The sequence below is a fragment of the Megascapheus bottae genome, chromosome 10 (assembly GCF_031878675.1).
Source record: "Megascapheus bottae isolate mThoBot1 chromosome 10, mThoBot2.hap1, whole genome shotgun sequence".
Classification (NCBI taxonomy): domain Eukaryota; kingdom Metazoa; phylum Chordata; class Mammalia; order Rodentia; family Geomyidae; genus Megascapheus; species Megascapheus bottae.
In genome coordinates, this window is record NC_143518.1 from 33,176,982 (window position 1) to 33,249,070 (window position 72,089).

Consider the following 72,089-nt stretch of genomic DNA (forward strand, 5'->3'; position numbering starts at 1 on the left):
CTTTGTTACCTAGTCTTTAGATGACCATTTGGGAGAAAACCATCTTTCGAACTGATATCCATATTGCCTAGATGATGTACTTCTCTCAGTAAATTTTCCTTTTCAATTAAGAAGCTGTAAAATTATAAAGCAGTCCTAATAATATTTAATGGGTGAATGCATAACTAACTATTAATTCATCATATCAGCCCAGTTTTCCCTTCTATTCCTGCTCCCTTATTATCATACCCACACCATTCAGGAAAAAATGATGTCATTTTATCCAATTTATTCCCAGGAGGTACAAAGGGATATACAACGTAGTATTATTACATACCCCCTAGAATATCTATTGCCAAAGAGATAAGTGATACCAAGTGTTAGTTGAAGACACAGAAAACTAAGTCACATAATGCTAATGGGAGAATGAAATTATATAATTATGTATCTCCTTAGAAATTTATGGCAGTTCCTTAGAAAGCTAAATATAAACTTACTTCACTAATCATGTTCTTGGGCATTTATTTTAGAGAAATAAAAACATCTGGGTACACTAAAGTATGTACATACATGTTTATAGAAGCTTTGTTTGCGATGTCCAAAAACTCAAATGGCTTTCAGTAATCCATGGCTTAAGTGAACATTGGTACATACCAAGCATGAAAATGAAAGGACAAACAGTATCTGCAACAAGCTGAATGAGTAGATGCCAAGGATGTGTGCTGGGTGAAAAAAATCAACTTCCAAAGAATGTACACACTATATGATGCCATTTATTCTGGGTGTGGCAAAATTGTTGAGCTGGAGGTAGTGGTAGCTGAAGTATGGGAGTGGGTACCACTTTGGAGAGGCAGGCAGACTAATATCTGGGCTGGAATCACAAACATAGGAACCATCAACCATCACCCAGGTGTCAGTAAATACTAGGAAACTGTAGGAGATCACTTTAGAACAAATGACTACAGCAAGACAAGAAATCTCAGGACCACGCCTTACATCCTATGGATTAAATAATCTACAAGAAAAGTATAGATGAGAAAGAGAAATGAAGAGAATAAGGCCAGAAAGTGTTCAAAATTGAAAAAAAAATAGTACATGGAATGCTTGGATAGGCTTTCATAATCTTTGAAGAAACATCTTCCTCTGATTGCTCTGTAGTCCTTCATGTACTCCAACTCCAACAGGAACCAGTACTCTTCACAGAGAAGGAGTTGGAGAAGAAGTCAAAGACACTAGAGAAACCATTTCATGGGCATGGAAGAGGACTGAAACCATCTCATCTGTTGGCTGTGTTACACAAATGTAACTAGTGGAAAATAAATGTCAAATGTATCACTGATAACTTTCATTTCCATCCTCTAGATTCTAAGCTTCATAAGGTAGGGAATAGTACCTCTCTTTTGTTCATTGCACAGTGCCTTCCACTGAGTGAGAGTCTGTAATATTTAGAAAACGTAGGATTGGGGCCAGAAGGGTGGCCTAGTAGTAGTGCGCTTGCCTAGCATGCACAAAAAACTGGGTTTAGTTCCTCAGTACCACATACACAGAAAAAAAAAAGCCCAAACAGGTATGATTGCTAGAAATTGTCCAAATCTAAGTGTACAGTTATGAAAATCTCTCTTATTAATGACCAATACTTGGGAAGAACATGTCTGTCATTTTATATGTTGACATTTTTTACCTTTTTTGGGTGGAATTTTATAGCTCATAAATTCAAATGTTCAGAGACCTTTAAAAGTTGTTATTCTTATTCTCTCTTCTAGTTCTCTGGTATTGAATTACTGACTCACAGAGCTTAATTGAAACTGGCACTACTCTAACACTAATAATACTTTTAGGGCCTTTCTGCCAAGAACTTTAAAGAGTAGGGAGGTAAGCAGGAAAAGGCATTTCCTCTCCAAAGGCCAGATCTTGAAAGTTTACCCTTGCGCTAGCTACCATAATGATTTTTCTATCCCTTGGCACCTAACTTTAGCAGGTTCTCTTCAATAGGAGTTTCAGAAACCTGGGTTTTCTTTATAAACAAATTATTTAATTTTGAAGACTATAATCAAAATGTTGTGTCATCACCTAGACTTATCACCTCATAATTTTGTGGTGGGAACATTTGAGACAATAGTCACAAATATACTCAAACTATGAAAGCCACTGCCCTAGATATAGATATCCTTGACAAGTCTGACTTTAGGTCTCCTTCTTTATACTTTTGTTGATAATTATAGTGCCTACTTCCAGAAGTAGTCTCTCTGCCTAGTACATCACTTCTGAAAGATCCAAAAGCACAGCCTGGGCCCTGTGTATAGAAAAGTATTAGGCTGGAACTAGCAAGCTCAACAGGCTTCTTGGATTAGCTACAACTCATAAACTGATGTTCAGTTAAATGAATAAGTGGAATATGTCCACATGAATCTAGGTTCTGTTGCAGCATTGAGCCTACAAATGAAATTACGATGTGCTAAAGCAAGAGCCACTAAGATAAAGTGAAGGAAATATAAAAGAATAGCGTAAGAGTCACTACTTGCTAAGGCTTTACGGGATTAACTCACCTAATTGTTACCAGGAAAACCTTATGTGGCATTTACCAACCTCCTCATTTTACACAGGGTAAATGGAAAGAGTTATAGTTTTGAAAAAAAGATCCAATGTTTGGGGAGAATAAAAGTTGGAGTCATGTTTTAATCATCTGAAGTGAAGAGGCTCATTCATACCGTGGAGAACAAGAGAGGGATGACAGTCATACTAATTTACAGGATGCTCTAGTAATGAGTGAGATGGAATAAAGACTAATTAAATACTTCCAAAATAACAACTCATTCTTTCTTATATTCCACAGGAGGGGCACCTTTCCTTGACTCCGTACAGAACTGAGTAGAGACTTGAACACTTCCAGTTTTTCCTTTACTCACACACATTTGTTCTAACTCAGAGACCAGGCATTGATGATTTGAATTTAAGAGGTCTCTATCCTACTACTTTAGTAACTTTAGTAACTTTAGGGTAACTTTAGCTAAGGCTATGATTATTGAATGGCAATATGTGTCTATTTCTTCTCTTTCATGAGGCAGGATACCTCCTCCATCAGACAAACAATGCGATTTGTTGTCCCAGTTGGCAGTGTAGGCAATTCTCCAACTTCTCCTTCCACACTTACATTGCCCTTGACCCTGACTCTTTCCACTGAAGGATGCATTAAAATGATCATAAAAGGATGAGCCATTATCTCAAATCCAACTGTATCAAGTAATTGTATTTTGTTTTGTTGAACAACCATTAATGTAGAGAACTCTTTTTATTTCCTGCATTTCTTTGTTGGGATCTTAAGAAAAGGAAGCTATTATTATTTGAGATTTCAGGCACCCATGAAGACAGGAATAGAAAGTTTGTATTTACCAAGTTGTGATTTTTGGGGGGGAAAATGCTTATTTCTAAAACTGTGAGGAAATTATGCTTCCCTGACTGGCTGATGCCCATTACAAGGCAAATTATTACTCCATGTGTCTGACTCTTGTTATCTGAAGAGCAAGGATTAGGTATAGCTCAAGTTTTAAATAAGGATGATACTATCGCGCCTTAGACTGATCATAGGGCCCCTAGAGAGCCTGGGGAGTTTTTATATCTCTTCTTAAATGGAAAGCAAAGTTTCTCCTAGGTTGACAGGGGACACTGACAGAGTGTCAGAAGTCATTAAAGTAAAAGAGCAAACATAAACAACAGGCATCTTTGATCTTGGATCTGGTAACTAGTCCATTAAAAAAAAAGAGAGAGAATGGCTATGTCAAATTACATTCTCTAACCATATTAAAATCCAGGCTGATCTGACACTTTCCACATGTCAGAGGCCTGTTGGCCTCCCCCAGATCTAATAAAGAAGGTTGTTTTATCTCTGTGTTTATTAACACTGCGATTCTCTGTATTGGGAAGATAGAATATTCAAAAAGAAAATGAGATTCTGAAAGCTGATCATTGTACTGCTCTACCTACATATCCATGAGTACCCCGAGAGGACAAATTTATTTAATGTCTTTTCCATGGAAGAAACAAGAAACCCAGAAAGATTGATATTAAATTCAGTCACAGAACAAGTTAATAAGCAAGTAGGAAAAATTGAGACAGCATATTAACCTATTGAAAGAGCAAACATTCACCAGTGGTCATCTATCATGGGTCAACATTGTACTAGATACTGGAAGTTGAGATTACAAAGATAAATAACTATTAGTTACTGCCCACATGCCAAGAACAATCATGTGTGGGTGATCCGTGAGAAGTCAGTGTACAGAATGTGATGAGAAACCTCAGGAAAGAATGACACCCCCTTATAAGGGGAAGAAAACCACAAAAGCTTTATAAGAAAGTTGTATACAAAAGAACATAGAGCCAGGAGTTTGGCCTAGTAGCAAATGCTTGCCTAGCATGCACAAAGACCGGGGTTCGATTCCCTGGTACCACCTACATAGAAAAAGCCAGAAGTGGTGCTATGGCTCTAGTGGCAAAGCTCTACCCCTGAGGAAGCCCAAGGACAGCCCTCAGGCCCTGAGCCCTGGCAAGCCCAGGGACTGGCAATATACTCTACTAATATGAAACTAATTTTTAGTTGAAAGTAGAGCTATGGCTCAAGTGGTTTAGAGCATTAGCTCTGAGCAAAAAAAACTTAGGGATATCCTCCAAGCCCTGAGTTCAAACCCCAAGATTTGCACAGCATGCATACACACACACACACACACACACACACACACACACACACACACACACACACACACATGCACGCACCCACAGGCATGCACATGCAAACATTATCCAGATGCGTACTTAATATATTCACTCATTGTGCATTGCTCACCAAGATAAGTGGGATTTTCAATAGTGTGTCACAGTAAGAAGAGTTGTTTCAATTCAGACCAGAGTTGTCAATGCATACCTAGATATTCATTGTCACAAAGGGTTGTTTTGTTTTTAATTGGAGAGCCAAGTAAAGTGGATGATTTATCTGGAGAAGATAAGTCTTATAGCACAATACTACCAAATACAAAATTTGTTTTAATTTACCATTTATTGAACACACACAGTGGATCAAGTGCCACTTTAAGTGATTTGCATATACTGTCATAGTTGATCCCCATGTCATTGTAATTAGTGTTATACTCATTTTACCAATACATAATCAGACATTCTAAAAGTTAAGATAATATGCCTAAAATGTATTGCCTAAAATTTATATAGGTTGTAAACAGGAAAGCTAGGATTTATTTTTGCAACTCAATTCTGATTCAATTAAACATTATTCCAGGTATTTCAGAAAATGTAACAATAGTACAAATGTCTTGATTCCTGGTTTCAGGGATCTTGTAATGTTTCTGGGAATCATATAGTTATGAAAGGAAAGCGATGTTGATGTTAAGGTTTTAGAAGCCAAGTCTTGTAACAGTGTCTAAAAGAAAGTTCTAGAACTTAGTTATGCTTATTATAGCACTCTTCTCAGTAACCAAATTATGGAATTGGCCTAGGTACCTATCAGAAAATACATGTTTAAGGACAATGTATACAATAGAGATTTTTTTCAACCATATAAAGAATAAAATTGTCCTTTTCTGGAAGGTGGGTGGAACTAGATTTCATTATATTAAGTGAAATATGCCAGTCACACAAATAGGTATTACATACTTTTTTTCACCTGTGGAAGCTAAGGGGAAACATCTGAGATCATATCATCCAAATCGGGCCTAGGAAGGAAATGGAAGGGAAAGAGAAAGATGGAGAAAGGAGGAAGATAAGGAAGAATGACAGAAGGGGAGAATACTATATGAAGTACAGAATGGTCACAGTGAAGCCCCTTACTGTGTACAACTTAATGTATATCAACTGCAAATTAAGTAATAAATAAAAGACATCTAGAGAGGATTGTTGAAAGAAATGAAAGTTTTGTGACACATCAAATGAAAATTTATTTCTACAGGTTATTGGCAAAAGAGAGTTCTGAACTAGATTCTTATAGAAATACACACTTAAGTTCAACTGTCAATATCTAGCCAGGAAGATCGAGTTCATACTGCCTGGAGACAAGAAGTAAAAGGCCTGTAAAATAGAGAGGACTGGAGAGAGCAAAGACACAGACTTCCCTCTCTCCCTACACAAACTGGAGAACTTCAAAGCTTCGAAAATTCTGATTGTATTTCTGTATTTTTTAAGTGGATACAAATCTTTTCCTCTTTTTAAAGTTGTGTTTAGTTTGGAAGAGATTGGCTCAGTAGAGTACATGCAATAATATAACCCAAAGGTTTATTTCTCAGATATCCTCTCTGAATTTCACATCTCCCCCATTTTCCCAGACATGATAAGAAGCTGAGGAAACAATCCAGGAGGCTTTTGAGGCATAAGGCTGGAAGGAGGGTTCTGTAGGTGGAGCTCTAGATATCTGTTATGGCCATTCCAATAACCATAGAGCCTGGAATACAACTGTCTTCTATGTCCAAATTAGTGGCCTTGTTACAGATGATCTGGTATAGGAAAACCTTGCTGATTAATTAAGCTTCCTAGATGAATCTATAGGATTCATTTAAGAGCAGGTCTTCAGCCTTGTTCTCATGGAGTCCTGTTTTCAGTGAACATCTTTACTGTTTGGCAGATCATCCCCAATCAACCACCAGAGTTAAGGACTAATTACTCTCATTTTTCCTGAGTACTTGTGTTGGGCTTTTTTCCCTTTGATTCCAGTGCCATTTTTCCCCCATGCTAAGGCTATGTGTAATATCTGCCAAAAAAGAAAGAGAAAGGAAAAAACCCACTTGTAATCCTTGTAGCTTATATTTCATAAGCAAGTCCTAAAAGCTGTTGTAGGATAAACTTAAGCAGTTAGGAATAATGTGTTGGATCAACTTTTCTGTGTTAGATGCTTTGGAGACTGTTCCTGAGCAGACAGCAGCAGTGATGAATTAGCAAGGACCTGGAGAAACTGCAAGAGAAAAGGAAAATGTTTGCTTCTTGAAGTAATTTCTGAGAAAGAAACTTGGAACGGTGTTAGTGGGATTATATGTTCTGTGTCTGAATCATTTGTTCAAACTGCCAAGTAGGGAGCTCTTCCTGACTTTGTAGGTCTCATTCTGCTTCGGGGAGCTTTAACAGCTTGGGCAATGTCATCCATTGACAATAGTGAAGAGGGCAATGATTGTACATGTATAGTATCTGGAAACTACCCGTACTATCAGCCAATCCTATCTTGGATAAAATTATTACAATACATGGTTGACCAACTTGTAAATTAGTGAGTTTTATTAATTATTTTATTTTAGCTTGCTAGCTTATGCACAGTTCCATAGCTAGTGGATGAGGAGGCAGGCTGATTTCAAAGTCCATGTCCTGAGACCCTACAATATCCTAGCTCTCAGATTCACTGTCTATGCCGTGTGTGTGTGTGTGTGTGTGTGTGTGTGTGTGTGTGTGTGTGTGTGTAAATGCAAAGGACACTCACACAGATGTACTTCTTCTCATCTGAGAGCAGCAGAAGGGTTGCTATTCTTCAATGGAAGTTGCCTCATTGAGAATGAGTTGCAGCTGACTCTTCTCACAGCCCCTCTGACACATCTTTAAACAGCAATTTTTCTTTTCTTTTCTTTCACAAATTTGAGCATGTTGCTTCAACCCTTAGAAGACAGTAGTAGTTCCCAATGGCATATGTGATGAAATCTAGACGCCTCAGTCCTCCAACATTCCCCAGCGGAACCTCTAACTTACCATCTCATCATTCCTTCACTCCAAATTCTAAGATTTCCTCCTAGTAGGTTGTCACCATCCCTACCAATATTCATGCATTTTTCTGCCTGTGCACGTTTTATCATGCATGCTGTTGTTTTTGCCTGAAATTTCTTACCTGTCCTGAGTCTAAATATCTTAAGTCTAAATGAAAACATTTAAGACAAATTCTACCTTCTCATTTTCTAATTGTACACTCCATTTGAATACAGTGTATTACTTTGCCGTAGAGAGAGAGAGAGAGAGAGAGAGAGAGAGAGAGAGAGAGAGAGAGAGAGAGAGAGAGAGAGAGGGAGGGAGGGAGGGAGGGAGGGAGGGAGGGAGGGAGGGAGGGAGAGAGTGTGTTATCTCAGATCTCCCTTCTACATATGTTCCCTTCAAGTCCAGAGACTTCTGGATCCTTTTATATTCACAATGTCTTGTTTAATGCCCAATACAGGTTCAAAATGTTGATTAAATCAAATATTCGCTGTATCTGTATGTTTCTCTTTCTATAACTACTTAATTCCAATAATGCATAAAATAATATATACTTCTAACTTGAACAGAGTGTAAATATTTTACATATATATTTGAATAGTTTGCCATGTCACTCCATTAACTGTTTAATTTGATAGAATAAATAACTCAAATGTTTAGGTCAAAACTTTTATAGGACTCTACTGTAAGATAGACATTAAACAATAAAAGACAAGTTCTTATGTTTCACAGAAGTTCTCTATACATAAGGAGGAATCCCATTCAATTAAATTTCTTCCTTTTACTCAGAGATATGATATTAAAGAAATAGCCTTCTTGTGATGCTATATTACTCTATATACAACTTATTCAATCCATATAATAGTACAAGTTCTAAATTTTCTTAGATCTTCTTAAGAGTAAGAGGTGATTTCCAAGCAGTTCAAATTTTCAGCAGTTATAGTCACTGGCCAATCTTCTAGCTACAGTGAAAATACCAGATCTTATACTATGTAAATATTTTATTAGCTTATTATATATAGTGCACATAAAATTTGTATACATATTATATAAATATTATATCTGTGTTTACATACAAGCATTACATTAGCTTATTTTAATGCATGAACACCTATTTGTTTGTGTGTAAAAGTCTGGTCAGCTTGGTTATTTTAATTTAACAAGTGAATGTGATAAGCAACTTAATTAATGATCTGCTTTAAACTACATATCTGATTTGGAATTCAAATAGTATGAGGATGAATGGTCAGGACCACCATAAATCAGAGCTGCAAAGAAAACTAAGCAGATGCTGCCCTTATACTCATGGACTCCCAAAATCATGAGCCAAAACAAAGGTTTTTACATTGTAAATTACCCAAACTCTGGTATTGTAGCAGTAGAAAGCAAAGCCATGTTTATATCTACGGGTTTGTTGGGAGATAACTCCTTTGTACAATTACTTAAGGATAATAAAATGTAATTCTGTAGGAAAGAACACAGCTTCATGGATGGTTGCGCAATTCCTAAAAGTTCGAGGAGGCTATCACAAATCATCTCCCATTACAGATCACTGACTAACCACAAAAAATGGTTACATTTACTGAGGAGAAATCTCAAGAAATCTCACATACTTCATTTTAATCCAGTGATCCAAGTCAATGTTGTCATGATCACACATATGGAGTGGACGCCACCAATTGTATACATCCTAACGAAAGTTACTGAGAACACAATAGTATTTCTGCTCACAATTCAAAATATTTAAGCAACATTTGGGAGGACAGTGTATGACAGATCTAGACCTCTTCTAACAAGTTTGAACTGGTCTTTAGGAGTTTGGAGCAGATAGTACCAGAAATATATCAGGTACACATCATTTTCCTCAGAAAGTACAGGAAGCTTACGCTGAATGTGAACAGTTAGTGAAGAGATGTCAATGTCATGTGTCTCGTTCCCAGTGAAGAAGAAATTCAGAAAGATGCTTCATCATGAAATTGTATACAGTGTCCAATCTCTATTTATAGTTTTCCAGAAGACCAAAAGCAACAACAAATTATAGTGTAATATTGGAAATCAAATTAAGCAACCTCTTACTTCATTTTCCACTGCCCTTCCTTTTATAGGATAGAGCAACAAAGTAGAGACAGAGCAAATTAATAGCCTATGTGTACACAAAAGGAAGAAAAGGCTCTAGCTTCCAGTTCTCACAGCCCCTTTTCTCCATTTTATCTACATATCGGCCTCTGTGTTTTCACCTTTACTCATCATGAATGCTCCAGCTGGAAGCTTTTATAGCAACTTCTGTAGCTGTGAAAGTACTTCTATCCAGGTAGTAATAATAAGAACAGGTGGGAAGCCTGATGTTCGCAGGGGCCTTGAAGAAGACATTGCAGAGGAGAAAGCTCCCATTTCTTCTGTGATTTTGCTTCCTTCTTACAGATGTCCCTGGCCACAAAGCCCTAGGGAGCACAAATGATCTGAGGGCCTTGGGATGAGGGTGTAGATAAAAAGAAACAGTACCAAATAAGTTCAGTTTATTTTCCATCACACAAAACACATTCTTTCAGGCTTACCCCAACCTTGTGCATACCATCAGACTAAAAATAGGCCCAATATTTATTTCTCATACATTGTTTGGCTTTACTATTGTTAACTTCTCCAGGCAAAGTGATTTTCCCAGGAGGGGAGCACAAAAACCAAGGTTCTCCAGGAGTCATTCTTACAATCATACTTCCCGCCAGGTTGTTTTTTTGGTTTTAGTTTTTGTCATTCATGGGACTTGAACTCAGGATCTGGGTGCTGTCCCTAAGTTTTTTTCCTCAGGCTTATATTCAGCACAAACTGTACATTCTGTACCCCAGTAGCAGCCCCTCGATGTACCCTGTCTCTAGCAGTAGCTCACTGTCCTCCAATAGTAGAATTATTCACATTGCTTTTAGTTTGGTCTTCAGTAGTATTCATTTATATCTGTTCTAGAGAGAAAAGGAATTTGGCCAAGATTGGTTACCCAGGGCCACACATGTGTACCCAGTCTCAAGACCACATGCAGGTTACCTGAAATAGGGCATGCACATGTGACTGAAGATAACAGCTCTCTGCAGAACTGACTAATCCAACTAAGCTCACTGAATCTAACTAATCCCAGTCCCTGAGAGATATAGGCCCAGATCTCTCCAGAATCTAATGGTGCAATCCCAAACCCCTCACTGTCACCCACTGGGATTGGGGTTACTTTCTTCCAGTCTCTGCTAATGTTGACATTTTGACTTTTCCCTTCCCTTCCCTTCCCTTCCCTTCCCTTCCCTTCCCTTCCCTTCCCTTCCCTTCCCTTCCCTTCCCTTCCCTTTCCTTTTCTGGTACTGCAGTGTGAACTTAGAGTCTCACAGTCTCACTTAGCATTTTTGCTCAAGTCTGGTGCTCTATCACTTGAACCATGCCTCCAATTCCAGTATTTTGTTGGTTATCTGGATATAAGGGTCTCTCAGCTTTATCTGTCTCAGTTGGTTTAGAATAAAGACCCTCAGATCTCAGGTTACTGAATAGCTAGGGTTACAAATGGTAACCCAGCCTGCTAACTAATTTATGAAAAATAAGGAGAATAGTTTTCATATAATTATGCTTTTTCTTTTTCTTAAATGGTAACAGGGTTTGAACTCTAGTGCAACAAAAGGACTAGTGTCTCATGCTTGATATGCAGGTTCAGAAGATCAGGAGGAGAGTTTCACAAAAATCACAGACATTTATCGTTTGCTGTCTCCTATGTTTATGGTTGGAGGCACAATTATAATAGTGATAGCAAAGATCAATGACAGATGATTATAACAAGTTTCATATAATAATAATAAACATTTAAATATTATGAATAACCAAAATGAAACATAAAGTAATGAAATGAATATACCCTATTGGAAAAAGTACACTAGTAAACTTCCTCCATGCTGGCTGTTGTCATACATCATCAATTTATAAAAATCCGCAATGTCTTTGAAATGTAATAAAATGAGATATGCCCTACATTGATGCTGATTTCTTCAGTGTAGGGGCTCTATATTGGTAAAGTAGGAGTGTGTGGTTGTTTGGGGTGATTCCACACTGAAATGACACAACATTGTTTAAGGAAATGGCTCTGTCTCTGTGTGCCCTAAAAGTTTGAAAAATAACAACTAGGAGCTCTGAATTAAGAAGGCATGGGAAAACTTTGTCTATTGCATCACTTTTTCATGTTTTAAAACTATTTAAAATGAAAACATATTAAGATACTGATGTGAATGTGGTGACTCATGTCTACAATCCTAGCACTCTGGACACCAAGGCAAACTTCAGTCTTTGCCAAAGCCCATCTCAAAACAATATTAATATAAAATTACACTAAGAATTAAAAAGAATATTCAATGTTTTGAACAGTAAAATGAGGATTTTATATTTCAAAAGAACTATAGACTCATATTTGGTAAAAATAATCCTTTAAAACTATTTAGTATTAAAAACAGGCAGATGAAGTGGAAAATAAGAAAAGCCTGCTGCCTACTATGAATACTGAATATGTTATTTTAAATCTTTCTATAAAGAACATCCCAATCCTGAATTACTTAATAGGTAATTTTATTCTGACATTAAAGAAGAAATGGCACCAACATTGCTGAAAATAGCAAAAGAGGGAACATTTTACAACTCATTTTAAGAAGTCAGCATAACCTTGATCACAAAAGACATGAAAAAAGGAAAATTACAGACTAATTTCTCTTATGAATATAGATGCAGAGAACTTTTGACAAATTGGTAAACCAAATCCAAGAACATTTAAAAATAGATGTCCATCCTGATCAGTAAAGTTAATCTAGATTTTCCATGGTGATATAGCTTTGCAAAAGAAATATAGATAATGCACATCAAACACAGTCGGACAGAATAATTACAGATGCAGAAAAATATTTGGATTGGAAAATATCTTCTAAAACAGCAAGAAAATGATACCCAACTCAATTGAACAATATAAATTATCCCCTAATGGTTGGAATTATTCTTTTTAAATTGTTCAGTTATATAATATTTGATATGAAGGTGCTCAGTCACTCATTATCAAAGAAATACAAATTAAATCTCTGATCTCTCACTACTACACCAACAGAACAGGTAAATGATTAACCCAACACCTGGTTTTGTTTAAAATACACAACAGCTGCAACTCTTAAGAATATAAATTTATATTAAATATAAATGTAAAATACTATTAAGTGAAGTAAGCCAGACTCAAAGGAACTTAGGCTCAATGGTTTCCCTCATTCATCATAATCAGTAGAAACCTTGGGCTCTACTAGCAGAGATTTGCAATAGAGCAAAATCTTGATACATAAGGACATATAATGTGAAGCTAATTGAAAGGACCTCCAGGATAGTGAAACAAAAGCCATATAATGAATGATTGTTGTCCTTAATGTACTATGTTGTCTCTCATCTCCTTTGCTGTCCCTTGGTTATCTCATATTGGTATAGTATCTCACTTTGTTATCTGATATATTGAACTTATTTGTATTTGGATATTTGAAATTTGATAGGGAAGGGGGGAAAACCAAGACGGGTGGGGGGTGTGGGGGGGGAGGGAAACGGGTACCAAGACATGTGAAAGGGTATCAATGTATGTGAATTAATGCACCTTCTATCTGGCAAATACCATGTAACCCTTTTACTAATTACAATAAAAAAAAAGAAAAAAAAGAGAAAAAAAATAAATAAATATAAATGTAAAATACAAATTGGTACAGACATCTTGGACAGTAGTTTAGTATCTATACCAGTGGACAGTTACATTGTTCACTTACATGTCAAGTTGTTTTTAGTGTAAATGATTGTGAGATAGTTGTAACAAATATAGCAGAAACATGGAAATATGTGTGAATCCTACTGGCAAATGACAGAGCTCTCCCTGTATGGCTTGTTGTTTTTCCTACATTTATAATGAAAGGAAAAGCTAAATTTCAGTGAGAGTAATTAAAAATGGGATTTAATCATCATTTAGTAGCCATGGGGGATCGGTCCTAGAATCCCTTTGAATCCCCCATTCAAGGATCATTACATCTATTAAATAAAATGACATGGTTTGCCTATTTCCTGCACATATCTTCCCATACACTTTAAATCAACTCTAGATTGCTTATAATATATAATATAACATAGGGAAAACCCTATGGAAATACTCGTCACTTTATTCTGTTTGGGTACTAATGATAAGAAAAAAAAACTACATACATGTAGTACAGATACATGTAGGATTATTTTTTTTTTGCCAGTCCTAGGGCTTGAACTCAGGGCCTGGGTACTCTCCTTGGGCTTTCTCAAGGCTGGCAGTCTACCACTTGAGCCACAGTATCATTTCTGGCTTTTTCTGTGTATATGGTACTGAGGAATTGAACTCAAGGCTTCATGCATTCTAAGCAAGCACTCTACTACTAGGCCCCATTCCTGCCCCTCCCCCACCCCTTTTTAAAATTTTCTATCTTTGTTTGCTTGAATTCACAGAGAGGCAGAACTTGCAATTCAATGTGCTGATAGTCATTTTTCCTCCATCCAAATGCATAGATACTTCAGGTCTTATCAACAGAGTGTGCAGAGCTCAGATTAAGTTGTATGTCAGATTCAGCTTTTCTAACTTTGTGGAGGTCTAGATGATCAGGCTTTTGGGTCATCTGCACATGAGTGTATTAACAGATAAGCTACATTTATCCCAAACTTGTCTCTACCTTGAACTGAGTAATAAGATTCACATCTACCATTCATTAATTTGGTGCAATAAATAAAGACTAGGTCCTCCTTCTCAGTGCTGCCAGATTTGACAAGCAATCCCAGATGCATATTAAATCATGGCAAGATCGCAGCACAGGATGGTGTTGGTCACTAAAAGCAGTTCAGAAGAGGGTATTGTATTATTTGGTGCTAACCATCTAGGTGTTAAGGTTTATGAATCTCCAGTTACATAGCCACAGAAAGGGAAACTAGAAGAGAGACTATTCTACATACATCCCTGGAGGTATGGTGCTGCGGGTATAGGTATAGGATATTATCTGGAGATGATATGCTGCATAGGGTCACAGGACCAAGAGAGGAGAGGAGAGGCTTCATGTCAGTCACTACTCCATTAACCAAGCCCTAGATTAGAGTGTTTGTCCACCTGGTACCACCTTCCTTTTCAATTCTCATTAAAGCAGGATTACTGAGCAAAGCTATGTTATTGGAGGCATTGCATGTATGTAACTAAATCCCTTTATTTTCTGTATCAGAGACTTACTGATATGAGAGCTCTATCCCACACAGTTTGTCAAGTATGTATCTTATTATCCCTGGAAAAGTTTAGCATATGCCAAAGAATTAAGACAGATAAGACCTAGATACTATGAGCCCAGAACATTTGAAATGGGAGGAAACTTAAATAGTTCATCTAGTCAAATGTTTCATTTGGATGTGGGGACTCAGACTCAAAAAAAAAAAGAAAAAAGAAAAACAGAAAAAGCTGGAGATTAAAGCCTGAAAGATTAATTCTGCCTGTTTTGTGGAATGGCCATTGAACCCAAGACATTCTGGATGCAAAAGAGGAAGTCTGTTTTGAACATGTCCTCCAGTGCCATGTTGGATAACATGGTGTAGTGAGAACAAGGACTTACAGAATGTTCTTCCAACAGAAATTGTTTTGTCAGGGGAGGATGCTGCTCTCCAGGGACAGGGACAGTCTTTTCACAGTCACTGCTGACCTTGAGGGTGAATAACCACATCAGCATAATAATTAGACTAGAAAGGCCATTCTCACAGAACCATGCCAACACTATGTTCCCTTTGGACATGGGGCAGGACTCTTGGTTTCAGTCTTTCCTACAGGCAAGAAACCTGGAGCCTGCCACTACCATCCTACTTTGATTCAACATATGTAATGAGAAATTCCCAGAATCACCATGGAATACATCTTGTCTGTTAGCTGAATGGTATGTGGGGTACACTGGGGCATTCCCCAAAGCCACTGGTAACCACTTTTCTGCTTCCTGTTGCTAGAGCTGCTCTTTTACAAATATACATTGCATTTGATGTTTTTGCTGTTGAATTTTGCATTCTGGGCTCAGTTATCGAAAGATTAACAAAGACAACTGACCCATCCAAGTTATCCAGGCATAATTCTTTCATGAGCAAATTGGTAATAGTGATAAGAATGTTTCCAAAACTTTTCTACTTTTGGGTTCTCCTCATTTGACAAGTCTGGGGCTGTCAAAGATGTTCTGTCACATTTTGGTTCTGTTGCCATGATTTTCCTCTTGGAATCATCATTCCTTCATTTTCCTTCCCCTCCATCTCACAAAGGACTTGCTCATTTCCCAGCCTCAGCATACCTTATGTAGTCACCTAGAAACATCCTCCCATCTCATCTACTCGTTTAAAAATAATTATTAACCAATTCCTACTGAAACTGTCATAATAATTCACTTCTTCTAATGACCTTCAACTCCTAGGAAATATAGTCCCTTGAATTTCCATAACTTACATTTTCTAGAAATTTCTTACAATTGAAATTTTGTCCTTACAACTTCTATGACGTTGTTATCTTCAAATTATTCTCTCAGTCAAGAAACATGGGAAAAACCTGAAACAAAGTTTGCACCAATCAACTCTGCTCCTGGCTTATTTGGGATTCTTTGTGCTGTTCGCTTGGCTTCTTCACATGTATGATCTTCATTACTTACCCCAGGCTCCAGATTCCAATCAATATACCAATGTAATAAACCTGATCAAAAAACACATGTCATCCAGTAGACCCTAACAGAGCTAAGATAGAGACCCACACTATGAAACCCAGAACACAGTGTTTATAGCAGATAATTACAACACCACCACACAAAAAGCAATGAAACATCCTACACAGGAATTTAAAAACCATGAGGAAATTAATTGCCATAGGAAAAAGAAATGAAAAACAAGAGGGATCATTTCAATAGTGTATCTTTACCAGGAGCTTATTATGTGTCATGGTCTATTATAAATACTTTGTAAGCAGTATTTTTCTATAAACTTCACTTTATTGAAAACGTCAAGATGCTGAAGTTTGAAGTAATTTGCTCAATCTGATAGTTAAAAAGTAACAGAATTATAGTTTCAACTGAGGCACTGTTTTATTCAGTCCATCTGTTTTTGTTTTTAAAGACTTTTTAAATAGCATACATTAGTTGTACATGGTAGCTTTCAGTGTGACATTTTCCTACATGCAAGTACCCCACCAACCTCACATCCTCTGCCCTCCTCCCTAATTTCCTACATAAAACAATATCAACAGGTTTCACTGTTATGTTGCTCATATGTGTTTGTATTTTTCCAGCATTTACCCTTTTGATTGGTCCTGTCTGCCTCCCGCTTGTAGTCACCTTCAAACAAAGCCTGTTTTACTCTCCTGTGATTCATCATTTTAGTATGTCTTCTGAATCATTATTTTTAACTGGTATCTGGACTCCGGAAGGGCTATTGAAATACTTTAAAATAATGTTTTTAAAAGCTTCAAGGAAATAAAACAGGTCACCATATCCATAAAACTAGAACAAGAAATGGTGGCACATACCAACAATCAACAAGGATGATGAGTAAAGAAAATCATGCCTGTAATTCTAGCCACTCAGAGGATTACAGTTCAAAGTCAGCCTGAGCAAAAAAGACCATAAGACTCTTACCTCCAATTATCCAGGAAAAAACAAAAATGAAGCTGTGACTCAAGCTGACAGAAGACAGCCTTGAGCAAAAAGCCAAATGAGAACATGCAGCCCCATAGTACACACACACACACACACACACAATTTTAAAAAGTTCTGAGCCAGGCACGGTGGCTCAAGTCTGTAATCCTAGCTACTCAGTAGGCTAAGACCTGAGGATGGAGGTTCAAAGCCAGCCTGGGCACTAATGTCCATGAGACTCTTATCTCCAATTAACCACCAGAAAACGGGAAATGGGACTGTGGCTCAAGGGGTAAGGCAATAGCCTTGAGCTGAAGAGCTCAGGTTCTAGGCCCAAGGGTAGGGTGGGAGCCTTGAGCTGAAGAGCTCAGGGACAGTGCCCAGGCCCAGAGTTCAAATCCTATGACCAACAAAAAAGAGGCAGATATTCTAAACTTTTGACAATCTTCTGGTAGAAATATTATGACCTGAGAATGAGAATTTAGGGTTTAAAAAGTTTATTAAGGTGTTGCAGAAGCTGTCAGCCAGGGACACAGTGCAGAGATAACACTGTGACCTGAATAGGGGCACCAGTTGGGCTCAGAAGAGTGAACACCACAAGAGGTATGAGTTGCAGGGTTCTATTAACATAATAATATCAGCTCTTTTGAACTAAAGGTCTTTTTATTATGGTAATCACACCTTACTCAGCAAAACATCTGCTCTTTTGAACTGGGTAGGAGATCAGTTGAGATAAAGAAAAACTGCAGTTTTATAGCATTCCTTAGTTCTCAGTAAGGGGTCAAATTCCTGGCTCAGGTTCCTGACTTAGTCTAGGGGCTTTTTATTCTCTACATTGAGATTGTACAATGTTAAACATTTTAACAGAATGAAAGTGAAGAACCTGCCTCTGTTCACTGTCATCCTTAGGGTAAAAAGGCACCAATAAGGGAGATTGAGATTGCTTGTTTATGACTGGTTACATGATCCTCGACAGCCTCAGAGCAGAAGTTACACAGTGCATTTCAAAAACAAACATACTGTTAATCACAGTTCAAAGTAAAATATGGAGTTTAGTTATGAAAATGAATTGAAATGAATGAGAGCCAGGGATCCTTTCATCTCCACCGTTCCTCTCCATTCCTCCTACCCTACCCCCTCCAGGCAACTCCTGCCTTCTGCAGAACTGATTGGCACTTCAGTCTGCCCCCAACATCCAGCAGGCGGATGGACTCCTGATTGCAGCATCTCTTGCTTCTCTTATCCCATGTATCCCTCCCCTGCCCCTCTCTTCTTAAAACAATTTCAACACGTTTCACTGTTCTCTGTTCCCATGTGTATGTATCAGCCATACTCCTGTCATCAACCATGACATGACTGAAGTCATTAATGGGTGACAGTCCACTGTTACATTGCTATCGTAGCTTTTTACCCTTCCTGTAGATGTGCTGCCATTTGAGAGATTCTTCAAAGGAAGAAGAGATAAAAAGAATAAAATGTAAGACTTTAAATGTGTTTTGCATAAGTATCTTCATTTATTTTTTTCATTGTGAAGGAAAACATACTCTTATCAACATACCTAGTGTACAGCACTGTTTAACTCTAGGCACTGTGGTGATCTCTAGTAATTTTTCATCTTTAAGAAATGAGATTTCACGCCAAGAGATCAGGAACTCTTCCATCCCTTCTCCCGAAGTCATGGGAACCATGTCTCTGCTTCCTGCTGCTAGAATTGCCCTTTAACATGGCTTGACCGTGGTTATGAAGTTTGTTTCTTTAAACAAATATACATTGCATTTGATATTTTTACTGTTGAATTCTGGGCTCTAGTTTCAGTATGCATTTGATTCCTGGATGTACAAAATTTAGAGGGATTTTTTTTTTTTTTTAGCCTTGAGACATCACCCTCCATTGCTCTACATTAAATCCTATTTCCTGTATTATAATCAAAGGCTGTGGACTTCTGAACAATAACTTGGACTCCCCACCTCCCCCACCCCCTACCCCCAGGAATCTTCTCTGCTCATTTGTTTTCTTCACACTGTTAGACTCAATAGTCAATGGCAGCAGTTACATGTTTAAACAACCATGATTAATTGATATGCTGGTGTTTATTTTGCCAGTAAAGGTCAGAATCTGGGCCATTTGGTTTAAATCAAGTATGACAGGGTTCTAATTAAAACTATGTGCATATGTATCTATAATACATAATAAATATGTACATGATATATATTATGTACCACATAACAAGCCATCCAGAAACTCACTATATAGCCCAGGTTGGCCTTGAACTTGTGATCCTCCTGCCTATACCTTCTGAGTGCTGGGATTTCAAATCTTTTTATCGTGGTCCATAGAACATATTACCTAATAACCCTCTGCCCACATACATTCTGATAATTAAAGCAAAAATTTCAGAAAATAATAGTTAACTTTCTAAATGTAATGCAGTCGAGTACATTTGTCTATTTGATATGTCCATTCTTTTCAATTCAATGCTATTTGTCTATTCTAGTTATTTAATTTAAAATGTTAGGTCAGAATATGTTGAATTTACTTTATAAGGCAGTACTAAGTCCTGATCAACAATCTGAAGAAGACATTATACAAAGTATATGGTTTGGATTTGGTAATGTAGGACTTGAGGATTGGTTAACACTTGCTAGACAAGTACTCTAACACTTGGGCTATGCCTCTGACTTTCATGTATGTACAGTTGAGATAAGAACTGGCTGTCTACCCGGATTGGCCTTGAATCAGGCACCTTTTGCCTGTGCCTCCTGGGTTGCTAAGATTATAGGAGGAATGAATTACCACACCTACTCATCTAGGATATTTCATACAAATAATTTTCAAAAATAGGAAAAATTATGAGAAAGATCTTTGAATGCCATATTCAGAGCTTTTCTCAAAGATTATGCAATGCTGCTTATTTTCAAGTTGATCTTCAATTTACCCCTCAGGACTTAGATTGTGTCTCAACAGGATTAGATGCAGTTCAGGTTAATTTTGGTGGAAATACTCTTTGAGTAATAAGAATCTCGGACAGGCTAGAAGATAAGAATAAACAAGCCTGTCCAAACACAAACAAATGAATGACCCCAGGTGGGATCCAAAATTTAGCTTACCTATTTATTAAGACATTGGAATAACATTTGTGGAATTACCAGAATTTAGGGAATAATGTCTGATGGATAGATCCCCTTTGTCATTTTCGACTTTTATCCTTACTCAATCTCTGTTATGATTTAGATATGTGATCTTTCTGATCACTTTTAACACCCTTCCATACATATAATTCCATAGAGTATACAGTAATTATTTGTGTGTTTTACTTTTTGACATTTGAGAGATAAGTTCTCACGATGTACTGAAGGCTAGGTACAAATTCTCTATCCTCTGCCTCAGCCTCAGCTGGGATTGCAGGCAATAGATGCTTGCGTGTTTTGATTTATCTAAGTGATAATTTTATGTTCATCCTTCAGCATGGGGTGGGGAGTAGAGCATGGTGATGAGTGGCTTTTCATGCCTCTACTGCTCACTCATATTTGGACCTTGAGAGCAAGGAGAGTCTCTTTTCTGAATTTTTAGCATCTATCCATCTGGCATGTGTGTGGTACTCACATAACAGTACACTTCCCCCCACTGTGAATGAGTGTGGGATTATCTGGTCTCCAAGATCCCTTGTCAAAATCTCTGACCTGATCTGAAGAAGACCAAGTCATTTTGCTTCCCTAGAAGCCCCACTCTTGGCCTTGCCCTGCCTGACATTACTAACTTCCAACATGAATGTCCTGTTTACCCTGGCTGAAGCAGAAGTTGAATGTTGTGGTAACAGTGATTTGGAGCCAGCCCTGTAATGATGCTGTGACTGCAGTCAGGAAAGATTCCAGCCTCCACCTCAAGCAAATCCTGCACTGTCTCCAGCCTGCAATTTCCTGGGAAGCTCTTGATTGGCCCAAAGAGCCCAAGAGGGCTGGGAGGAAGCTTGTATTTATTCTGCAAGAGGGGACGGCAACCCTAGACAAGTGCTGAAGTTTTCAGAGACCGGTTCTGCTGTTAAGAAGTTTTGTGTGCAAAGCTGCACTTGCCAAAATGTGTAAAGGACTTGCGGCTTTGCCCCAGTCATGCCTGGAAAGGTGAGAACCAAATGATTTTAGTTTAAGAGATAGAGATATTGTGAGTTTTTACTTGAAGTCTACCACCCTAAGGTAATAGAGGCATTGTGATTTGTGAGTCTGTTGAGGTGTTTGATTATGGGTTCGAATTGTCTCCTATCTATAAACAATAAAGGTTTTGAAAGATCTAAACTGGGAGACTGACATAGTATGAGGTAGTCCCTGCATCATTTACAGTTCAGAAGAACATTCCAAGATGATAGCTATTTTAAAGGTGCTTAGAGTAAAAAATAATGTGTATATTTTTCTTTTCCTCTTTTTCCTTTTCTTTTTTTATTCTTCATTTTGAGACAAATCTCCCTCTACAGCCTAAGTCTGGCTAGAAGCTCACCTTGTAGCTCAAGCTAACCTAAAACTTTTGATCCTCCTGCCCTAAGTGTTGAGATTATAGATATATGCCATCATGCAGACTTCAGAGTAAAAATAAATCTGTGTTTAAGAATGTAGATTCTAACAGCAAATTAAATAAAAAACATGCATCCAATCATTACTGTATAGCTCTGATCAGTATATTTAACCTCTCAATTTTTTTATCTGTATGATGAGGGTATTTTAAAGTGTCTACCTTAAAGTATGAGTATCAAGGACCTGTATTAAGGCGATCTGTATTAAGATGATCTGTATTAAAGGGATTTCTCATTGTATCATCATTCTATTACACAGAAGTATTAAATATGCTAAGTGAAAGGAAAACCCTTGGAATGCAATGTTTATTGATTGCCTAGAGTTCCTAGGTAAATGGAGCAACTCTTCTGTTGCTGTCTGGTTGTGCTTTCACTAGAAAAAATTCTGGAGGGAATCTTAAGTAACTAAAAGTAAATAGAAGCACAAATATTCTTTAGAAAATTTAACCTACCAATCTTGCAGAGATAGGGATGTGTCTCCTTTTATTAAGAATGGAGTTGATCAAATTTAGTTTGATCCTTCATTACTGAAAAAATAGATTCTTATACAATCTAACGCTATCCCTACAGGCACTGGGAATGATTGTCTAAGGAAGTCATATTATTACCTAGTGGGCCATCTGAATTTCTGTCCTTTTGAAAAATTGAGTCTTCTTTCTGATGGTTCTCATCCTAGAAACTTCAAAATGTTTTCAACCAGATTACAATACAGTATTATAACTATTTTCTTTCCCCAGTAGTATTTTCTAGGGATTGTTAAACTCCAAGGAGTCCTATTTCCTGTTGTAAAAGCATAGATTATTTATACAGATGCACAAAAAGAAGCTGGCACTGGTTAAGTAACAATAGATAGTAAATAGGGTGCTTGCTGGCCACTGGACCATCCATGGAGAGGAAGATGGGTCTCACTGCTGGCTGCTATTTATTGCTGCTCCTTTCTCTTACCGGCTCTATATAGAAAGCCCAAGAAAGAAGCAGAACACAGATCTGAAAGGCACCTACATTTCCTTGAATTGAAGATGATACAAAATGCTTTCTTTCTCAATATTTGTAACTCTGGGAACTGTGACTTGACTTTTTCCACAAAGTTAGTGGATCATTTTACCCACTTGTTATTTGAAATGATTACACACTTATATACAGTAGGTAAGTCTCTCATCATTCACTGGTGAACAATCAACTGCAAACTGATTGTATGACCATCAGTCTGACAGTAATTTCAGCATCCTATGAAATACTGCTTGGTTTCTGGTGAGCAATCAATGTTTGTTACAAGTTTGGCATCATTGTGAATTTTGCCCTATGTATTTTTGTGAGCCTACGTGTTTACGGAGACACCCAAATGAAACATTGTCCAATTATTTCTAGTACTGTTTTGTGTTTGGTTCTCTGTCAACATTAATGCTGAATCACTTCGTGAATCTGTTTTTCATTCTTCAATGCCTAGGGCTATACATATATGAAGGAAATGTTTCTACTCTCAGCTATACCCTGAATGCCCAATGTTATGAGTCTTTTATTAACAGTAAATTCCTATGAACTGTGAATGAGTAAATATTCATGCAGGATGTCAAAAATAGACGAAGAATCAAACTCTTTTAAATTTATTTTATTTAAATGTATTTCTTTTACTACCTTTAAGGAGTTGTACAAAGGAGTTATACAAACATGTCAATTTATGAGTACTCTTCATCTTGACCAACATCATACTTTTTGTCATTCTCCCCCATCTCTCCTTTGCAGGATACTATACATTCTAGTTAGTTAAGTAACTCAATATAAAAAAAAAGTAAATAAAAGTGAGAGGTCAGAGAGATCAAACTACTATTGTTATTTTTAGTTGACTGAGTTTTCTAACTAAATGGAATGTGTAGAATCCTGCAATTATACTTTTTTCGTGGTTTGTAACTAGAATCATATTTCTAATGGCAATGCTGCCTGAAAGAAGTGTTATGAAGGAATGGCTCTGTGAAGTTGTGAAACTGCTGGCACACCCCATTGGAAAGGAGCAAGGTCTCTCTGTGCTAACGTCACTTGAGCAAGTATTTTCCAAGTGGAGCCTCCTATGGCTCTACAAGACACTACCAACTCACTCAATTCCTGGCTTCTATCTATATCTGAGCAACAAAAGGAAGTTGGATATACCTCAATGTCTTAAAATTTCATATAAAATAGGGGGTCAATGAGTATGCATTGTAAAACAAATCAGTGTTTGTTGTCATTGTTGGTTGCCCTGAGTTTCTTTTTGCTCAAGGCTAGCACTCTAACATTTAAGGCAGGGCAACAATTCCAGCTCTTTCTGTGATTAATTGGAGATAAGAATCTCACAGACTTTTCTGCCCAGGCTGGCTTTGAATTGAGATCCTTATATCTCAGCTATCTGAGGAATTAGGATTACAGGCATGTGCACTGGTCTCTGACATAAATCACTTTTTACTGGAAAGAAATTCTAAAGAATCAAATGGCAACCTGTATAATATTGCAATACAAAAAGTGTTCTGTTATTTTTAATCTAATGAAAAGACTACTGGTTAGTCTTGGTCATGTCCTAGAGTAAGTTACCTTACCTTCCCTAGACTCTATTTTCTAATTTAACAAGTGACAACATATCACTTCGTAGGTTCATGTGGTCAGACAAATATACTTGATTTCACTGATAGGTGAGAGATACAACTGAAAGCATTGCTTTTCTAATTTATTTTTCTGAAAGTTTGGGAGAAAAGTGGAATAAAGATCCAGTCCTGGATCTACCTGCTAGCTAATTCTAGTCAGGAAAAGGAAAGAGAAAGACAGCCTTTTAGACCAGACAGACAGAGCCAAAGGTGCAAATAAATGAAGGCTAGAGTGCACAGTTAGTTTGGCTGGTGCTATGACATCAGTCCCGGTCAACTTCAAGAGACAGCCACATTTGGGTACAGTCTCCTGAGCAGCACATCTGTGTTTCATTGTGCCATGATTTGGATGTAGTTTGTCTCCCAAAGATGTACGTAACAGCAGTTTGGTCTTCCACCAGTGTGGTCATATGCTTGTGGTGTGAAACCTGATGTAGAGATGGGGCTATGATCACTGTAAGAAAATTCTTCAGATAATCAGCTAACAGTTACGAATTTATTTGGACTCTTGGTTTGGGAAGTTCCTTCTCTGACTGATTGGCTCCATTACTTTTGGGCCTAGCACATCATGGTAAGAGTATATGGCAGAGCCAAATGTTAAACCTTATCAAGAAGGAACAAAGGGACAGGTGAAGGGAGGAGGGTCTCATAGTCAATTTTTAGGGTAAGTCTCCAGTTACATAAAGATCTCCTAACAGTGCTTCCCTGGACACCAAGACTATTACAGAAATCTTTCAAGATGAATTGTGATCTGGGGATGTGTGGCTCAGGGATGAAGGGCTTACCTGGTATTTGTGAAGTCTTTGGTGCTACATTGTATCACCACCACACTAGGCCACTTGAGTGTTTTCTATGCTTTCCCCGAGGATTGGGAAGAACAATAGAAACTAAGATTTTAGGGCACAATGGGAGAAAAGGCTCTGTAGGGTTAAATGAAGAGTGATTCTGGCTGCGAGAAAAGGAAAGAGGGAATTGGCAGGAAAAAAAATGTGAAAGAAAACCTCCAGTATTACTATAATTTCATTAGAAAAACCTTCAGAACAAAGCATGTCTTGTTTCTAATGATGCTTTGCCTTTGGCTAGTGGTGAATGTAAGGAAATGGCTCTTTCTCATGAAGCTACTATTACAACTGCTTTAATGAATTACATTTTACCTTATACCTTGCTGCTCCCTTCCAATCATTCTTTCATTTAGTCTGGGCTATGTTGAATTACCAGATGCCAGTTTGAACTATTTTCAGATCCCAGAAGCTTATATTATCAAGTGTCTCTGAAAGGTTATCTAATTTGTTTTTCCTTCCTCAGCAAGAATTATACATCGAGAAATAGATGGTATCTAGGGAAAGTTTATTTATGTTTCTGGGGCAGGGCTAATGGATTTTGTCTGTCCTGTTGGCCAGAAAGCCAAGGAGCTAAACCGAAATTAATTCACCCTGGACCAACCATTACAAAAAGGAACAAGGATATGAAGGAAAGCCAGGAGATAGCAGGTTCCTATCTCTTTCTTACTTTAAAGTTTCAATCAGTTCTCAGATAACACTGAGTCTGTATCATATTTTATTTTTTGTACCATATTTTAGAGACTGAGTCAGTCACCCAGTAGATCAAAACGATAAAAGCTGAATTATTACAGACTGAGAAAGTTACTCCTACTTCATTTTAGGAATACAAAAGTGAATTCAAGAGCCGGTGCTGTGGCTCACACCTGTAATCCCAGCTACTCAAAAGGCTGAGATCTGAGGATGGAGGTTCAAAGCCAGACTAGGCACTAAAGAATGTGAGACTCTTATCTCCCATTAATCACTAGAAAACAGGAAGTAGGGCTGTGGCTCATGGGTAGGGCGGTAGCCTTGAGCTGAAGACCTCAGGGACAGCACCCAGGCCCAGAGTTCAAGCCCCAAGACCCACAAAAAAAGTGAATTCAAAATCCATCCTTGCCTTCAGCAAAGAATAGTCATCATACCTCTTCCTCTGTTCTTTTCTACCAGTGTGAACTTAGAAAAGCCATAGAACCTCTCTGAACTTCATTTCCTCAGTGAGAATATTTATCCTGTTGGAAAGAAATGCTGTTAAAAAAGTAAACAAAACAATGCACACATGACTAGTTTTGCTAGTTTTGCTAGTTGAGCTTTCACCCTTCTTTTACTTCTTGTAGATAGTCAGAAAAATGGCATTGAAGTTAGTCCACCAGATATCAAGTCTTATTATTCTTTGTTGATAGTTAACTTTGCTCATAATTAACTTTGTTCTATTTCTTGGAGTTTAAATTTTCTGAGGACTGGGAGGCAAAGGTAAATCAAGGACAAGGACACATGACTTTGGAGGTACAACACCACTGTGCCTCCTGACTGTGGCACATTTTTCTGCAGTCTGTGGACTGTGGTCCACAAATGCCATCTGAGCGTTGCCCACAGAGACACTTGATCATTTTACAAGTGAAGAGATGCCATGTCAAAGGCCCAGATGAGAGAGGTCAGGCCGGTTTCCTAGGTCTTTACATAATTAACCAACTTTCATTTCCCACCTGGGTAGAACCTAGTCTTCCCGGAACCTAGCCTTGGTAACATACGCATACAACTACAACTTCAAACCGTAATGTGGACATCTGGTTTGCCTTTGGACCACGTATTAGAGATTGGCTTTTTCTTAGAAAATCTGTAGGTACTATCAACTTAATTACAATAGGCATGCATTTTCTACACAAGTGATATCCATGCATCTTTGGGCTCATTTACTTAGACCATCGGTTCTCCTGGAAAGGGCAAGTAGGGTATTTCTTAGCATAACATTCTACTTAGCCATCTTTTTAGCCCTTCAAAATGGAAATATCTAAATATCTCAGGCTTCCAGGCATTCATCCAAGCAGATTTTGACAGTAGGAACTTGATGAACATGTTGGCTTATGAACAACAAAGGAGGCCAGGCCTATCATTTCATCTCCCCCGTATCTTCCTTCCCAGCTGCTTCCCAAACACATCTCAGAACAGCATCAAGCCCAGCTGGACACAGTCTCACTTAGACCCTTGAAGTTCTCTACATCCTAGAAAGATATTAAAACTATCCCGTTCCACTCAGAAGAGGCACTGTAATATGAAGTAAAGTGCTTGTGAGAATGTGATGTGCTCAGCTCTGCAAGTGTTTATTATTAGTAGTAAAGCGTGGTGAGCTATTTGGGTCAAGCTATTACTTTTTTTTGATAGTTTTGCTGTGCAGAACATCTGTTTCTTGATGAGGCCCTTGTCTCTGGGATTCAAGAGGTTTAGGGAGAATCAAGATGTTCCATTAAAAAGTAGCTTCCTGTATTTTGGCAACTTATTTTTAATGATGGCTTACAAGAGAAGCGTAAGCACATGGAATGTGGGACCAAATGACTTAGTTGGGGAGTTTCTCAAAAGGCATAGTGGTCTGGTAGTTTCTAAATCACAAAGTTCTAGAAACTTAGAGCTAGCTTCTGAATGTCCTATCTCTAAAACTAGTATGTCATCTGAACAGGCTCGTATACCTTTTTAGGCATACACTCTGGATTGGTGTGTGTGTGTGTGTGTGTGTGTGTGTGTGTGTGTGTGTGAGACTTAGGTAAAATATGGATTGTCAACATCAGAGATATACAAACAACTAAAAGTGTACTCAAACTTAGCAGGAAAGAGTGACTTTTCTTTCATAGAGATGAGTATAAATTGTGAAGACCATTTTTCTTTCTCAGGCATAAATGTCTTTCTTTCTGTTATGCTTTATATTTTATGCTGAATAAGAAAAGAAACTTTTGGTCCATTTCCTCATATACAATTCTAATATTAAGTTTTTTACACCAAGAAATTCTCTAATTGTTATATGCATTCATGAGGCATCTATGTTACTTAGTTCATTTTCTGTATCTATAACAGAATACTTCAAACTGGGTGATTTATAAAAGAAAGAAATTGATCTCAACTCAGAGCTTTGGAGGTTGAGAAGTCTAAGGGCATGATTTTCACATCTCATGTGGCCTTAAAACTTGGAGGTTCAGAAAAAAGCAGGAAAGAAAGGAACAAAGAACGAGAGGAAGACAGAAAGAAAGAAACAAAAGAAAGAGAGAAAAGAAAGAGGAGGGATTGGGGACGTGGCTTAAAGATAAAAAAAGAAAGGAGAGAAAAAAAGAAAGTAAATGAAAGCAAGCAAACAAGAACCTGCATGGAAGAACTAAAACTAAGAGTGACCGCCTCAGTCTGGAACCAGCTGATTCATAGTAACTAATCTAGTCCCATGAGAGCTGTATGAACTAATCACCTAATTACTGTTTCTATACTTCTCAGCACTATTTTATATACAGTAGGAACCAAATTTCAGCACAAATTTTGCAGAGGTAAAACTACATTGAAACCAGAACAGTGCCTTATGAATAAACTCAATACGAACCCTACCCAGAGTTAACAGTCAAACTCCACAGGCTAAGGATTCAATCTGACAAAACTGGTCCCACTTCAGATGCTAATTATACATTTTGCCATAAACAGATTTCCCACAAGTCTTTCTTTGAGTGCAATAATTTTATATAATGGCTCATAAAATTAAGGGTAATATTTACATACTTATCATACAGGATATTACCAAAGTTAATCAATAGATAAAGAGATGCAAGTGCCAAGGTATTTGGGAAAAGATGTAAAACTTACATGACCTCTATGGCTGTATCATCCCATTGAGACCATGGTATGTCATCATGGATGTGCCTAGAAGGTCAATGAAACCTGTACTTCAGAGAGTTGTCTGAAAGCATCCTCATTTTGTTCACTTTCTATCATGGTAACAAATATCAAATACATATATGCTTATAAAGAGAGGAGAGGGCCGGGAGCATGGCCTAGTGGTAGAGTGCTTGCCTAGCATACATGAAACCCTGGGTTCGATTTCTCAGTACCACATACACAGAAAAAGCTGGAAATGGTGCTGTGGCTCAAGTCATAGAGTGATAGCCTGAGGAAAGCCCAAGGACAATGACCAAGCCCTGAATTCAAGCCCTAGGACTGTCCAAATATTAAAAAAAAAGAGAGTGGGAGAAAGAGACAGAGCGGGACAGAGACAGAGACAGAGAGACTGAGACTGAGGAGAGTTATTTCCCCTCACACTTATAGACATTTCCATTCATAATCCATTGGCCTTATTGCTTTGGGCCTATGGAAAGGCAGACCAGGAAAGCAAGGTTGAAACAGCAGAGCAAAAGTTTTGGAAAGTATTGATTCTCATACTGTGTATGATCAGGGGATGGAGGATGAGAGGGAGGAAGCAGAAGTTGCTTGATCCCTGTGTGGGGAACACCAGTGACATAAACCACCTACTCAGCCATGATTTCTAAAGGTTCCATTTTCTCCCAACAAGGTCATGGGTGAGAGACCAAAACCTTACATGGGCCTTTGGGAGGCACCTATACCAATCATATAAGCATGATTGATTATTATTAACTCAGTACCTTTGTCTCCTCTCGCCCTCCCCAAAAGATGGGTTTCTAAGCATTACTTTATCTTTCTGATGATCAGTCACTATCCAGGACCACAGCAACTGTCTTCTTATAAGGAAAAAAAAAAGATGTTCCAATCACTCAGGAAATTCCAAGGGCTGTTGGAAGCCTGTGTCAACAACCAGAATCCAAAACCAAATGTTAGAACATCTCCATTACTCCGGAAATTAAAGGGATGTAGGCCAGGAACATTCCTTATTACGCCACAGTCTAATTCCTGCTCCCTGGCCATGAACCCCTTACAGTAAAATAATTAGAAAATCAAGATCCTGGCACTCTATTAGGATCCCATTTCATTTTTAATGGCTGATTCAATTCATCATCATATAATATGGAAATGTCAGCCAGGTTTGCATGCCCCCTACTTTGATACTGTCAGATTCCAAAAGCGAGAGGGGTCTCAGAAACATATGGATTTATGCTCTCTGGAATCTGTCCTATTTGAGCTATGAGGTATCATTTGTTACTCTGAGACTCTTTTGAAGTGGTAACATGGTGTTAGGTATCCTTCATTTCAAGCTCCTTTTTAAACATTTCTTTGCCTCTGCTACTATTCTCCTTCATCACTTAACACCCCAAGTGTCTTTTTTTTAAGTTTATGTACTTTGGGAAAGAGATAGTATGTTTGCCTGCCATCTTGGTCTTGAATTTATAGCCCAGAAAGAGCCTGCTCATCAGTTCACTTCCATTCATACATAGACACAGGCCTAGTGGCTTCCTTTTACCACTGCAGACTATAGCTGCAATCCCTCTTAACCCCAGTTTCACCAAATTAAATTAGATGACTGCAGAGTCCCTTTCAGTCTTGTGGAATCACCAGTATTCCCAGTATGGCATTTGTCACTCTATCTGTTGACCATCCCATGAAGTAAGGGGCGGGAAATAATGTAAGATGATGTGGGGGAGAAACATAAAAAGCATAATAGCATAGGAAATTTTTCTCATTGTTTTTTTTTCCTGGACACATATACAATTCAGCCTTCTGGACCCATTTGTTAATCCTTCCTTGGTTGTACTGACAGTCTTCCAACAAGATGTCATTCATTCATCTTGGAACCATTACTTTCTCTCACTCATTTACTCTCATTTATGTTGAGTGTGAGGGCACACTTCTGGAGGTGTGTAAGCCCCCTTTTCATGAATTTATCTCCTTTCATTTTAGATAACCAATGCTTCAACTGCTTGGTCCCCTTCCCCCACTGAGCTATCATTCAGAGAAAGATATCTCGCTGCAAATTGTTGAGCATCTTTGGTTATAAAGTATATTCCTTGTTCTGAAGACATGACAGTCAACCATCTAAATCTGCACACATCTACTCCTATTCTTTTGTAGACCTCTAAACTTGACACCAAACGCCAGGAAAGCAAAGTCCAATCCAGATTCAGGGTCCTCTTTTCCCATTTACAATCCTCAAGGCTACCAGCTTTAGTCTGACAACTATGTTCAGAATCTTTCCACTAGGGAATCCATTGTTGTTTCTGTCTCTTTTGCTGACAAGCAGAAAAGCTCTTTATATCTTAAAACATATAAAAGAATGGGTACATATTTGGCCCTTTGCTAAACGTAATGCCCTTATGTCCACTCATTTGATGGATTCAGGCAGTGACCACAGATATGAACATAGGGATAACTTCATGCTGAATCCAATCACTACCCAAACCTAGAAAAGTGTTCAGATAGCAGTGACATGTCCTACTTTAATGCAAATCCTCACAGTAATTTCTAAAGAGCTCTCTACCCACTATTGCCATTCCTTTAATAAGGACTTTAGTAAGCCTGCCTTTCTGCAGACTATTGGCCACTACCTGTGAATCAGTAAAAAACAAAACATCACTGCTAGGAAGTCAGCACACAATTCAGCAAACTGGGGTCATTTGTATCTCATTCTTTGATTATATGGACAATTTTCTAACAGGACTTTGTTTGTCTTGGAATTGCCACCCACAAATCAAGCATCACTTTGTCAGTCAAGTGCATTTATAGGGCAGTATCCAAATCTAGAAGTTTCCACACACTCCCAGAATCAGTTCTGGAGAAAGAGAAATTCCCTGTTTCTGTCACCTCCTTGGCTTCCAAGGAGCATGATACTTTGAACTCTCCTTGGCATTGCCTTGCAACTTGAAACATTTCTCTGACATGACCCAAGCAGGATAATGTAGGGATTTCAAGTTTCAAGAACACTTCATGTCTTTGATCAGTTTTGACTACTGTCCCATAGCAAGATAAGAAGTGTCACTCACATGGAGTAGTAAAATCGTCATATATCCTGGACATTAAAATGTAAACATCTTTGGAGGACCAATATTCACCCATGATGGTGGGAGATGAGGAAATGAAACTTTTTACCTTGTAGCCTGTGCCCTGTTCTCTCTTTGAACCCGTTTCTATGCCCTTTTAGCTTTTCTTCTGCATCTGAAGTGAACATTTCTCAGGCACTGGCCATGTCTTTCCAGTGTTTACATCTTCTTCCCCCACCCTTTTGGGATTTTTTTCTAAGCACCCTCTCTAGCAATGCTTCCCAAAGTTCTCAGGTCCCAGGATCTGATGTGTTTTATATTTGATAGGCTATCAGTTGTGACCTGCTTTAAAATTACATAATGAGCCCCACCAAAAACTGTTCAAAGGAATAAAGTTAAGGGATGATGGTAGCATAATATAACTATCGTAATGAAACCCCTTTGTATTATTCATTGGTGCTAATAATTAAAAAAAAAACAGAAATTCAGCCTGCTATTTTATAGTGAGAAAAAAAGAATTGACACAAAAAAAATCTCAATATAAACTAATATCAAATATAGGTGTGAATCCACACCATGTTTTAGGAACAGAAACTTTGAGAACACTACGCTGCAGTTAAAACACTCTTGAAAGACAGAGAAGAGACAATTTGAACTTGATGCCATTATAACAGCTGTTTTATTCCTCATTATTATGCTATAATTTTTGCCAAACTAATGCTTTTTGCAATTTGGCAAACATAAATGTTGACCATGTATTCTCATTGGGTTATTCCATTTATACTTACCACAGAAACGATTTGTGAGAGACCACATTTCTAGGAGCTGTAGCTTTATTCACTGTAAGACTATCTGTTAATGATTACTAAAAAAAATCTCAATTTTACACTTGTGCCCCTTCCCTCCCATTCTCCAATACCTTTATTTATTTTTCTGCCACATCAAATGAATTAAAAGTAAGATCTGAGGTCCGGGAGTTTGGCCTAGTGTTAGAGTCATTGCCTAGCAAGCACAAAGACATGGATTTGATTCCTTGATATCACATGTATAGAAAAGCTAGAAGTGGCTCAAGTGGTAGAGCTCTAGCCTTGAGAAAGCCCAGGGACAGTTCTCAGGCCCTGAGTTCAAGCCCCAGGACTGGATTTAAAAAAAGTAAGATCTGTGCAGAATACCAGACTTTCAGTCTGGGAAGCCCATCAGTATAATTTAACTCACAAGAATACAGTGATGCTCAGGGCTGTGGACAACACCACTGCTCAGAAACTCCCGTGGGAATCTTTTCTGACCCTGCCACCTTTAGAACTTGAAATGGCTGTAAATATCCATCTTTCTCCACTGGAAGGAACCATTTTCCCACTACTTACTTGGCTTTCAATTCAGTTGCCAAAAGCCCAGCAATCCAGCCAATACTATTTTGAAGAAATTGGAGAACTGAAGGTCAAAGGGAAATGAACTGTTCCTGTCCTGATCTTCTTGTCCCTCCACTGTCTCCTTCATTACCCTCCATAACCTACTCTTGAGTAATGAGTATGACAGAGACAGGTCCCCAAAGCATGGGAAATATCCCAATTTCCATGGGAAGCCTTGAGTAGGGAGTGGAAAGTGTTTGAGGAAAGCAATAGTATTCTAAACTATAAAAGAAAAGAATTTCACAAGGGGGGTGATAGGGAGCAGTAGAAGCCTCGAAAAACTCACTTTGCCATTCCACATGGCTGTCCCCCACACAGGGGCCAGCAATGGGTCTTCCCCATATTTTCAAAATTGATGGCATGGTAGAGAATTCTTGAAAGGAGTACATCTTGAATGCTACGCCAGAAGATCTTTGTTGATCACTCTATGCTGATCATCTTGTATCTGTTGTATCCCACTCTAAAGATTCAATAAATTGCCATCAGCCAACTCATAGATACTGATGCTAAGACAGAGAAAGAGAGAGTAATAATACACAGCATTCACCAAATATTTATTACATAGTGAAGGTGATTCTAAATACTCTGATGTGTGGACTTCATAGCCTGTGATGTATTTATAAGGTAGGAACTCTGTTATGAATCTTTCATACAGAAAAAATATAGGCAGATACTGACAGCAAAATAAAGTGGTTTCAAAGAAAGAGAAGAAAGGAAGAGAGGGAAGGAGGGAAAGAGAATTGGAGAAAGGATAGGGAAGGGAAGGAAAGAAGGAAGAGAAGGAAGAAAGGAAGGGAGAGAGAAAGAGAATGAAGGAAGGAAGGAAGGAAAAGAAAAAGAAGGAAAGAAAGAAAGAACACTAAGCCAGACACAACTCTAACCCCAGCTACTCAGGAGGCTGAGATCTGTGGTTGATAAGAGAGAGCAATCCTGATGAGCTGGAAATTGTTTCTGAAAGGCTGCTCTATCAACTCTTCTAGTTACAGAACCTGAGACAGGCTTTTCATCAATAAAAGCTAGACTTTTTTTTCCTCTCAGGTCCAAGGGGGAGCTTTAACACAATTCACCATGTTATTTGTGATGGTAACGATAGACTACAGGTCTGGAAAGCATCTTATGAAATCATTTGGACAGATCCAGAGGGTCAGATGACTCTGTTCTCCAAAACAGCTGCTGTTGATCTGCTGTGGATGACTTTCTTCGGTCATGGAAACTTTGCCTCATGTATGGTTCACTATTTCCATGGTTCCTTCACAATTACGGATAGTGGCTTCTCCTGAACTCCTGCCTAAATTTCAACAAGCTCTTCTTTCTGTGGTCGTTTTTCTTTTCAGACTTATAGGAAACAGTATTGTTTTAAAAATCCATTTCAATGGGTGCACTACTTGTAAGTTTCTTATTTGAAGCTTCACAGACTCAAAGCATCGCTCTAGGTGGGTGGTTTGGGTGAGGGTGTGTTTGTAGCTGCTAAGGTAGAGCCTTATAGTATGCACTGTAGATCCATCCCTTTCCACAGTCTTCTGTGTCCCTGAAGTGCTACAGAGGTGTGTGATATGGTTGAGGAGGCATGATTAGTTGTTGACCTTTAACCACCATTTCAGGGACTCTTTTTTTCTCTCTAGTTTTCTTTTTTTTCATTTTCCACAAGGTTTATTATAAGCACAATAATATATAACTCATGATTTACAAACTTCATGGGTTTGTACTTCATTGTTTTCACTAGAAAGTAATAGGTTCCTAGTTCTTCTCTTTGGGAATAAGAAAGTCCATCTCCTCAGTGAGTTAGCACTGTGGACAACAGAGTCTAAAATGCATTCCATTCTCCACTCACCTTGCACTTTGCATCTCCCTTAGAGATGATAAAGCAGAAACACCCAGCTGCTGTCCTTAAGGGAAAAGAAAAAACATGAACGAAATCTTCTATAAGTTAATATATGTCTGGTATTGTTATGACATTTAGGAGTTGTTTCAGATCACCTGTTTTCTGTGTGCTGTGTGGAGGGGAAACTGCTTGCTCATGGTGAAGGAGACATTGCATCTGTGATGTATCTTCAGCTACTTGGATGTGTACCAGGGCCTCACTCTCTCATTTGATTACACAGCTTTACAATCACCATCTCCTGGCATACCAGCCTAACATTGTTGCTACCTTCTCCACTGCAGGATTACTGGAAATTGCTTCTGACATTTCCCTATTCTCCTCAAAGTACTCTCCTTGATATTTCACTCCATAGGATATGGAGTCCATCCTACCAACCAAGAAGAAAGTAAGCTTAGTGAGTTGAACCTTAGTATACCAAGAGTAAAAAAGAAACTGCTACAAAACACTAGGTGGAATGAATGTTAGTAAAGTCAGTAGATCAGAGGAAGAAGAAGAAGAAGAAGAAGAAGAAGAAGAAGAAGAAGAAGAAGAAGAAGAAGAAGAAGAGGAGCAGGAGGAGGAGTAGGAGGAGGAGGAGGGGGGGAAGGAGGGAGGAGAAGACAGTGACAATAAGAATACTGTCTAAGACACCACACGCCATTCATGGGCCAGGCACTATTTTATAATCATTATCTCTGCATTCCTCACAGAAACTTCTTCCATCAGACCCCAATGATATCCCCAGAGATAATATGCAACTTGTTTAACTTCACTGAGATAATAAGACGCTACTGAAAATCATTAGTCTAAGTCAATTTGTTCATCGTCAACTCTTGGTTAGATTTAGTAGATAGTTATAGCTATTAATAGTTAAGCGTGGAGAACATTTTTGCTCCATAATTACACTTCAACTTATGAAAGTAAGACTGATGTACAATAATGAAATCTAATTGTGTCCTACTTTTGGGACACGCAGCATGTTTATTAACAAGTTGATTAAAAATGTGTTTATGTAACTTATTCTATAATCTTGACAAAGTTCCAGATCTCTTTTCTCACTAACTCAAAATAATATTCTGAAATAGGATTCTGGTCACCTGACAGTGTGCATTAGATAACGAGGTATCTAAGAAACAATGGCTGCATATAGGATTAGGAAGATAGCAAGCCACAGATGTCAGCTCCAAGAGCAAAGAGCTAGATACATTCTAGATTTTTGCACAATGGGCATATAATGTCCAATCAATATCAATAGAATTATTGTGACTGTAGAGAGCACATTATCTAATGTCCTGCTAAATGCTTCTATATTGATCTGCAGAGAGTTGCTATAACTGTAGAAGCCATTGCTATAACAAATCCGTTCAAAAAAGATGGCTGACCACCTTTGACAAGTGAATTCTTGATTGGGGGCAAGAAGTCAATTTTAATTAACACATATATGTCACCTGTAGACACTTTATGAGAACCAGCTAAGCTTTTCATTGTTCATATGTGTTCTGTCTGTCTCAACAAACATACATTCTCTGAGACACCCTTGTCCTTTTGTTTCACAGAGAATTTCAAATCATGCAACAGTGCACTGCAGAAGAAAACATTTGTTTCTATTAATTTATTTTTGAATTATCTGTAAATAGTTATACATAGTCATTTCTATCTCCACCATGATCTAATAATATGAAGTCAATTTGTTTAAACAAGAATCTCAGTAAAGATTTTTAGTATTTTTTTTATCAAAAATAACCTGTTGGGCCAGGAGTTTGCCCAAGTGGTAGAGTGCTTGCCTAGAATGCACGAAGACCTGGGTTCAATTTCTCAGTACCACATACATAGAAAAAAGCCAGAAGTGGTGCTGAGGCTCGAGTGGTAGAGCTTTAGCCTTGAGAAAGTCCAAGGACAGTGCTCAGACCCTGAGCTCAAGCAAGCCCAGGACTGGCAAAAAAATACATACATATATATATATATATATATATATCCTTTGACAAGCTCTGAACAACTAGTGAATCAGGGCAGTTGAAATGAATCAGGGCAGTTGAAATAAGTACACACACACACACACACACACACACACACACACACACGGCAATGGTTGTTACTAAGATAACTTCCTGAGATAAAAAAGTTGGAAGATTGGAATAGATGAATGTGCTTTCTACAGGCACACTGAACAGTAGATATTGTCAACTTCATTTTCTTCCACCATCTTCTAGTCTGAAGTAGCTTATGATCAATCCAACCATTCACATGAGCAAAAAGCCTAGGGTGCTACCAGAGACAGATTCAATTGTTTTTGGAAAAAAGTACTGTCATTGCAAAAGTCATATCTCTACACCTTAACCTTCAGCATCTTCCCCTCCCCACTTTTCTATCTGGAGGAATGCCTCTCCCTAGATATAATGTCCATAAGTGTATTACATGAATCAGGTAACAAATTAAGTATTTGGAATATTATACTGCATTTGATGACTACTCTTTTATCCTCTGATAATCAATGAGTGGATTCTTCTTAGTTTCAGTGGAAGTACGGAGATTCAGGAAAACAAGAAAAGAACAAAACCAAAGGAGAGAGATATTAAAGTGACATTCTTTCTTCACCAAGATGACTGCCACTGTCTTCTCCTTGATTTCAACTCTTGATTTTGATTTTAAGAGAATCCCAAAGACTTTGGAACTTGACTTCCAGAATAGACTCGATTTTCCCCTGGTAGGGCTTTCTACTTCACTGGGGATTTTTGCAATTACTTAGTATGCTGCTCTCTCTTGAACCTTCTAGGAATAACAAACTCTACTGATATACGTTTCTAAATGAGCAGCCAGCAAGTAGTTTCCAATTCTTCTCAACCTTACAACCCTTCTAGGCTTCCATGTGGGTCCTGTGTGATTCAGATCTCAGCTCAGACCCCATGACAGCACATTCTTCTGATTTGGATCATTTCTAACAACGATGGTGGAATGTGGTGTTTTAAGTATTGCAAGGAAGGACATACTCTTTCTACTTGAATGGAAATGGATATTCCTGCAGTATTTCTTCAGGAAGAGCCCCGAACACATAAGCTCTCTCATAGTAGCTCTTTGCTAACTTTAGCCCATGCCTTCCCGTGGCCAGCAGGGGGCAACTGCAACACACATGCCAGCTGGATTCAGTGGACATAGGATTGTCCCATGCCAGGACCCTTCTTGTAGAAATGTGTCCTGAAAATCTTTTCCTACACATTTCAACTCTTCTTCAAGGTGCTGGCAATTGTACCCATGATAGTGCATGTGCAAGGAAAGTACGCTACTGCCACGTCATGCCAACACCTCCAGCCCCTGCTGCTTGTCTATTTTCAGTCATAGTAAAGGGTAGAAATTGAACTGAGGTATTTTATGGTCCTTACAATCACTTACAATCTCCAGTTCACTAAATTAGAGGCATCCTTGTCCTGTATGAGTTATTCTATGGTACACTTCAATCGTCTATCTACTTTATCCCCTCACCTACTTCAGTTTAACAAACCCAGCAATTCACTTCATGCACATTTGCAGTTTATACAGCAATTATTTATCAAGTACTTACTAAGCTCTAGTTCCTGGGCTAAGTGCTGAGGATATAGTTATGAACAAAACAGATCTTGACCGTGTTCTTGAGGACCTGACACACCTTGAAAAGAGAGACAGACAATAGTCAAACATATATATGCAGATATCTAAGTTCAAACTGGTAAGCACTAAAGGGCTCTGAGAAAATAAATAGCAAGGGTCGCTGTTAGTCTCTAGTATTTGCCATCACACTTCTTTAATGTTATGTTATCAGTTTTATGGAATTTTATATACTCCCCAAGTTTATGGCCTACATGTTCTTATCAGTACATCCCACCTACTTCTTTCAATTACTGGAAATACATACTTATAACACACACATTTACATATATGTATGTATGCATGTATGTCTTACAGAGTTTATATGCAATGGAAACATGTCTTTCAAGTCTTTCAAGTGAATCCAAGGCAGGAAGCATCCTTGTAAACATTGAAACACCAGGTATAGGAATCTCGATGTGGATGGTCCATACATTTTAATCACATTTCTAGAAAATCAACTGTGTGTTTCTTAGTGTTGCTTTCCTCACAAATGACTTGAGCAAAGTCTTTCCATTTCATTCTCCCATTAGCCGGAAGGACTAAGGGGTTCATGTTTCAAATCTTGATTTCCTGGCCGCATAATCACCACGGGCGTAGACTTAACACTGCACAACCCTACACATCCTCAAACTCCTTCAGCTTGAAATCAACACTATGAGTCAGCGCAAGAAAAATTCTCTTCCTCTGAGATTTTAATTAAACTTTCACCCAGTCATTTTCCAATTGATTTTTTAATTTCAAGACAAGTTTTTCTTTGAAAAACAAAGGATCACAAGAGGAATAAGCATCACTTTAACTTAGTGGGTGGAATGCCTGATGTGCAGTCAAATAGAGGCAGAGATTGAGTAAACAAATGCATTTTTTTCTTTTTGCCAGAAAGGATTGTGTTTTGTTCTTGTTGTTTTCTGTTTGTTTTGAGGGGAGGGTTCATATGGCCTAAACTCTGGCCCTGAGCTCTTCAGCTCAGAGCTACCATCCTATCCTTGAACCATAGCCCCACTTCCTGTTTTCTAGTGATTAATTGGAGATAAGAGCCTCTTGGCATTTGTATTGCCCAGGCTGGCTTTGAACCTTGATCCTCAAATGTCAGCCTCTTGAGTATCTAGGATTACAGGCATGAGCCACTGTACCTGGCAGAAAGGATTGTTTTTGACATTACGCTCAGTCCATTCAGGTTTAGCTTTAAAGGGGAAAATAATTCAGTAAGTTTAAACTTTGTTTTGGCATTCTATTTGACTTGTTTCACCTCCCCCAACAACCACCCTCAACCCCTTCTCTTCCCCCATCCTCCCAACCCCTGCTGTAGCCAGGATAGAAGAAAGAGGAAAGTTGTGATGAAATATTTCTCTAAGAAATACTGAGGAGAAAAACATTGTGTGAACTATTTTTCCTTATGAAAAGAATAAAATGTTTATAGCTCTATGGATTTCAACATTAGTCAACTCTTTGGCTTCTGTTACTGTTTTCAGGGCCTAAATGTAACAATATTGTTCACTTTCTGTGGACTCAGTTCTAATTAGGTCATTGGATTCTCATCTTATATACACTAATGCCCTGTTCTTGGAAGACAGTACCAGTATGAAAGCCTTGGCAAGCAGTACTTTCCAAAGCTCCACATTGTTTGTGCCCTGGACATTCTCAGGGCCAAGGAGAGGTTTCCTCATTTGTGTCTAACCTGAGAAAATGGAATTTGCTTTTTTACAGGCAATGTGGCAAACCAGAGTGGATTTCTAGAGTTTCCCACCCACATCAACACACAAAACCTATTTAAAAAATTATATAGATAGACTAGAACTAAGGGGAAAATTCATGAAGAATCAGCAAAAGAAAATTTGAAATGCACCGAGTTTTTGTGACAGAATCGCTTCACTTTACCTAGAGACTGGTTTTTAAAGACATGTCCCCATTAGTTTTACCTCTTTCTTGCATTCATACCATGTGTTCTGCTGGCTGGCTACAGTCCAACTCTTTATCACTCAGTGCTCCATCAAGAAGAGGCCAAGTACAGCTTCCTTCCTTGTCACACTCCACATTCAAACAGTACATGCTACGTCTACATACCAACAAGTACATTCCCTTCTCTTTCCCAGAAGGACTCTCTTTGCCTTGTCATTGTCTCTTTGCCATAATGGGCATTGGAAAAAATGAAAGGAAAATACAAATCAAAGAAAAAAAGAAAACATATTACATATGAAATATTTTCATTAGGTATTCTAATTATTCAAAAATTCTCAAGTTGTGGTGAATGTGCTATCGATTCACACTTGAATCTAAAAGTACTTCCTGCATACATTTGCTTTATGTACAGGATTTGGAACACACATGTCAGCCATCAGAGGGGAGCCTTAAATTCTATATGCATTTCTCTGATACCCCAAATAATTTTTCCTTCATATTTCAGATAAATATAATACAGGCAATTCTTATCTCCAGTAATAGAATATGGAAAATTGTGGGTCTAGTGCTTTTTTTTTAAGTAACATAGGAAATTTTGTGGATTTTTTGATTTGGTGCTGAGGCTACAAAACACAGATCAAATTTGGTTGAATAAAAGTATTTGGTTAAATCCAATTTCTCAGAATTAAAACTAAATGTGAAATATTGTGCTCAGGGATTCCCATGTGTTGCCATATCTACTCAGTACAGAAGCCTGAAGCTATAAGTCCCAATTTCTAGACAGAAAAACATTAGATAATCAAAGTGAGACTTCTTACTCAGCAGGTAAGCTCCTTCAGCAGAACATTCCATAAAGCATTCTACGGAGCTGACCTGATTGGGCTTCAGTCAGTGAGAAGGTTCTTCCAAGAACAGACACAGAAAGAAATACAAAGGACAAAAAGCACTTCACTCTAAACCATGGTTTTGAAATCATATTTATAGCCAGGTGCGGTGGCACAAGTCTGTAATCTTAGTTACTCAGGAGGCTGAGATCTGAGGATCGACGTTCAAAGCCAGCCTGGGCACAAAAGGACCTGAGACTTTTATCTCCAGTTAAACTCTAGAAAATGGGAAATGGGGCTTGACTCACGGGTAGGGTGGTAGCCTTGAGCTGAAGAGCTCAGGGACAGAGCCCAGGCATAGTTCAAGCCCCATGACCCACAAAAAATAAATAAATAAAAAGAAAAAGAAAAGAAAGAAAAACAAAAGAAAAAGAATTAGGTAGTTAGGGCTGTTTTCTAAGCTACTAGAGTGAGTTTCCTTAACATGTCTAACATCCATACTTGTTAATCTTGGCCATTCTATTTAAATTGTCTTGTTGCCATCTCTCTATGGATAAAGGAGGGTTGTGTTTATGATGTCAAAATCCTGTCTGGCCACAATATGAGCCCCATCACAGCTCTTTAAGACTTTGGTTACGATTACCATTGACTGGTACACAAATGTTAACTGATTTATGAGGCCAAAATGATGATATTTTTAGCCCACATTGACAAATATTTTTGAAGGTTTACTATGTTGCCAAGCAATTGTGCCAGGCACAAAGGTTAAGGGGTGTTTAAAACTCAATTTCTACCTTCAGAGAGTTCTATCCAGCTTGAAAAACAGACACATAAATCAATAACCCTAATGCAATATCATAAACATGCTTTACGCATAAAAGCATGTGTAAAGTGTTCACAGGGGGAGAAGGAAAGGAGAGTTCTGGGTCTCCTAGCACACAATGCCTTCTCTATAGATTAATATTTAAGATTTACATAGTAGCTTCTATGCTCAGGATCGTGTTAAAGCAATCAGTTGTTTAATTCTAGATTTAAAACGGAGCATAGTTGTAACTTCTGATGGAGAAGTACCCAGGCTTCTGACCACATTTACTCACTAGAGAACATGGCTATTGTCTATACATAACAATTAACATGCATCTGTGAAGGCTTGGTGCATATAAGATGGATAGTTAATTACATGAGTGAATTCTACAGAATGAAAACTTGGTCTTCCTGCTACCTATTTTCCTCATCTGTTAAGACATAAATAATAGTGGTAGGAATCTGCAAAATGAGAGATAAGAGAATGCACATAAAATCACTAAGATTAAGAGGAGATCATGGAAATATACCATGGTCACAAAAAGAGCTTGGTAAGTGCTAATTTTAGAACTTTTATGTCTTTCTGCCACAACAAGAATGAAGGAAGTAAAACAGTTTTGTCCACCCCTGTTGGATCTGAACATTCACCTGGAATCCTGTTTCCCTTTACATCTTTTCTCTCAGGGCCAAGGAGATTAAGATCAAGTTGGGAATTCTCCTCCAGAAGCCAGACTCGGCTGTTGACCTTGTCATTCCTTATAATGAGAAGCCAGAGAAGCCAGCCAAGACCCAGAAGTGAGTCATGATTGGATTCCACTCATTTTGTTCCAGATGACAAGCATTTCCTTAAGTGGATAGCTCTGCCAGAATCTATAGAACGATCCCCTTCAAATCTTCATTGAAGATCACAAGAGTCTTTGGAGCGTTGGTCTATAAATAAGCAGGCTTTGAAACAGAAACAATTCTATGTTGGAGAACATAGTATTGAACATTGGTAGAATTTTTGTGAAAAAATAGATCTGTCTTATCGTTTACAATGTCCCTATTTTACAAAATAGCATCATATATTTCTCAGTTAGTTATCATTCACCATGTGACCATGTAAAATTCTGGGCTAGTTAACTCTCCCGGTTCCCATTATGACCTGCACACACCCTCCTGCTAAGGAGCCCAAGGCTCTTCCTCAGGAGGTTGACACAGGCAAAAAGATGTCCTCAAAAAGATGTGTTAAAAAATTTAATAGTTTCTTCCAAAGGTCCATCTGTGGAAAGATAAACTGTTACTTCTGGGAGAAATGAATACTTGACTATTTCTATTTAATGTATATCACATTTTCCCCAATTTATGAGTCAAAATTCCTGATAAGATTGATTCTGTCCTCTCTCTCTTACCCTCATCCTGTTTCCCACCATGCAACCTTCACATCTCTCATCAACTTGGGCATAGTAGGAAACATGAATAGAAATAGAAACATATAATGTAACATTTATGATACTGGCACTATACATGTATTATGCACTACATATCTACATAAATAGAAAAATATAATGTAACATATATGGTACTGGTACTATGTATGTATTATACACTATATATCTACTATATAGTACACAATATATATCATATAGTACATGATATGATATGTTATATATATGCATGTGCATATGTGACATACATATCACATGTCATATATATCTGATATATATCATCCATGTATCATATGCTATATATTATATAAGACACATGTCGTAGGACATATATATGCATATAAATATACAGTGATTGACTTTTTTTATCGGTCATGGGACTTGAACTTTGGGCCTGAGCGCTGTCCCTGAGCTCTTCAGCTCAAGGCCCTATTCCTTGAGCCACAGTGCCACTTCCAGTTTTATAGTGGTTACTTGGAGATAAGAGTTTCACAGTCTTTAGTGCCTGGGCTGGCTCTGAAGCTTGATTCTCAGATCTCAGCCTCCTGAGTAGTTAGGATTACAAGTGTGAGCCACCATGCCCAGCCTGTGATAGATCTCTTATAGGGATATACAGAGAGATATATGTGTGATGAACACACACACACACACACACACACACACACACACACACACACACACACACACACCAGTAACAGAGCTTGAATGCAAAGGCTTCCATTCTTGCTCAGCTTTCTTGGTCTACCACTTACATCTCCAATCTGGTTCTTTGTTGGTTAATTGAAGATGGTGTTCATAGCTTTAAACCACAATCTTCTAGTTCTCAGCCTCTTGAACAGCTAGGATCACAGACATAAGTTACTAATACTTGGCAGGAAACTATAGTTCTAAAAAGACTACGTGTTATAGCAACGAATCTAGATCTCACGGTTTAAATGGGCCCTTGTTTGTCTGTTCCTTGTAAAGCCACCTAGATCATTTCCATCTAAAAAGACTCCTCATCTTCCCTTTAAAAAGCAGAGATACGCACAGAATTCAAGAAAGGGAAGAGAGAAAAGGAAAACCCAAATGTATTTAAACTCCTATATGTCACCTAAAAACTTTGAGATCACACAAACAGGGAAAATACAGGAATCCCTTTTAACTTCCATTTCTCATTTTAAATTTAACATTTGTAGAAAATGGCTAATCCATCTTTTGCCCAAATGACCTTCAATTTAATAGAGCTGACTCGATTGGGAGATGAAGAAATGCATTATTCTTTTAAAAGATCCTAAGTAGATATTTCCCTTCTCTTTTCACTACTTGAAAGTGATCTGAAAGAGGAAGTGGGGCATAATTGAGTTTATTACATTGCAAAAAAGGAAAGTCAATTCAATGGGAAGCATGGGGCTTAGAGTACTTGTAGAAAGTAAGAACCAGATTTTATAGTAGCAGCAGATCAAAAGGTCTACTTTGAAGGAAATAGTTTGGTAATTGTTGATTTGGTAGGATAAAAATTTAAAAAATATAGTCCTACATTTCCTGTTTTGATTCTCCAGTCTAATATCCCATGTAAACATTTGTACTATTTAGCTAAATAGATTCAGAAGCAAGCTTCCAGACATTAATTGGGTTATTTGTCTCTCTTGCCTTCCATCCAATTTTTCCTCATGAAAACTTGATTTATTTCAGAAAAGTTGTTCTCATCCCTAGAAAATCTCTTTCTCTCTGTTGTTCACCACATTTTTAACAGTGACCACTAAGTTTCTCACTCTCTTCCAAATCTATAACCCTATTTAAGCTCTTCTTGCTGGGCAAATTTCTATGGTTTTATCTAACAAGGAAAGTCTGGTTTTGTTTTGCTTTCTAGAAGGAGAAAAAAGGATTTACAGCACACTCTAGCACATACTAACTCACTAAAGGCAATGAAGAAAGAGATCTGCAAATTAGTGGGTATGTTTCCGATCTGGACATTAATGGAGGGCACTGGCTTCCCCCCCATTAGCAAATCAAGATCAGAAGAGTCTCTCTTAAGAACTGTAACAATTCATGACAAGAACTTTCCTACATGCACTCCATCAACATTTATTTTCTCAGCTTCGACATCTATCATTTTTTAACATTTACCCACATTCTCTCACAGGGAGAATTAACCCTCTTGCCTGAAAGTATTCTTAATCTTGCTTATCTGTATTTTTTTTAGGAAACATTTCTGTTTCTTAATACATTTTTAATTATTGATTGATAAAAAAATTTAGAGACTTGGGGAATTAAAAAAAGAAAGCAGCTGCTCATATTCTTATACCAGATTCCAGCTTTGGTTACAGATTTACTGGTTTTAACAAGTCTTTTTCCCTTGGGACAGACAGGTACCATTCCCTATTTCCCTGCCTTTGCTCTCTAGCCCCTTGGCTTATAACATTTACTTCTCTCCGTAGAGAACTCTAGAAGTCTGCATGTACTGCTCCTAACATTTTTTTTATCTTCTCATTAGTTTTAAATCTCCTCCCTCATTCCCTTCCTCCTGCCTGTCATATTGTTGTCACATTGTCCTCCTCCTCCTCTTCCTGTCCTCCTCCTTCTCCTTCTCTTCTTCCTCCCTGAAGCCCTTCTCTCTTAGGCTGACTTATCTGAAGCTCACCAGCTACCTCCTAGTTCAGACTCTTCACTTCTGATTCTCTGTTCTTCTAAGTGCCCTTCATATTACCCAAGGCTCTGCTGCAGGTCATCAGAATGAACAATAAATTAGTAAACCACATGAATTTAGTTTGTGATAAGTTAGTTATCAGTACACACATGTAATCGCAGCTACTCAGGAGGAGAGACATAGGAAAGAGGACTACAATCCAGCCTGGCGTTGGCAAAAATCTGACAAAAATTTAACCAAAGCAAAAATTTAAAAAAAAAAGGAGGAAGTATGGCTCAAATGATAGAGCACCAGCAAAGGAAATGCAAGGTCCTGATGTTATTCCCCAATACCACAGCATCTAAAAGGGGAAAGGAAAGAAAATCAATATCAAATCCAAGCCAAATAAACAAAACTCCTGCCTTTGGTGCGTAGAACAGTTAAGACACTGAATGGTTATAGTTCATGCACGGAACTGACAGTAATACAGCAGGTATAGTCATGGTTCATAGGACTCATGGTTAAAGTCTTCTTCTGGCTTTCAACAGCTGGACAAACTGATTAAATGATTAAAATGAGACAGCATGTGCAGAGGGGTATTTGGGGGGTGAAATCAGTCCAAATCAATTCAAAGTCACAATCCAATTGGACATAACTCCCACGGCATGCATCCCCTGTCCTGATTACCAATTAATCATGATTAATTTGACACATATACATTTATTGCAGGCTGTTCTGCAGTGAATTCTGCTCAGGACCAATCTCAAGTCCATTAGCATAAATTATGCCATGGTCAACATGGGTAGGTCACAGATGGAGAAACAAGAAACCTGCCCAGCATTTGCTGGGTATATATGCAAATCTATCTTTGATCTTCACCATGAAGCTGGCACAAGTGTGTTGGGGTGACAGGACACAGGACAGGGTGAAATGGGAAGGGGGATTCTCCATAAGTAATATGCTGTGATTTTTGGCAGCAGGCACACCATAGTAGCACACCAAGAGTTTTGGCAAGTACGATATGGTGAGAATGGTGACAGGAAGAGAGAGCTGCAAGCACCATACACCATGATCACTTCCTGAGCCAGATGGCATTTACCCTGGGCATTATAAAACACACCGTTAATAATTCCTATAAACACTTATTTGTCCTGTCATTTAGAGTAGCTTCCTCTCCCTCTCTCCCACACCCACACAGAGACTTTGTGCTCACTCTCTACGTGGCAAGCTTGAACCTTATAAGCCAGGATGCTTTATTGGTCATTTAGAGATCTGCATCTCTCTTGTTCCCAAAGAAGTCAGACTTAATGAGAGCTGACAGATTCTGAGAATCAGGACAGGATGAACCTGTCTCCTCCTCGGCTGGTGATCGGGACATGCGATGCATGTGGGAGATATGTCCTATTTCACTGCAACCTTAAATTGATTTGGGTTGAGTTCACCCCAAGCACCTCCATCTGCACATGTCCTTTTCAGGAATTTAATCTTGGCTGTGATATGACCAATACTGACCTGGTTCTAACAGGACCATTTGGGACAAATAAGATTTGGTCATAAATGTAGTTTACTTCCCCATATTATTTCCTCCCAAACGCCTTTATATTAGCCAGAGGAAAATGAGGGCAGCAGGTGATTGCATTCTTCAAGAATATTTATAAAATCAGATGACTCAGTGAGTGAGATTCCTTTGGTCTGAGCCAGTTGTTTTTGTTCAGTAATTCAATGTCTTGCTGCTTCTGCAAATAACTGGATTTGGTAGGTTTCTGTTTTGCGGGAAATATTGAACCCATGGTGAAGAAGCTAGAATGTGTAAGGGCTTATGCTGAATATGTAGGTGTGAAATAATGTATCCAAAGAGAAAATTCTTGGTATAAAGCAATATAGAAGAGTCAGAAGGAGTTATTGATCTGTAGAAAATTTATCCTTTTTATAGTTCACAATAAAACCAAATCAGAAAAATACAGAGACACACTTCAATCCCATCTCATGTCACCTTTCCTCCCGTGTCTCTTCCCACTAGCAGACAAGAAAGGAGTTCACTTGTGAAAAAGCAGCTTCCAAGGAATGGGTGTGTTTAAAACGTATTATATTTGCCTTTATAGCCTGAGAAATAGAAAACACCTCAGATAATTTCACAAGGGTTGTTATTGTCATTTTTGTCAAGTATAAGTTACAAAGAGTGAACACATAAAACGTGATTTAAGAAAATGCAATTTAAGATTCTCAGACTGTACATTGCAATGAGGAACTGAAAATGGAAAAAAAAATCACAGTGCTTTTAGACAAGATACCCACTGCTGCTTTAGACTCCTTACACAGATAAAATAAGGCTGATTCTGAGCCAGCAACATGAAAAGTGAAACAAGTATCATATTGCTCTCAAATGCTACTGCTAATCATTAAAATCCAAAATATCATTTCTTAAAGTTCAGAAGCAAGAATTTTCCTGAAATTAGAACTAAGAAAATTCCGATTTTCAACCTTCATTTTGTCATAAATGCCCTCTCTGTCTATTTTGATTTTGATCATGAAAAACTCACACCCTAGTACAAGAGTTCAAATAAGGTGCTCCCAGAGGAATCAAATGCAGTCAACCTTTTCCACCCCCAGGAAAAGCCAACTCACTTTGACACATCCTGCTGTGAGAGAAGAACTGGTGGTTGAAAACAAATCACTGCTGGGTATCTGCATATATAAATGTTAAAATGAAAGCAGCAGTGCAAATATATAAGAGCAAACCTATCATTAGACCAGTTATTAGAAAAGAATTCCAATATCCTTGTCTTAAGACTGGGTATCACTTCCACCTTAGAGAAACAAGGCAAAGGCATTACTGTGCATGTGTTTTTAATTCCCTACCCATGCCATCAGCCTTTTCTGTTCTTATGCTTGATTTTAGGCCCTCGCTGGATGAGGCCCTGCAATGGCGTGACTCCCTGGATAAGCTCCTGCAGAACAACTGTAAGCTCACATTATTTCTTGTTATGATTAGGATAGAGACAGAGACCTAAAGCACCTTGGTTTGGCCCTTGTCTTTCTTCCTCAATTTTGACCAGGGTTCCTTGACCATGAAGAATGAATGAATCATCCTCTGGATGTGCAGAGCTCTTTGTCATCACATTGTTTACGTTGGTCAGTAGTTTTTCCCTTGTCTCCTGTTTGTGTTTGTTTTTCTTCTATGAAAGATTCCTGAGGAAGAACCCGTGGATGGCACACATGCCTAACATCACCAGCCTGCACAAAAGACAGGTGACCTACTTCTCTGCACATCAGAGTGTACAGGGAACAACTATAAGTCACACTTTTGCTACTCAGTTCTTATGAGGTATTTTTGTTTGGGTCTGCTGAAACAAAGTATGTACATCCAGAACATATCTGAGATTAGCTGGGATTCACACAAAATAGGCAAGGAAGATAGATGCATTTGAGAAAGACATGCTTCCAGAAGTTCACAATTATTTCTGGCATTTGATAAGCTTGAGCCATTTAAACTTGGAGAAGAGCATTTTTGTTGAATTGTAAGAGGTACTTGCCATTCTTTTGTACTAAAAATAGGTCATTCTGCTCATGGTTGATAGTTATTCTTTATGCCAAAATCTTTGTCAGTGCAGATAAAGACAATTGGTATCACGCCTCTAAATACAAAAGCAGGTAAGCGACTACTTTTCTAACTGGCAATGATCTTCTTCTACCCTTTCCTTTTGAAAATAATTTTCAATCATCCAGCGTCTTTGGCTTTGTTCTGAAAGTATATCAACTTCTTAAATGTTCCCCTCTAAATTCTATAGGTGGCCCCAAAGTTCATGATAAGTATGTTGTTTTGATAAACATAAAAAGAGACTGTACTTGGGTGCTTATGTAAAGCAGTGACACTATTTCTTCCACATAGTCATGTTTGACAGACAAGGGAAGCAATCTAGTAGCAGTGAAATTTGTAGTGGTTCCTCTTCTCCCAGGAGTTCTAGAAGATCAAAATATGTCCTTGATATGCCCTTGAGACTGAAGTAGCCTGGATCCATGCTTCTTTTTATTTTCTCTACCACCACCTTTTCCTTTTGTTTCCTAGGGGTGTTTTTTTTTTTTTTAGTCTTTTTGTTTTCTTAGCATCAAAGCCACTGGAAACCACAAGTCCTATGCAAGACAATTATTTATAAAATAAAAACCAAGGCCAATATGTCTATTCCTCACATGCTGGGTACTATTCTAAGCACATTGTACCTATTGCCTATTAAAGGACTGTAATAATTTTCACTTAATTACAACAATAATCTTTCTTTTCAGAAAAGGAAGCTGAAATTTAGAAAGGCTACATAGTATGCCCACACAATAAAATACTAAAACAGTGGCAAAATCAGAAAACACATTTTTCTTTAAGATTTGTCAGTTTTGATCTGTGAGCTGGAAGGAAGGAAACACTTCCCTTATTGTACCTTATTTCATCCAGTGAAAACCTGTGTTACTAATTAAAATGCACACTTTGGGGCTAGAAGACAGGATGTAAAAGACAAGCAGAGGTAGGTGAAACTTCAATCTAGAACTTAAAGGACTAATGTTTCTTGGAAGAGAGGACTGTAGAAGCAAGCAATCTCAATGAAAGAACAGAAGCTAGTCGGGCTCAGTGGCTCACACCTGTAATCCTAGCTACTCAGGAGGCTGAGATCTGACGATCAAGGTTCAAAGCCAGCCCTGGTACAAAAGGACCTGAGACTCTTATCTCCAGTTAACCTCTAGAAAATGGGAAGTGGGGCTTGGCTCAAGGGTAGGGTGGTAGCCTTGAGCTGAAAAACTCAGGGACAGCGCCCCGGCTGAGTTCAAGCCCCATGACCCCCCCCCAAAAAAATGAACAGAAGCCATCTCTTTCTACTTAGGGATGAAAATCCTCAGGAGCAAGTAGTCAGCAGTGGTAGAGATACCTCAGAAATGAGGTGACATCTGAACATGATTTTGAATAATAACAAACTTTAAGCTTAAATTTATTATAAATAACAATGAAAATCAACATTTATGGAGACATATAATAATCATTGTATGGTACCTTCTAAGAACTGTAGCTGAATTATTTAATCCTAACCACGGCCCTATCAAGTTAGTTCCCCTGTCTTCATTTAACAGATAAGGCAACTTGCCAGTGTGCCATAATTCACTCCCAGGCAATCTTGGCTTTAGAATCCATGTTTTCATCCAACAACTTGCATAATGTTGCATATCATTTATCAGTACCATTTCCTTCTTTGTCCTTCCTCCTAAAAGAAGAGATTTGTGCTATGCTTCTTTCCAGCGTTTCCCTCTCCCGTTTATATAACACTGACTTAGATTTACCTAATCCAAGGGATCCTATAGGTAGTTTCATTTTGACTTAAGGAAGGGATGCTACTCTATGACCTAGATCATTCATTAGGGACAGCTCTGGCTTTATAATGTGGACAATACCTCAGAGTGTTTCCAGAAAATCAGATTGGATTCATCAGCTTTCTTAGTAGTAGATGCCTGGAGAGGTAAGCTGAGAGGGGTAGGGAGGCTCAGTGCAGGCTCAGCAAGGATTGTGTTGCTTTCTAGAGATGTGGGCTGGGAGATCTTCTGGGGTGTCAAGGGTAGAGAAGGTGGCAAAACAGAGAAGATATGTCTATGCCTATAAAGCTATTTTAGCTTATAGTCTTTTCAACTCTTGTCCCAAAAGACAGTCTCAAGAGTGATAGGAATTCAGCAGATAAGGTACCACTAGAAAAGCAGAAATGAGTAGAGCTGCCTGGCTGCTAGAGAAGATATCACTAGAATGTATGGGCCAATGGAATGTATGAATCAATATAAAAACCACAGGATATGGAGGGAGAACTCGGTGAGAGTCATTGTAGAGGGTCCCAGTTTTAAAAAAAAAATCCCTAGAAATGCTCAAACGCCAGGTGCCATGAAGAACAGATTTAAACATCTGGACCAATAGGGTACTACAGTGCCATTTATGAGTTAGGTTCTGTGTGAATACATGGACAAAGTCCTGAAATAATTTTGTAGAATTCAACTAGAGCTATAGAACCAGTACTCAAGTAATTGAATCATTGCCCTGGAAAGTTCTTTTCTAGGCTCATTTCCTGGAAGTATAGTAAATGTTAACTCTGTTGTCAGTTCCAGACACATGCCCTCTCATCTTAAATAGCAGTGTTTGAGAGGGCTCCTGTCTTCTACCTTGCCACTTTACAATGATGAAGAATGAGTGATTCCAAATGCCTGGCAGTTTATTGGGTTATGGGGTTAAAAAGAATTAATTTGCCATGGGCTTATTTTCTGGAACTATTTTCTACCCTGCAGTCTTAGATCTAGTTTGTGAGAACTCACAAGGCGTCATTTCCTGGCAGCTGAAACTCTCTGGGAAATGTTCCATTTTCACAGAGAATATCTGACATTATCTGTTTAAGACACAGTGAAACCTTTAACCACCACACAAAGAGAACTATTCCTTATTTCTTCCTTCAGTATATATGTTAATGCCCACATCATTAAATAACAAATAGTGATGAGAATCTACTCGAAAATATGAGTAGAGATAGAAAGAAAATATACCCAATTTTAACCAGACAAGTTTATCAAAGCATTTTGACTAATTCTTCTATTCAGACTTCTAATTGTTTGTCATTCCTATCATTGTTCCATGACAGATTTTCAAGAATTGATTATAGAAAACGTTTCTAGAGTAGGTATAGGGAGCAAAGATTAAATTATGAAGTGCTCTGTTTGGATGCTGATACCAATGGTGGCTTTAATCTAAGTTGATTTTCACACCAGGCATTCTGTGTGTGTTTTTTTTAAATGAAAGGAAGTTTCCAAGACTATAAAGAGCATGGGGGATAAAAATATAACTAAGGTTAAGTGAATACTGGAGGATACTGCATCTCCACCACATATACTTTTTGCTTTCATGTGAAGTCATTGACATTACACAAGGACTAGTGAATGGAAATACAGTCTATATGAAAAATGAAAGCCTAGGGCCTGGAGTTTGGCCTAGTGGTAGAGTGCTCGCCTAGCATGCACAAAGACCCGGGTTCGATTCCTCGGTACCACATACATAGAAAAAAAGCCAGAAGTGGTGCTGAGGCTCAAGTGGTAGAGCTCTAGCCTTGAGAAAGTCCAAGGACAGTGCTCAGGCCCTGAGCTCAAGCCCAGGACTGGCAAAAAAAAGAAAAATGAAAGCCTAGGGCCGGGAGTGTGGCCTAGTGGTAGAGTGCTGGCCTAACATGCACGAAACCCTGGGTTCCATTCCTCAGTACCACATACAAAGAAAAAAGCTAGAAGTGGTGCTGTGGCTCAAGTGGTAGAGCATTAGCCTTGAGAAAACCCAAGGATAGTGTTCAGGCCTCAAGTTCAACCCCCAGGACTGGCAAAAGAGAAAAATAAAAATGGCTACAGGACAAAAACTCAAGGGAAAGAGAAAAAGGTTGAAACTGGGTCAAAGAAATTGGTCCTGAATTATGAGTATATTCTGAAAGAACTCATGGATTGTAGACGCATCTCTTGACGGGGCAAGTTGGAGGAATACTGGATTGTCCTTCTTACCTCTGCCCTGAAGGAAGGTGACACCCAAGCAGGCTGCCAAGAGAGACTGGATTGGTATATCTTACAGATAGAAAATTAGAATTATCTCATTTCTCTTAAGAAATTTTTCTTTTCTTCTGTAACAAATTAATGCAGATTTTCTTTCTACAGATATATATTTTTTGGAACTTTGGCTTAAAATGTTTCCCATATATGAGATGTATGCATATATTACATATATGCATATGTATACATATTTATATATAAATATATATATATATATATATATAATGTCCAACTTTCTTGCCTTCTTAACTCCTCCCCATGCATTCTACTTATCTTCCATGTCGGAAATTAATAAAGTGGGAAATTAAATGGAAAGCATAAAGATCAGATCCAAGAATTTTCTGAAATGATATTGTATCCGTATCTGTATCTGTATGTAGTTACATTAAATTCAATATATATCAGAAATAGATATGTTACTAATGGCCACAATAACTAATTGCATGTGGCACCTCTACCACATCCTTCTCTTTAGTTCTCACATTGAATGTTACTAGCTTCCCTTCCTTAACCCTAAAATGAAGTTCTCCCTCTGTGACTCTGTAATTACCCAGTGTAAAGTTTTGCCACTCAATGTGGCTCTTCATTTTCTTTCTATGATAAGCTTCATTGGACAGGAGCCATATTTATTTTATTTACAACAGTGACTAATCATAGTGCCTAAAACATCAAAAAATTACTTGGGAATGATTTTCAGAAAGAAATTACCAGTATTATGCATGACAATCATCATCAATATTATTTATAATGGCAAACCACATGTGAAATGATTGCTTCTGCTTTGGTGATTGACGTGTCCAGAATGGCATCAGTGTCAATCATATCTCTGAAAGTTATAAATAGGTAAATATTTGTCATCTATATGCACACTGTATTCAGTTGTATCAAAAGACAAACTGAGGAACATCTGTCCAGTGCCAGAGATTCCTTTTAATGTCATGACATTTGTGCCAGCCTTGTATTTTTCTCTCAGTCCAAGTAAAGTAGAAACCAGGCAGCTACTATGAAACAGTTTCTGTTCCAAGAAGCTGAATCACATGTCTTTGGGAAGTGGTTCAGGATACTGGATTGATGCACGGACTACAAGTCAGATAGCCTATGTTTGAATCCTTGCTCCGCCACTTTCAGTTGAACAGCTGTGAGCAGTCACTTGAATTCTTTGACCTCATCAGTAGAGTACTTACATGTAGCACCTGTCTCTTAGTCGTGAATCAAAATTGAATGAGTAACATTTATAAGGTTCTTGCATCAAGGATAGAAATACATAGGAAGTGATTCCAGTCTATACAGCAGGCTAGATGACTTACAAAATACATTTACACACCACCTTAAGTGACTCTTTTCTTGCTAGATGGGCTTGCCAGCTTCAAAAGTTTCCTGAAGTCTGAATTCAGTGAAGAAAACCTTGAGTTCTGGATTGCCTGTGAGGATTACAAGAAAATAAAATCTCCTGTCAAGATGGCTGAGAAGGCAAAACAAATTTATGAAGAATTCATCCAAACTGAAGCTCCTAAAGAGGTTGATCCTGATTTTTTTGGGGGGGAGGGGTGTGGTCAATTAAATGTCAGATCAACACATTCCCAAGAAGGGTTCCGATCTGAGCTACAGACCCAACACTTAATGCCAAGGTCTGCCCCATTTATGAATGGGGTTTTTAAATACAAAGGCACAGCAATTTTGTCAGGCACTTAACAATTTGAATACTGTTCAGACCATGTCGGAGACCATGTCTCAAGACAGAGAGATGGCAATGAGGAATCATGGATGACATGGATCCTAACCTCTTTTCTATGAAAAGAAGAATAATGGATATGAGTGTTTGAACTAATTAGTATCTACTGAGTATTACTATCATTTATCTTTACTTTGTTCCTCTTTCCTTCCCCTCATATGTATTCAAATTTCATCTTTTCTCCCTTTTCTGTTCTTCCTCATCTTTTATTTCTCTTTCCTTGGCCTTGGGGATTCATACTCTAGTTGAGACAAGTGGACTTCTCTTCAGGAAAATCAAAATAATACAAGATAGTAGTGCTAAGAGACTAGTGACTAATTGACTAGTAAAGGCAACATGTGTTAATTTCAAAGAAACTTTGGAGAAACCTCACCTTTTCCTTTGCTGATAATTAATTAATTAATCCAATCTAAACTATAACATCTTTTTCCCCCTACATGTGGGATAGAATACTGTAGTTCAACACACACTAAAAAAAGAGAGTAAATATATTTGAACAGATGGAAAAACAGTATAACATAATACCAACAGATATCCTTTCCAGACAGTGAGGTGAGACAGTGAAGGTTAGGAGGATGAAAATGTAGAGTAATATAAGCCAATGTTAAGAAAATAAAAATCTCCAAGAAGGGAAATAGATCTTAATCTTCCTGTAGGCATTGATTTGGAAATTCTTTCCTGATCTCCCCTGCCACTCTTCCATCTCCCATTGCAAACACGTAAGTTAGCTCTCTGCTACTTTTGATGCCATTTATGTTAGCATTTCTTCTGCCAGACTGGACTCTCTCTACATATGGGAGGAGGGAATTTATTAACCAAAAGATCAATTTCAAGTTAAAATGGATAAACTTTCCTCCATTCAAGTTCAATTCTCACAGAATTCTAGGATATGCTGAAATACCTGTAAATAATGGCGAACCATCCAAACCCATGTTATTGTACAATGTGAAGGCAGACATTGGGGCTTCTCTCAATTCTGGCATTCCTTTGCATCTATTATGCCTATATTAAGCAAGCAACCTTGGACTTCCAAAGACAAACTAGGCTGGCTGTCCTGAGAAGGAACCACCCCATCAAGCCTTTCTCTTGACTGTAACTTGCCTTAGTGTAACCTGCCATAACTGAGACTCTAAAAATAACTCTTCAGTGGTAATGACCTCTGTCAGGCCAGCAAGGATCTGAAATAATCTTCAGTGTTCTGATATAGGACCACTGGTTGATTAGGATGCTATTTTTCTCTTTTCTACTTAGACCTCCTATGAGTCATTAAGGCATGCATTGTAAAGTATAAATATTCCCTTCAAATTCCAGTGGGACAGACTACTAAGCTCTCTCCCTCTCTCCCTTCCTCCTCCCTCCCTTCTTCTCTCTCTACATGTGTATAATTATTCTCTTCAGAAGTAGAGAATCAGGGGCCTGGAGTTTGACCTAGTGGTAAAGTGCTTGCCTAGATCTGGGTTTGATTCCGCGGTACCACATACATAGAAAAAAAGCCAGAAATGGTGCTGAGGCTCAAGTGGTAGAGTTCTAGCCTTGAGAAAGTCCAAGGACAGTGGTCAGGCCCTGAGCTCAAGCCCAGGACTGGCAAAAAAAAAGAAGAGAATCATTCTTAAGAGTTTTAAAGAACATGTATAATATGTAATTTGGCTACTAATGGAAGGACTAATACCAATTAGATGTCTTAAAGTTGGTTGAATCTGAGTTATCCAGATAGCAGTGCTACTTGTCATCTCTACTGCCACGTTGGTTTTGTTGTTGTTGTTGCTCGTTTTTTAGACAAGTTCTCAAAAAAAAAAAACTATTATGGTATCTAGTTCTTGGTAGCCTTGGACTTGCAATTCTTCTGCTTTGCTTCTTGAGTGCTAGGATCATAGAAATGAGCCACCGCGCCCAACATGTATTTTACTGACAAGAAATCCGACCTGTCTTTCCACTCATTAGACAATTCTTGCAACCTATGCTGAGTCAGTGACGTGTTTTCTGGTCTACAGGTGAATATTGACCATTTCACTAAGGACATCACAATGAAGAACCTGGTGGAACCTTCCCTGAGCAGCTTTGATGTGGCCCAGAAAAGAATCCATGCTCTGATGGAGAAGGATTCCCTGCCTCGCTTTGTGCGCTCTGAGTTTTATCAGGAGTTAATCAAGTAGTCATTTCATCTGTGTATGAAAATCATTCCATGAGTTTTGCTTTCCACTGAATTTTTCAGTCACCTGTGTATCTAGCTTCCCATAGCAGCTTTGCTCAAAGATACCCACGCAGAGAACTTCAGAGTATCCATTACTCTTGCCTATGACATTCTGAGTGTGAATCTGTTGTCTGAGGGTCTTCCATTCTTCCTACCCTATTCAACTGGGCTCTACCCAGTTTCTGTCAACCTTCATTAGTCACTGAAAAAATCCTGCCTAACCCAAAGCTATCTCAAGAGAAGAATATGATACACTTGAGTATGAGGATAGATCATTGCCACCTAAACTAATCTGAAAAACAAAAAGAATATAGCTATGAAAGACCCATGTCAAAGGAACACAATTGGCTTATTGTTTTAATCCTGATTGAAAGAGATCACTCCTTTATTTCTGAGCTTTAAAAAGTGGTAAGCTTTTTATGAAATAACCATTTGATTTTTTAATAGTGCTTTCTCCAAAGGCATCTTTATGTTAATTGGATATGAGATGCTACCATGAATATATTGTTTATACAAAATCAATCTAAATGTAATTCCTATTAATCCTGACCTTATCTCTCTCACTGTTCTCACTATCAATCATTTCTTGATTGGAGACTAGTTATACAACTGAGATGTAGGCCAAAACTTAATTTTCACATGACTTGAAATCCTTCTGAGTGCACATTGAATCCCCAAATTTCTAATTGTTGCCATGTTTTGGAATGGCCTAATTATCTCAATATCAAAGGGAAATATGGTAAAAAGGGAAAATATTCTCAATATTAATTGTAGTTAATTATCCTATGATACCATCTGCTTCTTTAGTAAGATGGTTATCTCCAAAATACCAAATTGTCTTTGAAAAAATTCTGTGACTACATGAAAGCTTTTTAAATGAGATAGCTTTCAAGTGTCCTGCGTTTTGCAAAATAATGTAATCTTTCAGCAACCCCAGACTTCCTTCACTCTCTTGCTTTCTGAATTGGTAAGTTTTAACTATAGTCAGAAATTCACATTTGCAGTCCCAAAATGCTTCCTACAGCTAATTAATAGGCTATAGCATTTTTAATAGGTTTATATTTACAGTTCTATATTTCATTATTATGGGTCTTTTCTTTCTTTATGAAGTAATGATTTACATAATTAGAAATAAAAGTAAACTGAACCACATAGGTGGATAGTTAAGATGAGAGCATTGAGTTGATTTTTAAGAGGGAAGGTGTTTTTTTACAGGACTAATAAAATTCTTAAATGTTTAAGTAGAAGATTATATTTGTTTAATTTTATCTTTACTCTTTTCTTTTCCTTTTTAATTCACATAGTCCTAGTTTCTCACCATGTGTATCTCATTTATTTACTTATTTCCAAAGAATGTTGAAAACTAAGTGACTTTGTTATTCTTTTCTTGGGGAAAACACTGTGAATGTTGGTGTGATTTTTGTGGTTTCAAAGGTTAAATTTGTCAGAAAATTGTCTGACATTTCATATTCTCAATATGAATTGAAGTGGCAGAGTCTACCATAGATTTACAAGTGATAGCGATTCTTTTATGTGAATCACTATTGTCCACTGTGGAGAAGCTCCTGCATCTGTCAGTCCACAGATAGATGAGCTCAACTCTGCTTGCAGGGTCATGTTCTGATTACATACCCTTGTATGGGGTTGACAAAGCCCTTAGATGAAAAGTTCCAGGATGTGTTATGGCATTCTTCCTCAGCATCTTGCCATTCTGCACCAAGTAAATAAAAAACCCCCACAGACCTTGAAATCTTAAGAATCTAGGCAAGTTCATTCCTCCTTAAATGCCAAATGTTTTTAAGAAAAAGTAATCTAGTTATTTTTATTTTTCCACATTATTCGAACTAGCCAAACTTGGGAATTTCCCCTGGAATTAATTAGGTGCCACAGATTTCACTCAGCGGATTGCTGTTATGGAGACTCTGACTAAATTCATACACTCACTATGTGTCTTGTATGGAAGGCTGAAGTGTCAATGAGGATGAAGAGAGCCTTTGCTAAACCCAGAGACAAAGGGTAGGAAAGGGAATCTCAAAGTAGGGTTGTGAAAGCTTCAAAAATGGACAGAAGTGAAGTACTGAAGTCAAGTGGTAACAGTATATCTATACATTTATCTATACCTATACCTATACATAATTTTACATTTAAAGAATTACATACATACGCCCATATATTCTTCTATTATATAAAATAAAGGAACCTAAATATTCTAGACCCAAATGAGAAGCCATATGTACTAAACCTGCACTAAGAAATTCTATTTGGAAAGCTCTGTGAAATATCAAAAATACAGAACTATTTTTAAAACAGCAAGGAAGAAAGAAAATAAACAGTAAAACTTCTCTGTTGGTAGTAGTTTCCATGGTAACTCAAAGAAAATACATTATTTTGAATCTGAAATTAGAAATTAGAAAATGTGGGATTTCATTCCAGAAAAAAAAATGGGTAGCCTCTATCATTTCTCTCCCTCCTCCCCTTCCTCTCCACTTTCTCTTGAGTAAATTGTCTCGGGAAAATATGAAGCTCCATGCAAAAGCCCTTGTAAGTATCTGCATTTTCCTCCTTTGTGGAAACAGAACTATAGTCATTGTGAAGTTGGGATGTAGGAATGTGTTGGAACCAAATTTTGGTGAATGGAAATAGAAGCATTTGCTTTTTTATTCGTGAGAGAAATCTATGACTGGTCTAGGTGCTGACACCAAACCTAAGTTTTTCTGCTTGGATTTGGTATATCCTGGGGTTAGGGTCAGGACAAAGAGACAGACTATCAGTTCCAGAGTAATAGGAAACTGTTTTCATGCTTGTTAAAAAGCAGTGGTGGGTCATATGAAGAGCTTCCCGTGCTACATCCTTCTCTTCTTTTACCTTCTCTTATACACATACACACATACATCCCATCACAAATCTGATGATTTAAGAACCATCTGAAAGGCTAGTTATTTTTTAGGAGTAAAGTGACCTTTACTCCTAAAACTATTCCCTCTAGTAAGCCATTTTATTCTTGAGAATATTGATTGTTTGAGAGAAGATGGGTCATAAGAAGGGAATTTGTAAAGAAGAGCCCAGACTTATAAAATTAGTCCATTGGCTAAGAAAGAGCAGCTCACTTTAACTGAAAATCAAATTGCTTATTGCTGTCATCTTCCAGATTTCCAGGGAGGAATTTCTTGACCTGCCATGCAGCTAATTTTACATCCTAGAAAACATCCTAGAAGAAAAAAAATGTGGACAATCACCTTTTGCCATTTGACTTGTATGTGCTAGAAAGCAAAGAGTAGAGAACTCAGTTTTTAATATTCAATCATTTACATCTAAGAGCAAAACAACTCTATGTAGGTTTTAGATATAAAATTTTGGTATATCTTGATATGTCCTTCCTGGATTGTTATAAGACCACTCTGGCTTATTATCTATGTTAAAAGAATATATTTAACATTTGCTTAGGGCAAAGCTCTTTATTAAAAAATTAGCAACTGCTTCTTGGGTTAAATGTACTTTTTTTTCTGAATCATCTGTCAAGCCAGAGCAATTGATAGCCAAAGAAATGCTTTCTCAATAACAATTCTGGAATTGAAGGGTCAACTCTTTCAGTTTCAGCGACATCTGTGACTTTGAATGGAAACTCATATCATAGAGTGACAAGCAAAACATAAAAAATATTTGGACTATTATCTTTAAACCATAGTTTAATAATCTTATTTTTCTAGTAGAAAAACTATAACATATGGCAAGTTACTATCTCTTATTAGTAATATTTTTCTCCTCATATCTCTGTATTTCCCTTTTCTTTTTCTGTCCATAACAGAAAATATTTAAAATAGTTGAGTCTAACCAAAGTTATGTGGTAATGAATACATTAAAAGCATTTAACTTCCTGTCTAAAAAAATCTACAGGCCAATGTAGATAAGACAAAGGAAAATGCCGAGAAATGTGCTACCGGAGATGAGTAATAAGCATAATGTTTGCAAAACTCCATTTCATGTCATGTAGTGCTTGGATATGAAGAAACTAAAGTTTGGGTTGATTCCTTTTAAAAAGTATTTCAGGTTGAAGATCATCTTTAGGAGACAAAATCAGGAAAATGGAGTAGCAATAAAAGATGGAACAAACCATTTTATCAGCATTAGCCCTAGAAGCTTTAAATTCCAGAATTATTGTGTTTATCTTCTTTTTTAACCCACTATTTTACATACTATACAACTCTTGCTTTCTGCTAAATAAATCAAAAGATACATATATGTAACCACACTCACATGTTATATTAAATATATAACAATGTAATAGCCTCGTATGTGTCCTTTTTGACTCCTGAGCATTCTTTCATGCATTTATCCTCAAGGAAGTTCAGTTTTTTCACCAGATTTCTAATGCCAGAAGGGCCACTGATCAATGGAGGGTTCCTTGTCAGTAGGACTTCACTGTAACCCATCCTAATATGCAAAACTCAGAAAAAGCAAAACAACTAAGTGACCCACTTAAAATATGCTCCAGAGGCTCCTGTCCCTCAGGCAACAATGACAATCACTTACTGATTTAGGTGCTTTCTCCTCCATTAGGAATCAACTGAGTATGTGGTATTCTTTGGATTCTGTAACATTTGATGAGTGTAGTACTCTCTTTATTTTCTTCCACTGGTAAAAAATCTGCAATCCAGATGCCACTGCAAGCAGCTTAATTCTATGACCTTAAAATTTGTGCTAAGGTAGTTTATGTAAAACATTAAGGTTACATAATGAGGAGGGTTGGAACCAGGTAAATCTTGTATACAAGGGGGAAAATCATGTGTAGGATCATAGTATAGGAAAAAAAGTAATAATTAGAATCCATGTGGAAAGAGACAGAGAAAAGAGAAGACAAAGAAAAGAGATGAGAGTAGAAGAGAGGAGAGAAGTAGAGGAAAGGTCGGGCAGAAGAAGGGATGGGGGGGTGGGGCCAAGATAGAGTAGAAAGACAAGAATTTCAACATGGACATTCAAGTGGGCTTTTCTTAGTCTTTGACAAGTATTTTAGTTTTATTTCCATTTTCCATGTAGAATCATTTCAATATCACCTGCTCTCCCTTTCATTTCAATGATTTTGGATGAGTTTTTGAGAGTTTCCACTCAGAAGGTTGCAGACAGACTCCTGTCTCTTAATGGGAGTGTGTGATAGTCTCAAGATCAATAGGAAAGTTAAAGACAGAACAGAGCTTGTAGATCCAATTGCTTCTCAAATTCCTATTTGGTGCACTACAGCAGAGGACTCGCAGGGCATTGGATTAATTTGTCTCTCCGTTCAGTATAATGGGTAAAATGAAGCAATGTCTAGTCAAAACCCAGTTCTGTGATGTGTCCAAGTCAGGAGAGCCAAGCTCTCCAAGCTATAATATCTCCAAATAAGATCTAAGTTAATAATGTCTGAATCATTAGTGTCTTAAAAATATTTTGCCTATGATAAATCACCTTAAAAATACATTAACTTGGGTGGTGAGAGGTGAACTGGCAAAGGTCAAGCTCTGGGTTCCCGTGGTGGAAAAGGCCCTAAGGGAGGATCCACACATGGTGAAAGAAGATAAGCTGGCACAAAGGCTGTTCATCTAAATCTGGTCAGATGGACTGAGTGGATTATCTTCGTCCTTTTTCCTTGCAAACTGACACTGAAAATCTGATGGTAAACTGTGGGTGATGTGATTAGTATTTCTTAAACTGCCTCCTCAAATGTATTAAATTGGGAAAAAGGGTTTTAAAAGGAATGTTTAAAGGTTTGCAACAGTAGAAAAAAAAAATGACTCTTTTAAAAGGAGGCCTGGAGGCAAAAGGGAGTGCCTTGAGCCCTTAAGGGTTCTTCAAATGCAAATAAAGGCTAAAGTGTTAAGTGTTTAAGAAAATATCAGTAAAAGTTTTAAAGAATATTAGAAATGGGTTTCTGAACAAAATTTGGAAATGAGATTGTCCTAAATGTTTGTTTCAAAGGAAAATTAGGACTACCAAATTGATTGCTTATTTCAGCTTACTCTTGTAAGTTTCTTTATAGCAATTTCCAATAGGCCCATGGAGAAAGGCAGCAATCCTTATTCAGATGTAATTTTAGCCCTTACCAAGTTCCAGGTAAGATCATGCTTAGAGACTATTTCTGAGTTGACCACATTGTTGCTTCTAATTGGAGTAAAGTGGCCTTTTGTAGGACCTATTGATCTGAAAATTGCAGTTCTGAGCCAGCCTGGGCAAAGCAAAGTCCCTGTGAGATTATGGTGTCTAATCTAGCAGCAGAGTGCTAGTGAGGCAAAGTTGCTTTGGATCTCAAAGAGTCACAGTGCTAGTCTTGAGCTGGAGAACTGAGGGACAGCACTCAGGCCCTGGGTTCAAGTCCAGCAACAAACAAAGTGAAATTCCAATGGGAAATTTATCCCTGTGTGAAGAGACACTCCTGGGGACAAAAGAAATGAAGCATCCAGATGCAGTAAGCCACTGCTTGGATGGCAGAGATGGTGTTAGATCCTAGAGTCACTTGTTCTTGGCCATTCAAAAATAATCAGAGCCAGGAGGTCATAGAATAGTTTGTAAGCATGCCTTGCTAATTAATGTCCATGTCTATTGGGCAGGAACTTGTCAGTCATCTGTAATAGTGGGTAGTTTACAATCCTGACCCCTGTATTTGCTCAAAGCCCTAACTGAGTAAATTTTGAGTTGACACCAGCCACAATTCAGGAAAGAAGTTTGTGGACCTGAGGCTGTGTCCCTATTGATCTGTCAAGGCCTACACTGGCAACTGAAGCATAGTTAGAGTCACAGAGATTAAGGTCCCCAGGCAATCAAGAAAATGCCTTTGCAAATGGGTGCTAAGAAAGCTACATTGTTTTAGCCAAAGAAAAGGTTTGTGTAGTTGTTAAATATTTTATATGATCCCCCATTTGGAATATTGCTCCTGATATATAATCCTGGAAATCCCTTGGTAAAATACACTAAGCTTTTTAAAGTCCCTAGCTAAGTATAGATACAATGCTCCTGAGTCAGCTTGAAGAAGTTACAGAAGATGGATCTTCACCCATCAACCCCCTTAAGATGAAGGGACCAGAGTCATTTTTGGAAAGTGAGACAGGATAAATTAGAGGTATGTGAAAGAGTAGTAATAGATGTGCAAGAGTAGCGACTACACTTGCGGGGAATGGCTACAGGTTCAAGTCTTCTATACCTGTCTAGAGAATCCTAGCCTCATTTAAAGGAAATCTGGTTACTAAAAGTTGTCATCCTGGTATTTCTTTGGAATCTCAACCTTATATTGTCTTAAAAACCAATGGGGTGCCAGCCTGCAAAAATGAGTGTGCTCAGGAAAAGCAACCAGGAAATCATTGGGAGACTTCACCAAAGTCAGGCCTTAGGTTAAGCTTCTCTGATCAGTCTGTGCAGAAATTTGCAGGTGACCCAGCAGGAAGTGTGACATTCCATGGAGCTGCTGAGAGACAAGGCTGCTGCTACATATCCCGTCCTGCCTGATTCCACCACCCTGCAGCTGTTTCATACATTGCTTTGAAAACTTTGGTGGTGGGGCATTCTGTCTGTACTAAGTTCAAAGTCCCTTAACGAAGTCATGGGAGAGAAAAGCTCAGGCAGAAATTCAGCTCTGTTACAGAGAAATCAATAATATGATTTCATGTGAATAGAAAATGAAGGAGGCTGCACCTAAGTAACCTTTGGCAGCCATCTTGGTGCCTCTGGCTGGGTGAAGGGAATTTTCCAGCCAGTGCTGAACAGCCTAAAGATGAGAGGTGCTAAATGTGAATGAAGGCTATGGTCAAATGAAAAATAGAGAAAGGTTAGTAAACGTTTTGGGAGAGGAATTGAGAAAAGAAAAAAAAATGGTTTCTTATGGATAAGGTAGCAGAAAAGAGCTACTGGGTTCATTATTCCTAGGTGAAAACAGCGTGTGAGGATACTGGACTTTCAAACTCCCAGAGAACTCACTGGGATCCCTAGCTGAAGTTGTCCTCCAGAACAGAAGAGGACTAGATATATTGTTCCTAGAGGTTAGAGTGTCACCCTGGGAGAAGAATATTGCTTTTGGGAGAACCACGCTGGAGTAATAAAAGATAGCCTGGCAGCTGTAAAGAAGAGACTAGATGAGTGAGAAAGGGAGAGACAGGGTTCTCAAGGATGGTATGAGAGGTTGTACAACTGGTCCCTCTGGGCAACTTCCCTAATCCTCAGCCATGATTGGCCCACTGGTGATTATTTTAATGTTACTGTTGATTGGTCCATGTGTAATTAATGCAATGATGTCCTTAGTCAAAAAAGAGGATCAAAGTTATAAAATTGATGATCCTGTGCACCCAGTATAACCCCATTTGTACTGAGGTAAATGAGTCAATGATTTAACTAGGGTAAAAGAAAAGGGGGGAGTGTTAAGGGGAGCAGGGACTGATGCCATCCTGAATGCCTAAGAGCTCCCCACCCCATTGTAGAAGGTAAACAATGGTAAAGCAGCCCAGCCACCTTTGCCCTTCTAGAGAGGGGAAACCTTATCCCCACCCTCCATGAGGCGGGATATGAGCTTGGTGGGCCTGCTTTGTGTGGAGACCTGCCCAATTTGAGCACCAGCTCCAACTAAGGTGATAGGTAAATTCAAATACTGGGCTGTAACCCTATTGGCTACCTGCGTAAGGCTGGAGCTGGCTATGGTCCCTCTGTGTACCTAACTATCATTGGCTACCTGTGTGCGGCCAGGTTCCACTGCATGGGTTTGGCCCTTAAAAACCCAGCGTGAGAGCTGCTCGGGATCACGGCGTCAGCTCCTGAGCACTGTGTCCCTGGCCAGTCAGTTCACCATCTACGTCCCCAATAAATTCACCTTTTTATATGAAAAAAATACATTAACTTTTTCAGATAGCTTTTTAGTGAGTCCAATTTATTCAGCATTGAATTTTGTCTCATCTGCCAAATGTTCTTCTCATTTACTTTTTGGTCAAATCTTGCCTTCTTAATTATTTCAGCTTGTTTAGCCAATAACAGATGTAGATAAAAGAATGGAGTCACAATATTCCATGTGTATCCTAGCAAACTAGAAAAACTGAAGAGATAGGTAGGATTAGGAGGGATGGGAAAACAAAGTGGATACTGGTCAAGATGCATTATACTCCTAAACAGACATGTTGAATTATAACCCCATCGAACAACTGTTTAAAGATAATAACAATATCATTTTAAAAAAGCAAAGCCTAAGAGCAGGCAATCTATGCTCAGCCCTTGTGGCTAGACCTCATGGCCAACGAGGACTCTGTTTTTGAGGTCACATTTCCCAATTGCTCCCATAAAGGAGAGACTGCAGCTGATAGTGGGCGGACAGGGTAAGGATGCCCACGCTTGAGAAGCAGTGCCTGTCACTGCCACAGGAAGGAACAGTTTGTGACAGGTGAGAAATAGCCGCCTCAGTTTGTGCTGCTGAATGCCTGCAGCCTCTTTGCATCCGAGTAGAATTCTTGGAAAACATAAAAGAAACTTAAAAAGGAATTAGAACTGCAGAGGTTTTAATGAATGAGGATGCGTGGAGATGGATGTTCTCTTCTTTCCATTGAACATTTATTTTGACTGCTTCTTTGTTTAGCAAGTAAAGTCCTAACCTACTTGAGTTTCTCTAACAATTCAAATGGCAATGAGTGAGTAGAAAATAAAGAAGAAAAAAACCCAAGTTTAATAAAAGGTGGATGTTGGGTGTGACTTTACATTTTCCCATGGCCAGATGATACTTATTCTTCCTTTCCCTGCCATGTTTTACTTCAGCTGCGATGTCAGTCTCTGAAAGATAGCAACTGAGGTACCTACTTGCTTGGCCAGGTTTATCAGCCAAATTGTCTCTGAGATCAGCCATATCACACACAAGAAATCCACTCAGCCATCCTTACTCTCTTCCATGTCAAAGAAGAAACTGAAGTCCACAGAGGTCTAACTAAGGCTTAAAGTTACACATCTGGATAATGATTCTGCACGGTTCCTAGTGTGGATAGTTTGTATCTTAAAGAGAATTCATGTTTTATGGACATTAATATATATGCATCATACTAACAGACATTCTTAACATTGATATTAAAGAGTTATAATGTATTAATTAAATCACTGCATCTCAAAAAAGAAAAAAGAAAACCACCAACAACAGATCTTTCCTCCTGTTGTAATCATGTTCCTTACTGGATATCTTTCTGAGTGAACAACTCACTCCTATGAATGTACAATATGGTGTTAGAAGGTTATCAGCCATTCATACTTTAACATAAACAACTGTGGTAGAATCATGCATATTGCTTATTTTTCTTAAAATTTCCCTGAAGACAGCAGAGGACTAACATACACTGACTGAGAGGAGGATTATTTTGATTGAGGATGAGGTCTACCTAATATTGTATTTTGATGGTTGGTAAAGCATACGTGTTATACAGGATTCTGCTCTCCATCAGCATCAGGTTGATCTATAGATTCAGTTCAGTCTTCTCACTTGAGTATCATGGTACTCAGTGTGAGGCTGTTGCTTTACTCTTTACCTGGAAATGAAGAACTGGTAAAGCTCTCCTGCTATGTTTTCCATGTTATGAACTATAAATACCATTTTTAGTTCCTTCCCCTTTATTGAAGATTGTCCATCACTTAAGCTCTCAGAGAAAGAGCAACATATAAAACCCTCAGCAGCCTTTTGTAACAACAAGGAAAATAACATAGAGTGGCTGATCATATGTATCATCTGTTGAAAAATGTTTCCTGGCTTTCTGTTATCTGTAGCCCCCATAAGCTCCAGATCAAGGAGCCAGAAAACTGTACGTGCATGGGCAGCTTTTCCTATCCACTGACTGAACAACACATTGTCATGTCAGTCATGTGTTTAGACTTACCCAGATATTGTAAGAGCAACATACAAATTCACTTAGGTATTTCCTGAATTTCCCTGGGCTTGTCATTTCAACTCTTTATTTTTTTCCAGTAATTCTTCTTCTGCAGTAACTTCAGCTGTCTCTTATTTACAGTTCTTTTTTAACAGTACTTTTATTGTCTTTAAGTAATTGTACAAAGGAATTGCCATTCACGGCAGCAGTTAATGAATATAGTGAATCTTGACCAGCATCATCCCTTGCAGTGTTCTCACCCATCCCTCTCAACACACCCTTCTCCTTGCTTCTCCTGGATTATTTATTTTAGGTTACTTATTGAAGTGTTCTGCTGTTTAACCAAGAAATTTATGTGTACAACGCATCTTGACCTGTGTCACCACTTCAACATCCTCACCTCCGTTCTACCACTCCTTCCCTTATATTTCTCAATTTTGTGGTATATATAATGAATTATTGCCTGCATTCTAACTCCTATCCCTTCATTCTTCTGCCCCTCTCCCGTTGTTCCTACTCTCCCCTCTTGCAAATACCCATTTCCTGGTACTTGTTCTGTTGGGCTTTGACTTGGTTTTTTTTGAGTTATAATATTCATGCTTTCCATATAGTCTATTGCAGTTAATTCATTTCATTCAGTTAATTCATATGTAACCCCTTGCTTACCACCCAGTGTATTTACTTGTAGATTTATAGGCACCTTCTAGCTACCACAAATAAGGGAGAACATGCACCTATGTTTATCTGGGTCTGGCTTACTTTGCTCAATATTATTTTTCCAAGTGTTTTCATTTCCTTACGAATGGTACAATGACATTTTTTTAATGAGCTGATAATTACATTGAGGGCATTCTAATAGAGATACCCTCAAAAGTAACTCTGAAAAGGTTGTTCTAATACTACCATTTCGAAGGACATAACCTCGGTGAGTAACATCCTGCATCCTCAGCACTATACATAAAATTCTGTAAACCAGCCAGGCATAACCAACTTTCCAGAGGGGTCTGAATACACCTTACTTTCTCAAGTTCAAAGTCCTTGATAGAGATACTCCTTTTATTGGGCTTCCTCTATTTTACTTAGATAACACCAACAAATGTTTTAATTGTATTTTATTGTTGGGGATATAGAGAGAGGAGTCATAGTTACTTTCATCAGGTAGTGGGTACATTGCTTCTCAAACATTGATAGCCCTTCTCATGTTTTTGTCCCCCTTTACCTCCCCCACCATTCCCAATCATCTTGTTTTTCCCCTTCTCTTCCCTATTTCAAACAAACAAATAAACATATATACAATATACCAGGTCACCAGTGAATTCTTTAAGAACTGGCAAACAAACTTGAACATATGAGTGGGCTTGGGAAAGGTGGAGAAGAACAATGGAAGGAGTGCTATTGATCAAGATACATTGTGCTCAGGTCTGCTTCTTGAATTGAAACAACTTTGTAAACTAGATAAGATAATAATAACAATAAGAATATACTTGAAAAATAAATTAGAAGCATACCATGTTTCCCAAAGAAACACTATTAAACCACATCAAACACTGAGCCTGATTGGATGACATTTCTCTAGTGTGTTGTGACTCCACCAAAGCTATGTCTCTACTTTTTAGATAGGATCATTGTATGAAACACTTAGGGAATTCTCTTTGAAAAGCATTAGAAAAGCAATGATCCATTATTTTAGCTTTGGAAAAAAATCAGACATGAAAATGATCAGATACTATCCTTTACCTAAATTCCTGGGAAGATGTGTCAGGAAAGCAAACTGAAATGACTGTGAGCTATACCACCACCAAACAGCCCCCCCCACACACACATACACACTCAGTTGTCATTATATGTGATGAAAATAAAGTCAGTGAGACAGGAAGCTGTCACCAAAGCATATAGAAGACTATCAGAACCATCAATAAGCTCAGAACCCACCAAGAAAATAATCACCTCTTCCATCTCCTTCAAAGCTGTGCTGTGAGTTTAATTTCCTTGACTCTGTGACTGTGCTCCTTTTCTGGATAAGTAGGTCAGACATCTATCAGGTGTTTTGTCTGTGAACATCTCCAGCCAATTTGCTAACCATAAAAGAAAAGAGACAGAAAATAAATGGATCCTTCCTCATCATTTTAGAGCAAGTAGCTATTGCGACTTTTCACTCTAATGACATTTTCTGTTTCCCTTTAGGGGGTAAGTGTGCTAGCAGGCTAATCACACTCACTTCCTTCCATATTTTGTTTCCGTAAAGAGATTTAATAACATTTGGGAATTGTGTGCCTACCTTGTCTAGTCTTATAGAATGACTGTAAGTACAGGAAGTCAAATAGCATATATTTTAGCATGTGTGAAGGGCTTTCTACTCTTATTAATCAGCAGTCTGCAAGTGTGAATAAAGACAATTGAATTCTAAATGAAAGCATTTATTAAGATTCTAGCTCCTCATGCCAAGCAAATGCTAAAAAGAAGTCTATGACCCAGATGCTATAGTTTGTTAAAAATTAAACTAGTGGCTCTTTGAACCCTAACTACAGACATCTAAAACTGATGCACAAGTAACAGACCTGAGAGCTTGGAGGATGGGTTTACTCTGCATAAGTTTCATCTCCTTCAACTTGACTCAGTCTGATGTTGCTTGGAGTCATTCAATTTGACTTATAGGCTCAGTTCTTCCTCCCTAGGACCTTAAGCAGCTCAAATAAGTCCCTTGGCCTCTTTTTGGCCTTTTGCAACATTTAAGGATACTTTGCTATTCTACAACCCAGAAAGGCAATGACAAATAAAAGAAAACCACAAAATACAAAAAAAATGACTTTGTAACCTTTAAAATAAAGCTGGGTTCTCAGAACTCCACACAGAGCGGTTTCCTTCCTCTCATATTATTCTTCTGTGAATCATTAGGACTTAATCATAGAAAGAAGGTACTGCTTTAGGTATTATCAATTGGGAGAGTGATAATATGTTATCATTTCTATCCCACTGCCCCCTTCTTCCAGAAA

At 38.1% G+C, this 72,089-nt stretch overlaps 1 protein-coding gene and 1 long non-coding RNA gene across 2 annotated transcripts in view; both read left to right on the forward strand.

Moving 5' to 3' along the window:
• LOC150057872 (uncharacterized) overlaps positions 1 to 1,257 on the forward strand; it is a 5,885-nt gene extending 4,628 nt beyond the window's left edge. The window contains exon 3 of the long non-coding RNA XR_016536793.1: positions 1,164 to 1,257. This is a non-coding gene — a long non-coding RNA (uncharacterized LOC150057872). The remainder of the gene's footprint in view (positions 1 to 1,163) is intronic.
• Positions 1,258 to 21,360: 20,103 nt separating this feature from the next.
• Positions 21,361 to 58,256, forward strand: Rgs5 (regulator of G protein signaling 5). Its single transcript, XM_090340580.1, has 5 exons — positions 21,361 to 21,499; positions 43,386 to 43,496; positions 49,636 to 49,697; positions 55,681 to 55,847; positions 58,053 to 58,256. Exons 1-5 carry the CDS (start codon positions 21,456 to 21,458, stop codon positions 58,212 to 58,214), a joined length of 546 nt encoding a protein of 181 aa, XP_090196706.1. The 5' UTR covers positions 21,361 to 21,455; the 3' UTR covers positions 58,215 to 58,256.
• Positions 58,257 to 72,089: the final 13,833 nt, after the last annotated feature.

Bases quoted from the DNA above. Each gene is read 5' to 3' on its own strand.
- Rgs5 (XM_090340580.1), top strand. From the start codon at position 21,456: ATGTGTAAAGGACTTGCGGCTTTGCCCCAGTCATGCCTGGAAAG. The intron at 21,500-43,385 runs GTGAGAACCAAA...CTTTTCTCTCAG, and splicing joins CCCCAGTCATGCCTGGAAAG to GGCCAAGGAGATTAAGATCA. The intron at 43,497-49,635 runs GTGAGTCATGAT...GCTTGATTTTAG, and splicing joins AAGCCAGCCAAGACCCAGAA to GCCCTCGCTGGATGAGGCCC.